A 72089-nucleotide genomic window follows, 5' to 3' on the forward strand; every position below is an offset into this window, starting at 1 on the left:
AGGAAGCGCCCACAGTTCAGGAGTCTCCTGACTCAGGAGGCATACGACCATCAGGGGAAGAGGAAAAGGTCGGTACCAGCAATCAGACAGCGGTGGAAGAGGCTGCTCTTGACCTCAGAGCAACAGGGCATATAATATCATTCTAATGAACCAACGCAAGTCTATCAGGCAAAGGGTGAGCTGAAGAGCAAGGACACGCGGTAAGTCTGAATCATCTGCCCACTGTCCTCACTATTCAGATTCGCTAAACACATGTCAAGGCTTCAATTCCTCTTATATAATGAAAGCTTAGCCAAGAGTGCAATATTGGTTAATGGAAAGAAGAGGAAAGTAATGTTTATTGAGCACCTACTATGTGTCTTTAATGTGCATTATCTCAACTTTGTGAAATAGGCTGAATTAGCCCCCTTTGACTAGTTGAGAAAACAGAGGCTTCAGAGAGGTTAAATAACCTGACCACGATCACAGAGAAGTAAGTGATGAAGCCCGTCCCTGAACAAGGTCTGTACTCCCAAGTCTTGTGCTCTCTTCCTGCTCTGCCTCAGACACATCAGCCCCAGATGCCCATTCTACCACACCATGAGCTTCCTGTAAGCAGGAGCTGTGTCCTTTGCACCAGTATATCAGAATATATATATACATATATATGTATATATATATTAAATATAATATTAGATATAAATATATATATTTATTAGTAGAGCCCTTAATAAACTTTTATTGAAAAAATGAAATTGGACATCTGGCAAAATCATAATAAATAAACTGGGTTCTTGAAGGCAATCAGCCAGAATAAGGGCTCTAGGGTCCTCTTCTATCAACTTGGGAAGCTGCCGCAAATAACGACTCAACTCTGCAATGCCTCTTGGCCACCAGGAGCAGCTGGGGCAGGCTGGTTAGGAGAGGGGACAGTTATACTGGAGGTCCCAGGAATATGCAAGGGAAGGATGGCCCATTTAAAATCCTATTATACATCATGCATTATCTTAGATTTGACCCTGATGTTAGTGGATAACTCTTGCTATGAAGCCCGGAGTGAAGTCTGATCAGGCCTACGTCAGTCAGCTGAGCTCATGGATTCCAACATCCGGAAATGTCCAGGTTTCTCCCTGCAGGGCTTTCAGCAGGTTAGGCTGATCCCTGGCTGACCGGGGCTTGGGGTTTTCCTGAGAGGCCGGCTGGGGTAGGTTCACATTGAAAATGGTCTGAAATGAGGAGACAAATAGACTGAGGGGATGAGGGCAGACTGAAGTGAGGAACAGAGAAATCGTTTGCCATGATCCAAGGGCAGATGATGAACAAAAGCTGAGAGTCAGGAGCCAGATCACACCCAGAGCCATAGGAAGCTAGAAGGGACCAGTGAAGAGGGCTTGAGTCTATTGCTGTGAACAAGAGCGCCTGGGTCGATGGCCGTGAACTGGCAGCTCACATCCATGGGCTAGGCAGTCAGGTTAGCCTGGCGGCAAAAGGTACAGCAAATGTGGACCACTCTTGCCCCCATCCTAACATAGCCAACCCCCTTGAGAACCTGGAAAGGATTCAAATGTCCTGGCCTTTGCAGGTCCCACCCCCCAGCATGGCAGTGAATTCTATCTGAGATGGCTCTGAAAAGCTTTCTCTTGCTGGGCAATGGGAAGGATGAAGATGAGGATTGTGAGTGTGCTGACCTCCCCCGATCCATCAGGGACTGTGACATCAAGGGCTGTACACCACGACTCTTCCCTTACATCTGGAATCTGTTGGGATTGACCCAGGGAAGAATGGGCCGAGTGTCTGACCCGGGGCCTTGCACTCAATTCAGTCCACAATCAGAACTGCACGTGCTGGAGTCATCACCATCCGTGGAGAGAATCCCTTGCAGGAATAGCTTTGTTGACAGAATTTATGAATCCATCAATAGCTCTTCAGAAACAATGAGCCTATTTCTTGCCAGCACTCGGGCTTGAATGTATGTGCTGTGCGTGCTGACAAACATCTTTTACCGTTTATAAATACCAGAGCACGTGCTCCCTACTCCAACGGGAATAGATCCGGTTCGCCTGCTGCAGACAAGGCGCAATTTCATCAGATAATTGCTACTGGAAAACGAGCTCGTCGTGTGTTTCATACATCTGGCCTTGCAGCACCATGGTACTTCTCAGTAGAATGTATACTCATGTTGGTAGCCGGCAGGATTCATTTGGAAAGAAAGCCTCGTTCCAGCTGCACAGAGCTTCAGGAACCATGTTCATTGATTTTTTTTTTTAGTGATGCAGTGAGGTCCATCACTGATACCCATGTAGTTGCTTCTCTATATTTCTTATAAAAGGGCCTCATGATAGCTTCTTACTGTGCAGTGTTTGTAGAACAGGCATGAAGCATTTTTACATCCTCACAACCATGATCTTGTTGTTCCCTTTTCATACGTTAAGACACTGAGGCTTAGAGAGGTGAAGCGGCTTCTCCAAGCCCATTCAGAAAGAAATAGGCAGATCTGGAGGCAAACAAAAGGTATTCCGGCTCCAGGTCCGATGCCGTCTTCCATCTTCAAAGCCGTTGCATCTCGGTGACATTTTCTGTTTTCCAAAACCCTTACGATCCGCTTAAAAGTTGACCCAACATTAAATGTGATTCTTCTATCTTAGATTTATATTTCTTAATTTTAAATTAGCTTTGGTGTCTTTTCACACCATAATACTTTTTAATTTTTCTACTGACACCTGTGAATGTCTTACAGTCAAATTGTGTTTGATTTCATTAATGTACTGCAATCAGACAGAAAATACCAGGTCCTGCCTGGGTACCACCTGAGATAAATCAAAAGAAGTCTTGCACTAAAATAACATGGAAGACCATTTACGGAGTGCATATTATATGCCAGGCACTGTACCAGATCGTTTATATTGACTAGCCAGTTTAATCCTTACACTATCTCTATGAGAAGGTTGGTGTCAACCCCATGCACAGATGAGAAGACCAAGACTCAGAGAGGTTGAAGAGCTTGTCTATGATTACAGACCAAGCTAGGATTAGAACTCAAGTTTGTCTGGCACCAAAACCCATGTTCTTATCCAACGTTCCTTTCTCCCAACTAATAAGATGCATTATATTCACATACCATTAAAATTAAGGTTTCTTAGTAACAGTGTAACTTTGGTGTAGTTGGCTGAATATTGGCCCCCAAAGATATCCAGGATATCCAGCTTCTCATTCCTGGAACCTGGAACTGTTACCTTACAGGGCAAGGGTACTTCACAGCTGTGATTAAATTGAAGATCTTGACATGGGGAGATTACCCTGAGTTATCTGAGTGCATCCTAAATGGAATCACAAGTGTCCTTATAAGAGGGAGGCAGGGAGAAATGCGACACAGAAAAGAAGGCGATGTGACCGCATTGGCAGAGACTGGAGTGATGCATCCACAAGCTAAGGCAGGCAGGCAGCCATCAGAAGCTGGGAGATGCACAGAACGGAACCATGCCGGGAACCTCCAGAAGGAACCAGCCCTGCCAACAGTTTTAGCCCCTCAGACCCAGTTCAGACTTGTGGCCTCCAGAACTGGGAGAATGAACTTCCGTTATTTTAAGCCACCAAGTTTGTGGCAAGTTATCACAACGGCCACAGGAAGCTGTTACTCTTGGGAAAGTTGTTTAAGCGCTACTAAAATATCTACGTTTATTTGGATGTTGGTTAAATTGAGTAACACCTAATAAATATTTTATCTTCTTCTCTTATCTTCCTGGAAAAAAAAACTGAGTAAAGTTTTCAAAACGGGGATTCTTTATAACAGGAGAAGAGAGCTCAGAACAGAGACTGAACAGCTCGAAGGACACAAACGTTCCTTATTCAAGGACAGTCGTGGTTGGGTCCACCCTCAGGGAGTGTGAAACAAGGACAAATGAATTTTAAACTGCTGTTGACAACATTTAGGTTAAATGTCAGCTGTAAGGTGTGTTCTCTGAGCCTCTAGAGATTTTTAAATCTGGAGCAAACAGTTATGTGTCTCAGGTAATTTGAAGGTCTAAGCAGAAATCATTTCAATTACTTCTTGAGGTTCCCTGCTTTCCTGCGACTCTTTAGCTCATGATTTGTAGAAATTCTTACCTGAACCAGGTGTATAGAGATGCCAGGTAACTGGAAAGTCATGGCTCTGCCATACCTTCTAAGACTGGATCGTTGATAGAATTGAGAAATTACTGTTAACTTTTAGTTTTACTAATGGCTTTGCAATTGTGTTTAGAAAAAGTTTATTCTTTTAAAGATACTGAAATACTTATGGATTCAATGATATGACTGACAGTTGCTTCCAAATAACGTGGGGAGGAGAGGAAGTGAGTCGAGGAAGAGATAAAGTAAGTTTCTTATGAAATGATAACTGTGGACCCTGAAGAGTAGGCACACGTAGGTCACAGAGTAGGAACAAGGAGTTTGAAAGAATTAAAAGACAAAACTCTGCGAAGTGGCCTGTTCCCACTGGAACGAATGCACCCCGGCGCCTGGGACTGATCAACTCACGTAGAGGCAGTGCCCAGTAGGTCAGGTTGCCTGGCTTCCTCTGCCCTCTGCGCCCACTCCACTGCCAGCATCCCTGTGCAGCAGGTGTTCAGCCACTGACTCAGCGCCCCTCACAAGAAGGACCCCGCCATCTCACCACGTGGGAATGACCAAGAGGTGACCTGCGTGCAGCGCGGGAAAGCTGAGAGGCATAGACACAGAAGGCACTGCAGCTCTATTGCTACAGAGGCCTAATGGTGTGGCATGAGTTTTGACTGAAGAGCATGACAGGGACTGAGGTGAGGCCCTGGGGGAAGGAGTTCCAGCTGGCCAAGCCCAGAGGGGAGCCACCAGCTCCACTCACTCTGCAGGCGCTCAGGCGGTCTGGCGAGCTACCTCCACGAATTAACACGCAGTACCGGTGGAAACACAAGTCCCGTACAGCTGCGACCTTGCAAGAGCTCAGAGTATACAAGCATCCAGGTTTGGAAGCTCTTCTTAAGGACCCACAAGCTGAGAGACATTCCTGGATTCTTGTAGAACCACAGGTTTCCCGCTGCTTCTACCACTCGGGGGCAGGGAAGGGCCCTCAGAGCCTGTTCCAGCTCTAGAAAACTCTGCCCTGTCAACAAATGTGTCTGCTTTGTGAGTCAGGAGAGGGACGGTACATAAGTCAGCATTTCCCCTTTCCACTCATTTCCTGGAAAAATCAACGTCGGACGGAGTTTATTGCTTTTTCTCTCTTCAGATGAACGTGGCCCTGACGCATCCTTAAATCCACTCCTGAACCCAGGAGAGCAGGAGGCAGTGCCGTGTTCAAGGCAAAGGCTCTAGAGTCCGGCTCCTGGGGCTCTAAGCCCAACTCTTACTCCCTGTGTGAACTTAAGCCATTTTCCTGTGACCTTGTGTCCTCATTTTTTTCTTTTAATTTATTTATTTATTTATTTTTGGCTGCGTTGGGTCTTCGTTGCTGCGCGCGGGCTTTCTCTAGTTGCAGCGAGCAGGGGCTACTCTTCGTTGCGGTGCACAGGCTTCTCATTGCGGTGGCCTCTCTCGTTGCGGAGCACAGGCTCTAGGCGCGCGGGCTTCAGTAGTTATGGCATGTGGGCTCAGTAGTTGTGGCTCACGGGCTCTAGAGCGCAGGCTCAGTAGTTGTGGCGCACACGGCAGGCTTAGTTGCTCCACGGCATGTGGGATCTTCCCGGACCAGGGCTCGAACCCGTGTCCCCTGCATTGGCAGGCAGATTCTTAACCACTGCACTACCAGGGAAGTCCTGTGTCCTCATTTTTAAATGGAGACAGTAATAAAGCCTTGCGGCTAGGGATGTTGTAAGGAATAAATGAGATTATATAGGTAAAGCCCTTACATAGTAGCTTATTATTATTATTGCTGTTGCTGTTATTACCACTACTATTGTTATTACTATTGCTATTACTATTACTATATAAGCAGTCTTCAATTACTTTATGACTATTTGGGAAATCTTAAATAAAACTGGGTTCCAAGTTCTACTGCCATGCTTCAAAACTGTATTTATGCCAACATCAAAGGCACTTGGGGAAAAAGAAACATTTTTTTCAATGGGCAGGGGATGATACACATGCACGTAATAAACCTCCAGATTGAAAAATAACTATAAACCCTGTTCAGTGGTATCCAACTCAGAAGTCAAGAAAACATTAGAAGGAGTGATGAGTCAAAAGGTTACCTTCATCAGATAACCTACAGAGAATGTCCTTCTTTCAACAAAACCCATCTGCAAACATAAAAAGTTGGATCGTAAATCCACGTGGCTCTTCCATTCAGAAGATCTCATGGAAAGAACCCAGTCTGACAGCATGAGTTAGAGTCGCCATACAACTCCAAAATTAAGATTTTAGCTAAATTCTCTCCACCTGGGATAGAATTGCTGTCACTGCTCTGGATATGAGTACGTGTGTCTTTCGTTATGAGGGGTAGAAACGTAAGAGGCGGACATGACTGCCTCTCAGGCTATTTTTAAATGTTGGCTCATTTCACAGCTGCTGGCATAGCTTCGTTCAGTGATTTAAGTCTCGCTCCTCTGGCCATAGTGAATCACATCTGTGTTTGTACAGCATTTCTCCTTTCTTCCATTCACTGAATGTATCTCTGCCTGTGAGCGTGTAAGTTTACTCTGCTCTGCGTAATTTTCAGGTGATGAGGTTTGACCTGAGCAGTAGAAATTAGAAAATATATACTGGAAACATATCTGTAAGGGCACATGTTTCATGCACCTATGCCAATTTGAGTATGTCCTAAACATGTACACGCATAATCGGGTTACACTGGACAGTGTGGTTTAATCATGAACGTGATCCTCCCATTCGCCAACCACTACCAAGTCTACTGAACAAAAGAACTAGCCCACCGTTGATGTATATCCAAAATTCAGAAACACACAGAAAGGGCTCTTAATGTGTGCCAAAAAGAGCTTTTCCCTCCCAAGCCAATTGTGAATATACTGAAATAGACTGACTTGACATAAAAACATACGACCAAGACATTCTCCATACTGAAGTAGGCAGTTTATTAGGCTCCTAATGTCCATGTTTAGAACGTGAACATGGATGGACATGCATTGTCTCATTTTGCGGATCTTACATGCTTGTAATCTTCAGTCAGCTGGGCCTTTGATTCTACTTGTCAGTAATTGACAGTTAGCTCAATGTGAGTAAATGATAAACACAGAACGATACGTAAGCCGTAGCAAGAGATCCCACCCAATACCATCTACCTTTTGTTTTTCAAAAACCATATCACAACTCTCTCTTATAAAGAATAAATTTCAGAGCAAGGCATTTAATCCGCCTCTCTGAAAAAAATAAAGACGTTTCTATCATTTCAGAGCAGTGAAATGTCCAACTATGGCTGAAAAGTACACCCTGAGAATTAAATGATTTTAACAAACCCACTGAGGTTTATAAAGCTGTGCTAACCTAACGTCGGTAAAAGGGACACGAGGCACAGGCACGAACGCCCCTGCTCATTTCGCCGTGCAATTCTCCAAGGAGGCCGTGTTATAAACATCCTCGTTCTCGTCAATGCTCGAGGCGTCTGTGGCTTCGGGGTCACTCACCACGATGCCCACAGAAGAGAGACTGGTGAGGAAGGCATGCATCCGCTGCGCATAAATGTCCCTAATGTTAAAGTAAGGGAGCTCGTGACACTTCTCTGGTGGGTCCTCACTACACTGGTCCACTTCAATGTCCTTTTGCTTCTGGTAGTACTTGGAAAACTTGTTGAAGATAATGGTGATGGGAAGGGCCACCACCAAGATGCCACAGATGATGCACGTGCTGGCGATAAGCTTCCCAGCCAAGGTGACTGGGTGGGTGTCTCCGTAGCCCACGGTCGTCATGCTGATGGTGGCCCACCACCAGCAGACAGGGATGCTGGTGAGGCTGGACGTGTGGTCATCTTTCTCCACAGAGTAGATAAGCACAGAAAAGATGGAAATGCCCACCGATAGGAAGAGAAGTAGCAGCCCAACTTCGTGGTAGCTATGCCTCAGTGTGGCACCGAGAGACCGGAGTCCTACCGAGTGCCGGGCCAGCTTGAGGATGCGGAAAATCCTCATGAGCCTGAGGATCTGGACCACCTTGCCCATGTTTTCAATGTCCTCACTCTCTTCCTTCTTGGTGTCTACAGCCAACGTGGCATAAAAGGGAATAATGGAGATGAAGTCGATTATGTTCAGGGGGTTTTTCCAGAATTTCTTTTGACAGGGAGCAGCAACCAGCCGGACGGCCAGCTCGACGGTGAACCACGCGATGCACGCGATCTCGACGCCTTCCAGCACGGGGTCGTCCACCTCCCCGTCCTCGTTCTGGAACTCCGACATGCTGTGGACGCACATGGCCACGATGGAGGCCAGCACCACGCTCAGGGAGGAGATGGCGATGAGCTTGGCCGACAAGCAGTAGGCTGGGTTTTCCGTGCGAATCCAGATCTTCTTCCGGAGCTGACCGAATCGCAGCTTGTCAAACTTCTCCAGCTCCTTCTCGAACAGAGACGACTCTTCGAACGAGGAGTCAGTACTCACATCGTTGCTTTTCTGGTCCCAGTCCTTCTCGTGGTTTTCCTCCTTGAGCTCGTGGTAGCGATTACTGCAGCAGGAATCGAGGAAGAGCTCGTTGATGCCCCAGTACTCGATCTCCTGGCAGAACGAGAACACGCACAGCTCCTCCATGACGTGCAGCTTCCCCGTGTAATAAAAGTTCAAAACGTATCTGAACAGGGAGGGGTTCCGATCAAAATAGTACTCTTTATCGGCCACGCTGTAGTCATCACACAGTTCCAGGATGGCCTCTTCCGAGTGGCAGCTGAGCAGCTTCCCGAGTCTGGTGTGAGGAAAGCGCAGGAGGGTGCTCTGGTCGATGGACTGTTTAAAGCCCCCCACGTTCAAGTTGACAAGTTCCTTGTCTTGTCCAGGGCGATGGAAAATCTCACCAAACACCATGGTGGATACAGGCGGCGGAGAGCTGGCTGGGAAGGGAGATGGAGTTCACGCTGGACCTGGAAGGAACATAAGACGGCATTTAGCCCTGTCCCATGCAGCCAGCCGTGCCAAGCTTATTTTTAAACTGCCCTTTCCAGGATGATGGGCTACATTAAAAGCAAAACAGGAAACAGGAAAAAAAAAAAAGAATACGCTATCCCCTTTTTGATTAGAAGAGAATCGACACAAAACAGGTTTTTGGTTTTCGTTTTTTAAAAAAATGGGTTTATATATCCATTTTTGGAAAAAGACTGCCATATAAATTTTATGAACCCCAATTCCTATTTCTCTACTTTTTAGTCATCCAACATTACCTCCCAATGCCCGAAAAGCAATGCATTTGGGATCACTTACACAATACAGCATCTCCAGTCTCAACCACGAGGCTTCCTCATTTGGAAATGCTCAATTCAGACGTGACAGGCTACTTGCTGCCCGGCTTGTAGCTCATCTCTCCTGGCCCCTAGGGCTTGGTCGTGCACCCTCGGGAACAGCTCTGTCCTCTGCTCTGCACCTCGTCCACAACCCACACATCCCTGGGGGCTCAGCTCAGCTCTTACAAAAGATGTAGGTTTCCTCTTACACTCCAGGGTTTCACTCTGTTTAGAAAAAGCCCTATTCCCCACGTTTCGATGTGGACAATCAAAAGGATATAATTATCTCCCTGTCCCTAAGTGTCTTAAAAGATATAGTTACACTTCATGGGATGGGATTTCAGGTACATCCACAAGGGAAGAAACTGACTTAGGGAACCTTTTCAAGTTAACTGCACTATCAGTTTCCTGACACGAACAGGCTCCTCTGCCACCTCCTCCCTCCCTTCACAGTTTCCCACACGCTCCCAATCTATGACACCCAAGTCTATACCGGCCCAGCACGCACAGGCTATTTTATTCTTGACGCTAACCAAGATGTACCAGAACCATTTCTCAGAGAGAAAAATAATAGATTTTGACCATCATCCAATAGAATGACGCTTCCTCAGAGCCAATGATGCAAATAAAAGAAAGGTAGGAAACTGTCATATACTAAGTTCCAACAGAGTACTAGTAGATGTTTTGTTTTTATTACGTCTTTTAATCCTTCCAGTACTATAAGGTAGGTGTATAGGAAAACAGATACTCAGAGAAGTTGAGTAGAGCCATGATTTAAACCCAAGTTGGATTAACCCCCAAGCCCATGCTATTTCCACTACACACATCCCCCCCATCCCTTCCTATTTTTTTCCTTATTATAATCTAATAACCCAATGTGGGAAGTGTTATAACAGAAATGAGTCAAGCATCTTTGGCTTTATTGAGAGAAGAACAATGACCTCTGTCTGGAGAAGCTTCATGGCAGAGGTTCTATTCAGGTCAAATGTTAAAGGTTTAAGCAGAGCTGAGCAAAGAGGGAAAAGGACATTCCCAACCGAGGGTATCAAAAGGTGGGCACAAGCCAGACTGTAAAAAGACTTGTGTATCAACCTAAAGAGTCTGGAGTTGATCCTGTAGGTAAGACCACTAAATCATCTTAATCAATAAGTGGGCGTGGCTATATTTGTGGCTGTAACTTGGAAAGACCCCACTGACAGCAGGAGGGAAGACTGCTGGTGGGAATGGCTGGAGTCAAGAGGTAGGGCTTCAATAGAATAGGTGAGAGGACCCAAACTCATACAGCAGTGGTGTATATAAAGTGACAAATTCAAAAGTTTATGAAGTGGAATTGACAGGACTTGGTGGTTGACTGGAAGGAAAAGATAAGGAAGTGGAAAGTCAAAAGGAGGATGTGTTTTCTACTCTGCATTAGTGGGTGACATCATTAGAGGAAACACAAAGGTCAAGTAGGAATTTCTTGCCCTTATGTTTATGGAAAGCCCAATCTGTCGGCGAGACGAGAGATTCCTCCTCTGAAAAGGACACCCCAGAGGACACAGCCTGAAAACACAGCCCTCTGCCATCCACCCTAGGAGGAAGCCTAGTGTCATAAGGAATACATGGCCGTTTGCTCTGGACTCACCAGCACTGAATGTGTTCCCATGAACCCAGAGACCTCAGCCTGGCACGGCAAGAAGCTTCATAGATTCGCTGACCTCTTTAAAAGACTTGATTTTTTTCTGCCTCTGCTTTCTATTTTTAGTTAGAGATCTTCTCTGAAGGGCTTAAATCAGAGCTTATGGCTTGGTCCAAATATTTATGGAACCTCTGAAAGCAGGCTTATGCTCGTGGCAAGTAGGGTAGTAAAATGTTCCAAGGAACTAGTTTTAGCTAAGCTAGTGTTAAGGCTTGAATGGACATTATCTCCTGGTGGATTATTTTTTATCTCCTTGGCTCTCCTGAAAACCCACCACGGTAGAAAGCCACTGTCTGCCTTCATGATACTACCTGCTCAAGTCAGTCTCAATCAGAGACTGTGCCGTCCACTTCCTAACCGTTTCACAGTCACTTCTCCAAAGAACAATGTTATCAACCATAATATCCGTCTTCTTGCTCTGTCCTCCTTGCTTTGTATTGACTCCATGCCAGTAAAAGAGAGCCCGTTCTGAGGTCCACTCATTCCTCAAAGTCTACTCACAGAAGCAACACACATCATAAAACCAGGGATCTCTTGTTGTGGGTCTTTCAGAAGAAAGAAAAAGGAAAGCATCTCTGGATCAGATCAAATGCTTCAGCTCAGAGGGCAAGATGAGATTCTCTGCGTCACGGCGGCCAGAGTACAGTGTTGATTTCTTTGGCTGTGTCTGGCCCATAGCAGCCTATGGAGGGCAGGCAAAAAGAAGACGCCCACCTTTACAGACTGTAGCAAGGTTCCCTTACATACAGCTAGTCCCTGGCCAATTACAAACAATCCTTATATCCTTTGCTCCTCACTATTACTTTGGGATTTTGCAGATGAGGAAGCAGGATCAGAAGAGATGAATGGGCATCATGCAGCTATTAAGGGTTAGAGCAAAACCCAAGCCAGGGCTCCTTAGGCCAACCCCTCTGCTCTACAGCGTGCTGGCTCACACATCCAAAGTGGCATAAGAAAAGCAGATACTGAACATCACTATTTACAAGATTCCTATATTCAGGCCAGCATTTATTTAACAGCCATCATTTACTCCCATTCAGAAAATAGTTGCTGCATCAAAGGTATATCTATATATATTCAATATATATTTATATATAGTACATATTTTATATATGAAGTTATATGTAAATGTACATATAAAGGGATGTATATTATATACACATACACCCACACTTAGTGTGAACCATATATATATATATATATATTTATATTTAACTGTGCACACACTAAATAAAAACATGGGTCAATTCCTCTATAAGTGAGACAAATGTCTCTAATTGTGACTAAAAATATAGAAAAAAATAACCAAAAAATTTTTGATTACATAAAAGTAAAATTTTTGGTATGGAAAAACATGCCATAAGTAATGTTAAAAAAGAGAATACGGAAAAAAAAAAAAGAGAATACGGGAAAAAATATTTGCCACTTACATCACAGACAAGTGGTTAATATACCTAGCATGTAAAAAGCTGTAGACAGAGAAGAAAAAAGAGAACAACAATATAGAAAAACGGACCAGGTATGAACAGACAGTTCACAGAAAAAAATGCAATTGGGTCTTAAAACAGGAAAAAAAAAATGTTCTACCTTGCTCATAGTAAGATAAATGCACATTAAACTTATGGTGCAGTATCATATCCAATACCAAAATGGAAAAAAAAAATCCAAAAATTGGACTACATACTCTATTATCAAGTATATGGGGAAGCAAACACTTTCACAGACTGGGAATACAAATGAAAGGGAATCTTATGAAGGGGAATTTGGACATATCTGGCAAAACTGCCCACAAAATAGGAGAAAATATTTGCAAATCATATATCTGATAGGGGTCTAGTATCCAGAATAGGATTTTAAAAAAAAACCTCTTACAACTCAACAGTAAAAAGACAAATGGGCAAAGGATTTTCTAGACATTTCTCCAAAGATATATAAATGACCAAAAAGTACATGAAAAGATGGGCTTCCCTGGTGGCGCAGTGGTTGAGAGTCCGCCTGCCGATGCAAGGGACACGGGTTCGTGCCCTGGTCGGGGAAGATCCCACATGCCGCGGAGCGGCTGGGCCCGTGGGCCGTGGCTGCTGGGTCTGCGCGTCCAGAGCCTGTGCTCCGCAGCGGGTGAGGCCGCAACAGTGAGAGGCCCACGTACCGCAAAAAAAAAAAATGTACATGAAAAGTTGCTCAATATCATTAGTCATTAGGAAAATACAAATCAAAATCACAATGAAATACCACTTCACACTACTAGGATGGTTATAATCAAAAAGTAGTAATAATACAATATTGTATTGTGTTATAATACAATAACTGTTCGTGAGGATGTGGAGAAATTGGAACCCTCAAGCATTCTGGGTAGCCGTTTTGGAAAACAGTGAAAGAATGATAGAATTAAAATCTCACCATTTTGCAACTCATAATGAAATAACAGATCTGGGCAATGATCATAAATGGCTGCTAAAACCCAGATAAAAAGCTGATGGGGAGCTTCATAGCTGGTAGATCAGAGGACCAATACCTGAACCCGTTGATCAAGGCCTGGTGTAACAATAAGAGACAACAAGATAGGATGTGCCTCCTGATGGAAATATATGCACAATTCTGAACTATACCAGCCCCCAAAACGTCAGACCTGAATTTGATCTAACCTCTAGATCTAACAGTTGAAGTAAAATAGAGACTTCAGAGCAACATGTTCAAAGACACTATAGGGATGCAATCAGCAAAAACCAGACTGTGGGAAATTATACAGTACAAATGACATGGATCAAACACATGACATATCAAATAATCCAGCATGTGGCTCTGTATGGATACTGACTTGAGCTAGCCAAATGCTTTTAAAAATACATATGAAGGGCTTCCCTGGTGGCGCAGTGGTTGGGAGTCCGCCTGCCGATGCAGGGGACACGGGTTCGTGCCCCGGTCCGGGAAGATCCCACGTGCCGCGGAGCGGCTGGGCCCGTGAGCCATGGCCGCGGAGCCTGCGCGTCTGGAGCCTGTGCTCCGCAACGGGAAAGGCCGCGGCAGTAAGGGGCCCGCGTACCGGAAAAAAAAAAAAAATACATATGAAAATCAGGGACATTTGAATGCTAAACTAGACACTTGGTGACATAAAATAATAACTGTCAGTTTTTCAATGTGCTAATTGTATTGTAATTATGCTCTCAAAAAGAATCTTTATCTTTTGGAAATATACACTAAGATCTATGGATAAAATTATACTACATTTAGGATTCATTTCAAAATAATCCATTGATGTGGGGTTGCGGGGGACAGGGTGGAGGCACTGTCATACAAGATGGCCGTGAATTAATAATTACGACAATCGTTGCAGCTGAGTGATGGGTACAGAGGAGGTTAATGCATTATTCTATTTTTGTACATATTAAAATTCACCATCAACAATGTTTTAAGAAAAATTTACTAAGCACCTTTTTGAGCCATGCGCTGTGGTAAATGCTTTCATATACACTATTGTGCACCTTTTAACTACCAGAATCTCAAGCAGTACCTCAGTGTAAGTATCCCTGAATGACTGAATCATTTCATTTAATTCTCCCACAGTCCTAAGGGGTAGATCCTATAACCCATGTTGCAAACAGGGAAATCTGAGGCTCATAGTTTAGCCAACATTATACAGCTTTTACAGGGCAAACTCTTTCCAGTATGCCTCAAATATGAGTATTTAATTTTTTTTAAGTGGGAGGAAGGAGGGACTGGTTGATCTTCAATTTTACATATTTTATCAGTCATCCTCATTAATGAATGCTAGATTCTTTGGTAGGAGATTTGGTACTAGCATGCCAAGTACACATGTGGTCTCAAATGAGGCACATCTGTGGGTCCCAAAGGCATCTGGCCACAAGGTAGAAAAATCAAATGCTATTTTCATTCTCTTCCCCAAGAAGAGCTTCGGTTCATTGTATCAATCCTCCTGCCTACTATCAACCCAAATCACTCATGGTGAGAACACCATATACGGTATGTGGCCACCTTGTTCCTCTTGGTATTTGTAAGACTGAAAAGAAAGAACAGATGTCAAAAATCCAAGATATTCTCTGGCAGCTTAAAAGAAAACCCACATTGATCCACTTCTCTCCAAGTGGCACCCATAAAGCCTTTCCAAAGCCATTAACCTCTTACCGCTCTCTTTGCCTCATGCTTTCAAAATCACTTTAAAAATACTCTCAAAACTGTGTCTTTTCAAGGGTGAGACATATACATGCACACATGTGTGTGAGTGGCTTTGATAATGCACTTGATTTGCTCAGAAAAGTAACAAAAGCAAAACAAATACAAGCCACTTGTACTTGCTTTATTGGGCAGAATCACTTTTTAAAATCAATTCCATAAAAGTAAACAGAAAACCTCGATTCTTTTTCCCTTCCCACTTGTCCAAAATCTACATTAGTCCTATCATGAAATCCAAAAAAAAGGGCGGGGGCATTCTTCTGCATTAAGGCTGCCATCTTTTTGGAACATTCTTCTGAAAGAGCTGTATTTCATTCTATTAAATTTAAAAGAAAAATAATTTATGTTTTTAAAAAGGGTAGGTCATACTAAATTGTATTTCTGGCCATGCCATATGAGAATATTCCAAGTAAAACTAAACAAATGTAAACAGACTTGAAAATCTAAATTCAATCCACACCCAAGTATTGAGCATCCTCTCACCAGGAACCTTCCCTGGTGATGATTTTCTCCTACAGCAAGCTCCCCGTGCACTGGGGTGGGTAACGTGTAGGGAAAAGAAAATCAGAAGTCAATGTGGGGCCACAGAGGAGCAGAGAGTATAATGAAATGTCAGTGGCATTGCACGGTCCACCCTGACTGTGAATTTGGAAATGGAAATGCTAGTGGTCCTTGATTCAGGCCTTTGTGAATCAGAGCGTTTTTACAGCAGCTAAAATAGCACAATCCTGAGAAAGAAACAGCTGTTTATGAGACATTTAGGAGGACATGTCCAGAGCCAGAGTACAGGACACACAAAACTTCAAAGAGCTTGCTGGATTTAAGTCTTTGTTTCCAGGGATCAGCATTTCCTGGGCCTCCTGAGCCTTCTACATGGAGCCAATCCCCCCAGTAGCCTTCCAAACGGTTCTTCCCAGCCCAGTGAGGAAGCCTGGATATAAAGTGTGATTCCCACTGGCCAAATAAACGGCAAGGAAACGCCCTCCTGGTCTATTCCACATCTGACATGTTCCAACAGCATTAAGTGCAGCTGACAACACACCAGTGGCATAGGTCCCAGGTCGCCCTAATTCAGAACATTCATCACCTAAACCCAACTTTTAAATGTTGAATTGAAAGAAATGAACCCACCAGGTCCCCTTATCTGTGCTGAACTATAGAAGCAACGAAAGAATAGAGAAAAACGTCAAGACTCTGAAAACTTGTGCTTGAACTGCCACTCCCCAGCTACATGACCTTGGGTGGGAGATTCCTGATCGACAAAAGATGATGTACACACCTTGATGATACAATAACAAATGCAAACGTCTTTTGAAAACACAAAGCGTAAGATACATGTAAAACCTTATTCCAAAAATAAGACATTAAGGTAACAGTATCCCTACCTCCCCTTTCCTGCCCCTACTTACTCCCTTCCCTCTCTTGCCCCCTCCACCTGGACCAGTCATATTAGAGTGGTACTTATTCCCTCTGGACTCTATTTAGTGTGGCCAATCCCCTCTGGAAAATCCAGGGAGCCCTGTAATCCACGCAGCCCATCTCCAAGCAGGAAGGCTGCTCGGAGGGCTGATTCAGTGAGACAAAAAGCCAGAAATCTCTCCTATCTGTAAAAAGCAAAGAACCCCAGGTGAAAGATTTTCAACCAGAAACAGGAAAAATGTGGACTTTGCCCCAAGAGGGGAGCCTTAACTCTGCAGTAGCTCCATCTGAGTCACAGCTCCACCTGAGTCATGTGACATGGAGGGACGCACATACAAACGGCTGTCAGAGTGACATTCTGGTGTCCAGAAGAGGGAGTACTGGAGCATTTGAACGCACCTACGCCAAATTAATAGTTCACCCCTGCCCCTGCTTGCCGGCTCTGCTCACCTTTTCCCACAGCCCTGCAGGTGCATTTTTATTTGAGCCCCTACCACAAGGAATTATAGTGTTTTTACAGTTCTCTATCCTCCACAAGTCTGACCACGGCTGTCACTAGACTCCAAGCTCTTCTGCAGAGGGGACCAGGTCTCGTCATCTCCACAGCCCCTTATGCTAATTGCTGTCCACCGTCTAGCGAAAGACACTTTTATCTGGAAGAATTAGCAAAAACTATCACTGTTTTTGTGAAAGAGCCAGCAGAAGGGTCTAGATCAGGCATGGCGAAATGAAATGCTTCCAGTGGCCAAACAAGTTACACAAGTGAAGTGGTCAGGCTGGGGACTGTGGTGAACCACCCATGCTTGTCTAAGTGGCAAAGGCTACTCAGCACCAGAGTCCCTTGTGGGAACAGAGGGCCAGTCTAGGTGTATCTTACAGTGTTCCCGGAAAACCCAGAAACCCTGCTTTTTACGTGGTATATCTCAACTGTAATTAGAATTGATCCAAAAAGTTTTTAACATTATGTGGCTCAAACAAAAATGTACCCCCGGGCCAGGCACTGCCAATAAGCCCTCAATCTGTGACCTGAGTGAGATTCTTACCAACCCCAGGTCTACGCACCGATTTCAAGCCAGACTGACTCAAATGGACACAAATAGAACCTTGTCACAATAACAGTAGTGTCATTCCCTCAAGTCTGAACTACAAACAACAAAAGGGGGTGAGCCACAAAGACGACAGAATCTTCCATAGTTGACCTGCCATGTCCCCCAGGACAACTGCAGCCCCATCCTTCCAGGCTGGCACTCTCCCTTCCTCCCTCAGTCATCTGCCCCAACTGCCCAGTGGATTTTACAGTCGGAAGAGTCTCCCTGATGTCTGACTTTCATTTCTGTCACTGCACTGTAAGGTTTGTTCTCCCCTTCCTCTGATAAGTAATGGTGTCAGAGAAAACGTCAGAGAGGCAGCGCTTACCCTTGTGGTGTTGATGTCACACACTCTGCCCTCATCCTGCCCGGTGGAATGTCCATCGTCATCCAAGAAGCTCCGCCCTTCTTCCTTCACTGGAAAGTGTGGTGCACAGAGGCATTTAGTGGCCAAAAAGAAGAGAAGAATCCTGTTCTCTGGTTCTACTGGCCAAGGCAGTCGCTGGGAAATCACTCTCACCTGCAGAAGAAAGCATGCATCAAGTTGTAACTCCAAGGGGAAAACACATACAAGAAGTTTTATCTCAGACTCATTGTTCTGGGTGTTTTACTGATTAGACCCATATCTTAGAGCCCCATCTAACTCTCAGGGACCCGTCACTCCCACTGGACACGTGGCTACAGAGACATCAGGAAAGGATTCACAACCACTTTCAGGCCCCAGGACTCTCAGATCTTGACTGGAGTGGACACGTGGGACATCTCCACTGACCCCAAGGCCGAGAAAATATCCAAGGATAAAACGAGGCACTAGAATTAGGACTGCAGTCACCTCCCACGCAGCTTCTTCTAGGAGCATTATTTTAGCTAATTCATAATATTAGCTAATTCATCAAGGATATACTTATAAACCTCTAAATGAGTACCTTTAATCCACATTAGAGACCAAGTTCTGAGTGTAACTGTGCTGACAGAATGAATACTGCCGCTCTAATTTGAAATCAATAGGTTTCGAAGGCTGGCCAAATTCCATTTTGCTTCATTTGGCCATTGTCATATTTCACAGACCAGAAATGACTACAGGTGTTAGATCAAAGTTCTCTAGTTGTGTGTGTGTGTGTGTGTGTGTGTGTGTGTGTGTGTGTGTGTGTGTGTGTGTGATGTATGGGGGAGAATTAAGTTTGTATCAAAACAAATATAAGGACAAATTTCAATTTTTCGCTCTGAAAAAAGTTAAAGAAAGTAAAAAAAAAACCTTCAATTCCCAACGAGGTAAGCCTTGCCTCATGGTGGCGCATTCCCATAGATTTATACTAGTATCCAAGCATCTATCCATTGATTTTCACGTTTTCCAATCAATGCTAGGTTCAAAGGGGAGGAGGAGAAGATAAAGAAGAAAAGATTGATTCTGAGCTGCAGAAAGAACTGAAGGCAGTGCCTCCAGCTATGTCAGTTATTACAAACTTTCATTATACTTGAAGCTCTGCCCAGTCTTATCCAGGGCACTGGGATCACAAGACGCAGTGCCTGCCCTCAACCCTACCCCGGGAGCCCACAGACCCCAAACCAAACAACAAACAAGTGGAGGTGGCCTACCGACACCCAGGGGGCCTTGAGAGGGAGCAAAGCAGGAACGGTTTCCAAGCCGGTCCCAACAGTGGCCAGAGCAACCCTTCAGTGAATTTCCAGCTCTAATAGAGATGATAATGAGGAAGGATCCGGAGAAAACTGCAGCATTACCCAAACTGAACTTCTGAGATGGGACACGTGGGAAAAGAGGGAGAGAAATCTCAACAGGGATAAATAAGATCAATTCAGGAGCTAACACCCTCCTCCCCCTTCCTCTTCTTTCTCCTCCACAGACTCCCAGCAGCACCTCAAAGGGTTAGCCCCAGACGTTTGTGTTTCACTTGAAATGCAGAAATGTTGTGCCTTTTTTAAAGGATACAGCACATATATATAGGCTTCCTTTCCCTAGCAGACGCCTTTCCAAATGTAGCACATTTTAAAGAAAGGTAAGATTAATCTGGCTAGGAGATAATTAATTAACTGCAAGCAGCTTTGATATGACTATATTAATTACTGAAGACAAAAATTAACAAAGTCCTTAGGCTATTCAGCACTTCTAAGAAACCCCAGCACTGCTGGGCACTGGCTCATTACCCAGAAGGACGGGGCTGGCCCAGGGACAGACTGTGAGGTTAGCCAAATATATCTTTTTTAAAAAAACTGATGCCCAGTGGGCATGAATGTCTGATGCACGAATAACATCCCAGGCTGTCTTTTTCTCTCTCCTTCCCCCAAAACTCAGACTTCTTGTGCCTTCCCTCATTTCCCGTCACCATGATTTCTGTCCAAAAAACTGGATTTTTGGAAAACATGTAAAATTAGTCAGTACCTCTCTACGTGAATTTATGTCAGTTTACTCCCTGCTTAGGGCATTCACATACTAGGTGTGACCTCGCCACGTAAAATGGTAACTAGCATTTTCCGAGTCCCTACAACACACCAGGAACCTTCCCGAGTGTTTCACACACATCACCTCCCTCCTCAACCACCGTAAGGGGTAACTGCTGACATTCCCATTTTATAGATGGGACATTGAGGCTCAGAGAAGCTGTCTGCCCAAAGTTCCACACCTCATGAGTGCCAGAGACAGGAGTCAAGTTCAGGTAGGTCTGCCTGATTTCAATTACTGTAGAAAATCAAGGTCCTCTTTTAGTTGTTGGGGAAAGTTAAGAAAGGATTGGTAGAGGTGGCAGAACGTGGCCCAAACCAGCAGGTCTGGGGGGAAGAAAAATGTGTACATCCAACACGTTCTCTCCTTCCTGCTTAACAATCCCACCAAATGGTTCTGTTTCTCTGTGCTCCTATCGTCCGTATCAGTGTGCAACTGTCTGTGATTTAGCACTTAAGCAGGTTTCTGACTGTGCTCAATGATTCAGCAGGATCCTGGCCAAACACATCATGCTCACTCGAGTACTGCTAGCCTCTGCATAATTCCTCCCGTCATAGGACAAAGGGAGACCCTCTGCGGCATCCTTGGACTCCCCTCTAGCCTGGCTGTATTTCTTGGTGGGTTGACTACAGCCTTCAAAAATGAACAAGATGACTGCCTCCAATACTGAGAGGGGAAAGGTGAAGATTAAGTGGCATATCGGACCCTTTCATCATCCTGAGGCCTGACATCCAATCTTGGAACAGAACGAGGAAAAGCAAACCAACAAGCAGACAGTACACAGGAGTGATAATAATGTCCTCAGTCCCTCTCCCAGAGCTCACAATCACAGGGATAAGGTCGCTCTCCCAAAATTAAACTCTAAAATCAGTGCCGGAGAGCTCAAAGCAGACACTCCAAGGGACACTGCAGCCTAGGTCTGTGTCCTCTGTACTTGCAGAGAATCCTGAGAGCACCTGTCATGGCCCTGCTCACATTCTTCTGAAATGTCGTCACCCCAGTGCCACCCAGTAGACTGAGAAGCCTCCATTTAGGGACAGAGTCCTAATATCAATCTTCAAATGATGTTACCCAATGATGCTTGACACGTTTTTATTGAACCAATTCCTCTCCCCCAAGCCAACAAGACTAAAAAGTAAATTAATTAAAAGAATCAATATGGATAATGAAAGGCAGTGGGTCAGCAATGGAAACAGAGGAGGAAAAGTGTCAAAGATCAAGATGGGTTGCCAAGACCCATTCCAGCACTTCCTAAAGGAGAAGAGTCTTATCCTGAAGACTCAGCATCTCCAACACTGATGTGATACATTTTGAGTGGAGGTTTAAGACCTCAGAGTTTCAGGTATCACTAGATACCCCCAAATCTCCCCTTGTTCTGATTCCAGGCTCCCTGAGGCACCTGCTAGCAATTTCCTTTCCCAGGCTCCTTGCCAACGGACAGCATATAAGCTATGCAGCCAACACAAGCGTCCACTCTGTCCACCAGTTCTATTTATTAGTGGAATTTAATAAGGCAAAAAGAAGGTTATTTACTCACCTTCCTGGGGGTTTCTATTCAAGTCAGCCTCCTAGAGTTTAATCAGCTCTGGGACATCTGAAAGTGAGTTTCTGAAGTTGCAAGTCTGAGAGAGAGCTGACCCCAATCCGTGATAAGGTTACCAGGTAAATGACACCATGACGCACCCTCCTGGCAACCAGCTGGCTCCTCTGGAGACATCCTGACCTTGCAAACTTCTACAGCAGGGATCCCCGGCCTCAGCGCTATAGACATTTTGAGGCCAGATAATTATTTTTCCTGGGGGCCGTCCTATGCACTGTTGAGCAGCATCTCTGGCCTCTACTCTACCCACTAGATGACAGCAGTACACCTCCTCCCACCTCCCCATGGTGTGACAACCAAAATGTCTCTAGATATTGCCAAATGTCCCCCCGAGAACAAAATCATCCCCAGTGGTGAACCACTGCTAGGTTCACCGGCGGTTCACCACCACTGCTAGAACCACTGCTAGGTTCTCACTCAACAGGCAGAGTGAAAAAACCTCAGACACCTATCTGGGATCTGGAAGTTCAGAAAGGTCAGAATGACAGATAGTACTAATACTTCAGCGGCTGCGAAGGGCTGGGGAAATTTCTCCCAAACACTTATTCTTTTAGAATTCAGTCCTGGCATGTCTGGTGTCAGACAAGCAAAACTTTGCAAATGAGGAAAGATAAAAGCAAGGTTAACCTTTTGTTGAAACTCAAAGCATGCTTCACACAACGTGAGTCGGGAGTAAAGGTTAGTGATTTTCTCTGAGAGCCTGTCTCATGTTTGCTAATGTTTTTGGTACCAGAAAAACACACAGGGCCCGTGCACTAATATAGTTTCAAAGATGTGTGGGGCACATGTACAGAGATGTGTAGGGCACATGCTCTACTTCCTGTGGGGCATGGTGCTCCGGCTGGCCACACCCACTCCTAACCAAATCTGTCAATCTTGCGGAAACTCATTGACATTCCAGGAAAAGATACAAATATCTATCAGTTTTGTAGCCTCGCCCCTATTCATCATCCACAGACCAATTTTCAACACAATCAAAGAGTAATGAGATAATACAAATAATAAGAAAAGGTGAAATTTGACCTCACCTCTACCTTGCTGCACTAGTGAGAAGTGTGGTCCAGGGTTTTGCTTAAATAAAATTAAAATATTGCCATCGGGCCACCATAATGGAATTTAATGTGCCAGTAAATTATGTATATATTTAAATCCTATAATCCAAAGCAATCAGAATAACACAACACTGTCTAGTTGATTCAGAAAGTAGATTACTAAGAATATCTCCAAACGACTTAGTTTTTCCAAACTATCAAATTTCAAGAAGTCCCTTAAGTTAATATGAAAAATCCTTGAATTAACAAAGATGTTTTTTCCCTTTATTTTGCTCTGTCCCAAGAAGAAAATGATAACTTCCCAGGGTCTAACATATTCAGGAATTAAAAATAAATTGATAGGGGTTCTGGTCTTCGGAGAGAAAACCAGTAAGTGCTTTCTAAAGCAAGGCCTCTAAATGACATTTGAAAGGTTAATCTAAATTCTATTTCTCTTGGCCATCCAGAATGAGTGAATGCAACACGATCCCCAGAAATCCCAAGGGCTGGAAGCACAGGTAACTAAACACCACTGGCCTCTTCTCGGGTTCTATTCCTAGACAACCTCCCCTGGGGAACAGAGGCAGGGAGCAGCTGCTGCTGAGTCACCTCCAAAGACAATGCACAGAAAGAAAGCCCCGTGGAAGGGTGAGCACCTCAGAAGAAAAAGCAGAACCACACAGCCACCGACGTTTGCGTGGTCCTCCGGGACTGCCGCCATTCCACTGGTCCCGGGAAGGAATACCCTGGTTCCCTCCACCTTGCAGGAGTCCCCCTGCTTTGTGGCTGACCAAAAACAGAGGCTCAGCCTGCAGCCAGGAAGCAGGCAAATCAGCTCCCCCGGGGGCTTTAGACTCTGTGCTTGAGCTTGTCTGTCCCCCACGTTTTCAATGGCTGATGCATCAGACATCTCCACTAACACAGTGATAAAATAAGCAACTGAAAGCAAACAGTTCTGGGAGGTGCAGGGAAAGAAAACCTATCATGCAATGACAGTAGCAGTAGCAGTCGGTTAAAGGAAACCTTCTGGAGGACACTAGTAATGTGTGTCACAAAATCCCACAGTTTCACATTTTGGAATGTATCCTGAGGAAAGAAATCAGACATGTGTCCAAAGATGTAGATATAAGGATGTTCACTGCATCATTAATTATTCATAAGAGTAAAAAGTCAAAGGCAACCTAAAAGTCCATCAGTAAGGGAATGGTTAAATAGATTAGGAGGTATCCATGCAATGGAATACTCTGTGGCCATTAAAAACACTCACATGATAATAACAGCTCCGCATACCAAGTCAGGCCCCGCTCTAAGTGTTTGCATGCCTGAACCCACTTAATCTCACAACACTGGTACAAGTAATATTTTTATTGGATTCATTTTACAGACAGAGAAACTGGTAAATAGAGAAGTTAACTAACTCTCCAGGGTCAACAGCTCTTCAGTGATAGTTTCATGGTTTGAACTCAAACAATAATTCTCTAAAGCTCTTCCCTTATCCACTGTGCTCCACTGCCCATAGATTCATGAATAGATAGTCACAATATGCTAAGGAAAAGAAGAAAATAATTATAATACAATAGTGTCATGATTCTGATCTTTATAAACTATGTCTGACTTTATAAAATGAAAAAAAAAGGGGCTTCCCTGGTGGCGCAGTGGTTGAGAGTCCGCCTGCCAATGCAGGGGACACGGGTTCAAGCCCTGGTCTGAGAGGATCCCACATGCCGTGGAGCGACTAGGCCCGTGAGCCACAACTACTGAGCCTGCGCGTCTGGAGGCTGTGCTCCGCAACAAGAGAGGCCGCGACAGTGAGAGGCCCGCGCACCGCGATGAAGAGTAGCCCCCGCTTGCCGCAACTAGAGAAAGCCCTTGCACAGAAACAAAGACCCAACACAGCCATAAATACATAAATAAATAAATTTAAAATGAAAAAAGAAAATCTATAAGAATATACACCAAAATGTGAAATGTATTCTCTCTGGATGACGGAATTTGGGTGATTTTTTTCCTTCTACTCTATACCTCCAACATTGTGCAAATTTCTTTACAAGTATTACAAAACACTTAGGAAAAGAGTTGTTTCTACTTGAGAACATAAAAGGTCATAAGCAGCCTTGGTCAGTATTTGGGAAGGGAGGAGAGGGAGTGGGGTAGACGTTGAGTGAACTTCCAGATCTGAGTGAAAGAGAACCCTCTGCTGACGTGCTGTGGAGTCATTTGTAGGAATCATAAGCTTCTGCTGTTCATTCCCGTCTGCTTTAAGGCAGGCCCTGTCCTGGGAACTATGGAGAACAAAACAGAACATGGCTCTTGCCCTCAGAGCTTACAGCAGCTTAGAAGAGCTTGGAGGACGGTAAACAGGTAGATCAACAACTGCAACCCAAGGCAGAATATGAACACTAGGGGAGGTACCAAAAAGGTGCTGCAGTTCAGAGGAAGTAAAGGGTCCTCCTCAGATAGGGAAGGAAGGACAACTACATAACCAGGTGTATCAGAGCTGAGCCTCGAGAGTCAGGTCAGATGTGAACAGGTAAAGGAGACAGGTAAGCGTAAGGCTGTTCTCCAAGCAGAGGAAAGAACACGTGCAAAGACATGGAGGCTAAAAAGCTTGTGGTAGGTACGGAGAGCGGAAAATGGGTGCGTTTGGCCAAGATACAGCCCTATGACATGGGCTATTTATTTATTTATTTATTTAACTTTTTTTTTCTTGGCCATGCCATGTGGCTTGTGGGATCTTAGTTCTCCAACCAGGGATCAAACCCAGGCCCCCTGCAGTGGAAGCTCAGAGTCCTAACCACTGGGCTGCCAGGGAATTCCCTGGGCATATTTAAATAGATTCTTTCTTCTTACAATACGAAGAATTCTGCCTGTACCGTCCACACCTTTGTGAGCCAGGAGTTACCCAAGTGAGAGATGTCTCTGTGGAAGGGAAATGGATTGCATGTGGCCATACAGAGAATCTGCTGAAACTGAGGGACCACACCCCAGGTCTCCTGAACTATTCAGCCACAAGGAACCAGTCAGAAAAATTAAAAAAAAAAAAAAAAAAAAAAACCCTCTTGGAGTTATCACTGTTCTAGAACATCTGAAAAATTAGAGGCTGCCACCAGGTAGAGCAGTGCACCAGGAACTGCAGTGATCTGAAATGGCTAGATCATCTTTAATGAGTCAATAAAGAAGAACATATATCTGTATTGCTAAGTCATAAACTGGTTTTAGTATTTTGATAACTGTATTTGCATACAATTGGATTCTTTTTTATCTTGTGACTTTTTTTTTTTGCATTTAAAAATGCTATTCTGAAAAGTGGTCCATAGGCTTCCCAGACTACCAAAGGGGTCTGTGGCACAAAAAGAGTTGACAATGCCTTAGCTGGAGATCCTGTCAAAATGTAAGTCACTTCACTTTGCTCCTGTGTTCAAGCCAGCAGTGGCTTCCATGTTACTCAGAGTAAAATCTCCCCTCCCCCGCCTGACATCTGATTTCATCTTCTACTCCTCTCACTCTCTTTCATTCCCATACTGGTCCCTGTAACAGTCCTTAATCATGCCAAGTGAGGCACATTCCTGCCTCAGGGCCTTTGCACTGGCTGATCTCTGTGCCTAGAACGCTCTGTCTCCAGGTGATTGCATGGCTCCTTCCTCACTTCTCTCAGGTCTTTAGTCAAATGATAGCTTCTCAGTGATGCCTTCCTTGGTTACCCTATCTAAAATATCCCTCGATGAAACTCCAAGCCCCCTTCCTTACTTTATTTTTTCCCCTTAGCATTTGTTAATCCCTAAAATACACGTAGAGACATATGCTTTGTTTCTTTATTTTATTTATAGTTTGTTTCCCCACTTGGATATGAGCTCCATGAAAGCAGAAACTTTTGCCTTATGCGTCACTGTATCCCCCAGTGCCTTGAACTTTACATGACACATATGAGAGTCTTAAAAATTACATGTTGAGTTGACTGATAATCAATTAGTTGGTTTACATTTATCACATAGCTTGGCTACTGGCTGCTTCCATCCCATGTCGAATTTTAAAGTCTTTCTTGCCCACTGCACTACTGGGAGAAAAGAAAAATCATAGCAGATGTGAGTTTGAAATTGTGGCCACCACAGAGGAAAAGTAGCTTATTTATCAGCCACTGCAGAAGGGAGATACATTTTTTTCCTTAATAAAAAGAGTTTTACATCAAAGACAAGATAGTTCCAACACACACACTCACACACACACACACACACACACACAATAAGTTAGATCAAGCTATAGCATAACAAATACAAAAAAAGTAAATGGAAAAATTGGCATATGGCATAAAACCAATAAAAGCACACAAACCCAGACTGAAATAGAAGGGATGCTGGTTGATACGATCATCACACAGATTCCACCTGGCAAATGATAAAAAAGGAAATGGACAGCTTACAAAGGCATAAGTAAATGCAGGTTATAAATCACCACATGGCCACGGCTTGACTTAACTTGCTGTTGCTAAAATGTAGAATTACCCCTCTAAAGGCACTGCTGCTTACATATCAGAATAGCAAAACTGCATTGAATGCTGGTAAAATCAGAAGTTCACAGGGCCGTCTTCATAGGCATATAAAGCACCTCACGCCATCCTATACCCTGGGAGCAGGTAGTTTTAATGAGAACAACTTTTTCTTGTAGGATAATCTGCTAAACAACCAAAGCCAAGACTGGATTCCTTGTAGTTATAAAATGTAAGTCAAGGGTAAATGAAGAAAGTACTATTTTATATCACATACGTCCTTATATAGGTGTGCTGAAGGCATTCACATATCAAAAAATAACACAAAATAAAACCTCCCAACCCCAAATTCCTCTTGGCAACACAGCTGCTTGAAAACATTTTTTACACTCATCCTTCCTTCTTCTGCTACAATACCTACCCTAACGCCGCACTAAGTGTTTTCGCTAAAGGCATCTTCTGGTGACCAAACCCGGCTGTGCGTGACTCACTTGCCCGAGGCATCTGTCACTGCTGACCTCGCCACCCCTGCCGTTCACGGACGTCGCTTGTCTGGCCACTTATTCTTGGTTTCCTATGAAACTCTGCTTCCTCTTCCCAAATCTTAAATCTGAGGTCACAAAATAAAATACCTGCAGGGGCTCAGCAGGTGCCCAAAATGAGAAAGGAGGTCACCTGGCCATCGTGACAAGCTGGAGAGCACCAGCCCTGCCAAAAAAGGACCGCTATCCCTTAGCTGTGAGCATCAGGTGGCCAGACTGCCCCACACTGTCAAGAATGCCCACAAATCTTATTTTTATGGGAACTTTCCCAACTTTTTCACTGTTATCAACTTTGTTGTTAATGTTTTAATACTGTAAAGCCAAATCAAACAGATCTGTAGCCTGGATACAATCTGCAGGTCTCAAGTCTGTGTCACCTCCCCACCCCGTGGGTACTTCCTCATCCCGCAGTTCTTCTCCCTGAAAATTTCACCCAACTCCAGAGGTCAGGTGTGGAGCTCCAGCCCTAAGCTTCCTCCTACATTGTGGACTCATGGAACTGCCTACTGGATGTATCCATTCAACTGTCCTAATGGGACCTTGAAATAAACACGTCCACACTTTCCTTTCATCCTCTGCTCCCAAATATCTCTCAAGTCCCTTTCCTTCCCCTCTCTCTCTCCTGCCTCTGCTTTCATTCAGACGCTTGGTATTTTTCCATGGTTTATTCCACAGACTTCTGACCGTCCTCCCTGCCTTAGGCCTGTCCCCATTCCCTACTCTCAAATTCATTCTTCAATCCAAGCTAAAGTTACCTTCTAAAATGCACAACCTTAATGTGCTTGATGGCTCCCTTGGCCTTCAGGATAAACTCTGGATCCAGACGGCTTGAGTCTCAATCCCAGCTCCGCCACTCACTAACCATGTGACTTGGGCAAGTCATTTAAGTTCTCTGAGCCTCAACTTCCTCATTTGTGAAACATGGCTACAAAATAGCACATAGCACATCGGGCAGTGACAAGGCCTAAAAATGAGATAATACAAATAAAGCTCTCTGTGCTTGGTACATAGTTAATGCTCAATTAAATGTTAGCTGTCAGTATTATTATCATTCCTCATCTATTATCCTCACCTGTCACAACCCAACTCAAACTCTAGAACTGTAAAGAATTACTTGAAATTCTCCACAAGTGCCCCTAACTTCTCACTTGTTTGCTCAGAATGCCCTTCAAGACTCATATTCTCTGTCATATTCTTCAAAACCAAGCCCTGACCCCTGACCTCTCCCTACCCCAGAACCAGGTCCCCCCATCCCCCATCCGCCAGTATCTGTCTCCATCTGAGTATATAACTTGCTGAGCTGCAGTAGAACAATTCCTCGAAGCCTCCACCATGACCCTGTGAGCTCTTCAAAGGCAGGGCCTATTTTTTCTTAATTTTTGCATCGTTGATGCCCAGCAAGAAACAATGGATGAATGAATGATCTTCTTTCATCCCCAGATCCACCCAGAGAGGCAGGCATTATTATAATCCATCATTTACAGATGAGGAAAGTGAGGTTCAGAATGGCTAAGTCCACATGGGAGATGGCAAGCCCTGGGCCCAAGCCCGGCTCCCCGAGCGAGGCCCGTGTGGGTGAGCTGGTCATACTCTGCTCCTGTTGGCTGTCTGTCCTCACACACCAGGCTCATGTACTTACAGCAAACTTCACTTTTATCCTATATCCCTAGATAAGTGTGGGAAGAACACACGTAACCTTTATCATCTCATGTTCTTTCTATGAAAAGCTACAAAACATCTTCAAAGGTCATTGTATAGAGCACAGGTGTTCAATACAAGGGTCACAATTTTTTTGTGCACTTTTCTCAACAAAGTATGTACAGTCAGTCTTCCTGACTGTAGATAGTATCTAAGCTAAGGTTCACATTCATAGGCAAGAGCACAGACTCTGTACTTAGCCTGACCTGATTTGAATTCCAATTCTGCCACTTTCTAGTTCTATGACTTAGGTAAATTATTAAAATCTCTCGTTGATGTTTCTTCATCTGTTGATAGATACATAGATTAGATAGATAGATAGATAAATAGATAGATAGATGAACAAGTAATATAAGATAAAATGATAATACCTACCTCGAGGTATTATGATAAGAAACAAATGAGTTATTATGTATATCACATTTCGAGCAGTACCCAATACTTTATTTATATAAGTACTACATAAATATTGCCAGAGCCCTGAGTGTCGTCTGAGTAAGAACTGAAATTCTAAATACACAGCGATTGCCCCATCTCTTTGATGCTATTTTCACACACACACGCACACACACACACCCAGGTAGACACACCTGCACTCAGGATCACCTGCGGCAACAGTCGGAGGCCCGCAACGTTCACTGGCAGGGCCTTCGTCTCCTATGTCCCTTTCACTACTTCCCTCCTTCCCTTTCAGCAAACACTATCCTGTGTTTGCCCTGTTCCCCTTTCAAAACCAGTAGAAAAGGCCATGAGATTAGTCTTCATGCTCTGGTGTGAAGTAAGGCCTTCGGACACTTCCCACGTCACCGGAGGCCCTTTGGTTACAAACAAGAACCAGGGGGCTCACTAGCAAATCCAGTGTGCGTCAGTCAGAGGCTATCTGAAGCTCTCAGGACCAAAGAGAAGTCTGAAAACCCACACCTGGCAACAGACGGGAGCCAGGGCACTTCTGAAGGACATGGAAACAGAAATAACTAACTGATAGAAGAAGATGTCTGGTTAGGCAGAACAAGGAACACGCCAGTGGACTCTTCCATCCTCCAGTCCCTCCACTGACAGAGCGCCTGATAGGCTGGGCAACGTCACCTGCCCACCCAATGGCTGGACTGGGGCAGAAGGAACCTCGGGGAAATCCTTAACACTTACCATCCCACCAAGACAACGTTCAAACGGGAAGGAATAATTACCCAAAGGAAATTATGGGGCTGCAGGAAGTGGAAGCAGATGTGTGGCCCAAAATTCCATTCAACCTTCCCAGAGAAGTCTCTATTCTTGACCTTAAAATATAAAGATAAAGAATGTAGAAGTCTAAGGAACAGGTCAAACTAACTACCTGGGTGATAGAGGCCCCGCTCTAATGCAGCCAAATCCCACTAGCAGACGAGTCAGTGACAGCATCTTGCCCCCCCTTCTCACTGACACCCCTTCCGCCTCCGCAGGCAGCCAGAGAGACTTTTCTAAACTACAAGTCAGAACGTGTCGTTTAGGTAAAGCTTCAGTGGCTCCCCAGTGTGTTTGGGATAGAGTTCAAACTCCTCCACTGATGTCAAAGCAAGAACATCCCTGCCTGCCTCTCTGACGGCTGCGTCCCCCAATCTACTTCCAACCCCTCTGCCTCAGCCCCATCAGATTCTTTCCCATCCCCAACCTTACGGCTCACTCTCCTTCTCATTGAAGCTGTTCCCTGTTCCCTTCTTTTCCAGTTAGTTCCAGTTCTGTCATCAAGAAATCAGCTCCAATGTCACCTCTTCCAGGACACTCCCCTTTGACGTACTACACGTGTGCACACGTGCACACGCTCCCACGTACACATCTCACGCTACATAGGCACCACCCTCCATGCTTGCAGAACCGAACCATATTTGTAAGCAATATCACCAATACACAGTGGTATCAGCATCTGATATACAGCAGAGAAGTGGGAGAGATGTTTGGTGGAAGCATAACTAAATTAATGCTCTGCATGAGAGTAAAGACAAGGATTTTCCTGCTCAAAAGAGTGGAGAAGGCTGTTTGGAAGGGGTCTTCACATCATACAGTCTTTCCTGGACACTCCAGGACAACAGGATGAGAACGCCTGACCGAGCTATTGTTTCTGCCTAGTCCGCACACCTGAAACATTATGGTCTTTCCAAAGGATTGTAGAAAAGTATTTATTGCTGCTAGGAGTCACAGATTTTGCCAAATCATAAATCCTCAGCACACTTACAACAAAACTCTGAAGCAGCCAAATGTCTATTGCTGTAGTAAGTTGCCACAGTGACGACTTATTTCATGGGGCGCAAAAAGAAGTTTCCCTTAACATTCTAAATACGGTGGCTCATACAGCACCTAATAAATATGATGGTTTATAGAACACCTAATCCATTATTTGGAAGGGAGGAAAAATGTTTGTATGCTTCACCAACATCCAGCTCCTGAAAACCATCCTGAGAGGATTTTTTTAATGCTTTGCCCAGAACTATCCGCTATGACTAATTCCATACTTTATCAATATGAAAAACTTATAAAATAATGAGATCCCCAGTGATGCAAGTCAGAAAGTTTTCAATTTGACGTGTTAAAATAAATTTTCACACCTCTCCTTTCTCCAATCTATGTCCTATGTGTGCTCACCTCTCTCTGAGTTTCCAAGTTCTCCACACAATGAAGAATGAGGTGGGAAAGAACAGGAAGGAAGAAAAGGAGAGCCCCCAAGCCCTCCAGTGAGCGCAGCAGTAACATGTGACAGTAGGACAGAGCCCCAGGGACAGCTTTCAGTACAGCCTCTGGAGGGGTGCAGACTTTCCTTCTGAGATGTTGAAAGGAAGTCCTCATTCCATAGTAAATAAAAATGCGTGCTTGAGAAAAACAAGTGATACGATAGTTCTTTTTTTTAATGAGCCACCTAGTTCTTTCATTTGAAATCATAGATAAGCAATATATGGAATTGCTGAAGTTCAAATTCAGATAATATTAGAGTAAAAGAGACTAAAACATATAACACAACCAAAAATTAACTTGGCTGGAGATTTATTCTATAGCAGTAGTTCTCAAAGTGTGGTCAGGAAACTCTGAGGTTCCTAAGATCCTTTAAAGTATTCATGAGGTCAAAACTATTTTCATAATAAACTAAGATGTTATCTTCCCGTTTCCCTCTCATTCTCTCACAAGTGTCCTATGGAGTTTTCCAGAGGATGTATGATGTTTGAAAACATAACAGACTTAATAGAGAAGAAACTCTAAGAATTCCATTGTGTTCTATTAAACCGGACAGTAAATAAATTTGTAAAAGTGTAAAACAATGTCACTCATAATTTTGTTGTTTAAAAAAGCTAGTTACTGGGCTTCCCTGTCGGCGCAGTGGTTGAGAGTCCGCCTGCCGATGCAGGGGACGTGGGTTCGTGCCCCGGTCCGGGAAGATCCCACATGCCGCAAAGCGGCTGCGCCCGTGAGCCATGGCCGTGAGCCTGTGCATCTGGAGCCTGTGCTCCGCAACGGGAGAGGCCACAACAGTGAGAGGCCCGCGTACCGCAAAAAAAAAAAAAAAAAGCTAGTTACTTTTCATTAAAATATGCCATTTATGTTAACATGTTATGAGATGATTACTGTTATTTTTAATGAATTAATAATTAAATACTTTGAAATGCATCTATTTTCATTTCTAATATAAATATTGACAGATATAACCCACATTAACAAAAGCTCTTGGGGGGTTCTCGATAATTTTTAAGCATGTAAAGTCCTGAGAGAAAAACACTTGAAAACGTTATTTCATAGCACTGGAATCTCAATTTCTCCTTCTTCCAAATTTTTTATTGTGGTAAAATACCTAAAATTTACCATCTCAACCATTTTGAAGTGTACAGTTCAATGGTATTAAATGCATTCACGATGTTGTGCAACCATTCACCTTGCAAAACTGAAACTCTCTACCCGATACGGTACTTTTTTGTGGATTTGTCTATTCTGCCCAATCAGCTAAGCAGCCCACACCAACGGGCGCCCTTCCTCCTCGAGGCTTGCGTCTGAGAAGATGGGTGTGTGCGGCAGGACCCTGTCCCCAGGAGAGAGAGCTCCATCCCCTCCCGTCTACACCACACAGTCTTGCACGTCCACTACTCAAAGCCATCTACCGCCCCACTCCTTAGGACTTAATTCTGCATTCGTGGGGCACCCTGAAACCTAACCCTGATGCCTAATAACGCTTAAGTGGGAATTATTTCCGAAGTGCTGACACTAACTTACAAATGAAGGACTGTAAAACAGGGCTTGCTGGCGTGCAACTGTTGATATGGGTGATAGGAGCAATTGGTAAAAAAGCAAAGCCAGGGGAGTTTAGGGCCACATTATATAACTGTACATCCTACTGGGTACTCTCTGCTTCAAAGTGCTATACAGAAGACACAAGATGAGAAGGCAAAGCGTGCTGCACCTTCCACATTTTAAGTCTGGAGGAGCTGGGAAAAGAGAACTCAGTGCTCATCACCAAAAAGAGGCACCATTCTGACATTTGATTTCTATTTAGATCCAGAAGCCTCTGGAAACTGCTTAAAGGTGAAGCTCTCAGGCCCCATATGAACTTTCATAAGATTCCTATTTTTACCTATTTGGAGAGCCTACACTGTAGGATTTGTGATTTAAGGAGATGATAATGTATGGGGATATTGATATCGTTTTGCACCTCAGCATAGATGCTAGATAGATAGATAGATAAACATTGTCACATAATGACACTTTTTATTTATACATTTAGCACAGAGGAGACAAGCTTCACCAAGAAGGCTCAACCTTGAAAAAGCCTAGGGGCTAAATCTTGGCCAGGCAACAGCTCATGACCAAGAGGTGGAGGCCGGGCAGAGGTCTTATGTCAGTGGCCTCAGGACGGTACCACGCTTAGAAAACTGGGATCTTAAAAACCTACAAGAAAACACTACCCAGAAGGTATGAGTTACTGACCTCAATGACAAAAGTGCTGAAATACTTTTGCCAGGCGCATCCAAATCTGCAAACCACGATCTTTAACCACGGAGATCGCCCATCCCTTTAACCAAATAAACTCTTTACCTTAAGTAAATCACAGGAGATGATTTTAGGTTCACTTTGGCAGGCCACTCAGGGCTCAGGAAAAGCCAAACCACTTCATAGAAGAATGTAAGTAAAAAAATGTAAACATGTTCAAGCCCAAAATGCTAGTCTGCTGATATCCTTTTATCTCAACACACTAATTATTTGTCAGGATATAAGTCACCATTACTGAAAGAAGTCTTCAAAAGGCCTCTGAACCAATGTTTGGAGTAGTTTTCAATTATATGGTCCTTTTTATGCTCTCCTTACAACTATAAATTGGTCACTGGGAACTCACCCACCGCCTCTTCAAGACTCCATCAGGCTATCTGTGATGTTCCTTATTGATCTTTAGGCCAACATATTCCACTAAACATGGGTTCCCAGATGACGGACAATATGTTGCTCTCTTGAATCTTTTTACAAGATACCAGTGAGTAAAGAGGAAGAGTCTCATGTGACGAGGAAGACCTGGTAAAGGAGGATTCCACTGAAACACAGAAAATTGGCCTCTAGCCACGCCTCAGGCTCCCCATTGGGCCTCGCCCCCATACATCTTGGAGAGGCTTGGCATCTCCTCACCACCAAGCTGATCACTGATTTCTCTCCATTTAAGCCAATTCGAAAGCAGCTTACCGGTGATCATCAAGGACCAAGTGCTTAGAATCTCGCCACAAATGTTCCCACATACCCACTCCTAGTTCTCCTAATTCAATTTATATAAACAATCCAAATTAACACATATAAATGACATTATGGAAGAAGAATACTCATAGAAAGATTATCTAGTTTTTTAATCATAACATTTCCAGGCTGTGGGAAAAAAAACAGGGAAGGACAAGTGATACGCTTAAACTTACCCAGCGATTGGAGACAGAGTCAGACAAATGTCTAACATTCTAGAAGTGCTAGTATGTACCACGTAACCCCACACACAGAGATGGGTATGTGTTGGTTTATTGAGGAGCTGGACTCAGCTCCCTAACATCAGCCGCGGTCACCTTCCACATAGACGGACATAAATGCAAACCCTGCCCTGCACTCACCCTGTCTCTGTTTTGTTTCATAATCAACCTGTACCTGTACCACTTCCTCACCGCCCATTCGTTCTCACTCAGTCCAAGCTGGCTTGAGGTTCCACATCCCCAGCACGCCTCTAACTAGGCTCCCAACTGCCACGCTGGAACCTCTCTAATCTCTTCTTCTTTAATATCGTTTTCACAGCCTTCACAGGTGATCTTCGAGAAACATAAGCTGACACTCCCTTGCCACTATTCCATTATCTCTTTCTCAGAGCCCTCAGGATAAACTCTAAGATCCTGAACTTGGCTCAAAGCACACAGAGTGATCTGGCCCTTGCCCTCCTCTCCAACCTTCTCCCAGTGCCCTGGCCAGTTCTCCTGGAGCTCCTCCAACCATCAATGCTCATTCCTGCCTTAGAATCCTCACACCGGGCAGCCCAGAAATCTTTTTCTCTGCCTTTTCACATGATAAACTCTTCTCCATCCCTCAGAAGGAGAAGTCTCTTCCTCAGAAAGGTCTTCCCAGCTCCCCCATCTAAACTAGCACCCTCCCACCCTTGCTACTCTCCCGGATGAAGTTCTTTAGAACATTTGCCTCTGCTCAAATGTTTGCATTTATTTGTTTAACGTCTGTCTCCTACCCAGCCCCAGCCTTGTACATAATATGGGGTAAGTACTCAAATACTTGTTGAATAAATGCTTGTGCATAATTGTATATGTAAAGAGAATATATACAAGACCACAGAAGTTAATCATTAAGTCAACATTGGTGAGCATCTGCTGGGCGCTCAGTTGAGCTCAGCTGATCTGCTCAGGACCCCAGCAGGATGCTTCATTCGTTGGGAACTTCGGCAAGCACACTGTAGCCAGCTGCTGTCAACATTAACATCTGTAACGTTACCGCCTAAAAGGGGGTCTTGGGCCTTTATCATCCAACGCTTGTGCAGTTAAAGACAATTTTATAAGGTATCTACTCCAAGCAAACTATGGTGCAACAGGGAACTCTGCTCAATATTACGTAGCAACCTAAATGGGAAAAGAATTTGAAAAAGAATAGATACATGTATGTGTATAACTGAATCACTTTGCTGTACACCTGAAACCAACACAACATTGTTAATCAGCTATACTCCAGTATAAAATAAAAAGTTAAATATATATATATGTATATATATATATATTTTAAAAGCTGCTTGCTTTCTCTGCCTCTTACACAATTCTGACCAATAGAAAGTAAGCAGAAATATGCTGGAAAAGCTTCTGAAAAAAAAAAAAAAAACCCCACCATGATGCAAGGCTCCTCAGCATTCCAGAAACAGCAAGACCCCGTTGCCCACAAAGAAAAACACTACAACCTAATCTAGGAACTACTTATAGCTTAGCAAGAATAGTTTACTTTTATAAGGGGTAGGTGTGTGTGTTGCAAAGTTGCAAAGGGTGATCTAAAGAAATGATAAAGGAAAACAAGGATGGGAGTTCTTCTAAATCAGCTTCTACATTTGGCTGCACATTCTAAACGTCATTGATGTGCTCATCGCAATTGGGATTTCTCTCCAAGTTTCACCTACCATGTCACTGAATGCAAAATAAAATAACAACAGTAAAAAGTACTTTCTCCTCCTCCCCTGCTCCAGCTAAGCACCCTGACTAGCCAAGAGCAATAACCAAAAGCCAGCTTCAGGATGAAATTCAAACTCCACCACCTCCAAGCACCCTCCACATCCACTGCCCTCCTTTGTGAGACACAAAGATGGTGGACTTGGCCCACAGTCTTTATGATCTGTCTCCTTTCTTCCCAACTAGCTGGGCAGAATTCCATTGGAAAGAGGATAACTTTGGCAAAAGAAAAAAGAACATTTTTCTTGCATCGTTTTCAAGTTTCTTTCCAAGGGGAGACAGGGGGCCAAAAAGTCGCCTGGTAACAGCAAGCCACCTCTCCCTGTCACCATTCAACAAGCCCAGTCTGAGTCCTATTAAGTGCAGGGCACAGCATCAGGGCTATAGGGACAAACAAAAAGGACAGAATCTCACAGTGGCTCCACAGCCAGATTGCCAGGGATAGAATCCTGGCTTTACAACATCCTCATTATGTGACTTTGCACACGATACTCATTTGTCTCTTTTTTCTCATCTACAATAGGTTAATTCACGGAGGCAGAGGTCAGAGTTATGTAGCCATAAGCCAAGGAATGCCTGGAGCTACCAAAAGCTAGAATAGGCAACGAACAGATTGCCCACAGAACCTCTGGAGGGAGGGTACCCCTGTGGGTAACCTTGATTTGGGACTTCCAGCCTCCAGAACTGTGAGAGAACATTTTTCTGTTGTTTTAAGCCAATAAAATTAAATTAAAATGGGATAATAAAAAAGCCTACCTCCTAGGGTTGTCATCAGGATGAAGTGAATTAATACGTGGAGAGCTTTCAGCATAGTGCCTAGTACGGGGTAACAACAATGTCAGATGTCTACATCCTTGCAGCTAAAGAGACTGAGGCTCAGAGAAGCCAAGTGACTTATGTTGAGTCAAGGAGCCATAAGCAGGTAGAAATCAGGCTAGAGCCCAGGTCCCCAGTCCTAGTAGGTTTTTCACACAAGTGGCACCCAGGCAGATCTACCTTCCTGACACCTGATCAGCAGGGACAATAAACACGCCCACCTGCCCCTCTGCCTCACCCCATCCTGGATAGCTGTCCTCGCCTGCCAGTGAGACCTCAGGCTCAGCCCCACCCTGCGGTCTCCCATCAGTCTCCGAATGCCCTGCAGGGGCTCCATCTACTGCTGGCTCCCCCTGAAACACTGTGACCAAGAAGGGAAACCTCACTTCCCAATGGGGGTGTCCTGAGGATTAAATGAGATAATGCCTGGAAAAGTGCCAAGCAGCATAGCTGGCATATGGTATCCAGACAATAAATATCATCTATAAAAAAAGAAAAAAAAAAAAAAAAAGAAAGAAGGCTTCCCTGGCCATCCAGTGGTTAAGACTCCACGCTTCCACTGCAGGGGACCTGGGTCCAATCCCTGGTCTGGGGAACTGGGGAACTAAGATCCCTCATGCCTCTCATGGAGGGGCCAGAAAAAAAAAAAGAAGTGGAGGAAAACGCTTGTGATGCCTGCGGTCTCTCGGAGCTGACGCACATCCCAGCCCCAAATGCCAGACACAGGGCAGATGGAGGTCTCTGGTAGCACAGAGGGAGGCAGGGTCTGTGAAGGATTACAGCGAAGGGCAAAATCCACTGAAGACAGAGGAGGTGGCTGAAGTGCCCACTCTTCCCCTACTTTAAAAAAATAATAATAATAAGGAAGAAGAAAAACCTTAACTAGTGCTTTGCTGGCAAACTCAAGTGTCAGAGCATTGGCTTTTTAATATTTTAATATTTCTGAACAGAACAAAGCTTGCTTCCAACCTCCCAATTTGCTCTCGCACACTTTAACCAGCAAAACCTTAGCTTTGCTGTACTCATTAATGGCTTTTTGGTTCAGGCTGATTTCCCAGGTAATGATGGCTCAGACACAAGCCTGAGTCCACACAGGTCCTGCAAGTCTCCTTAAAATATTCACAACATGCTCTGGCTTCAGGATTCTTGAGTACTTCAGTATCATCTCCTCCCTACCCTAATATTGACAATTCCTAGTTCTGAAATGGCTAATTTAAGATTAGAACAGGAGAAGGAACGAATCTGGTGAGGAAAAACGGAATAGACTGGGAGGCAGAAACTTCACCATGCTCTGGGTATGACCAAGGACTGGCCCAGCCACTGTGGGCTGGCTGTAGATACACTCTGAGTGAATCAGTGCCTTCAAGCAGTTTACAACAGAGGTAGAATGAGGCCTGCCCAGTACCCCAAGTTCAACCACAGAATCAATGCCACCCTCTCTCAGCCTGAGACATGTGGGGAGGGAGGCACCAGGGCATCTGACTTTAGCAAGCGGGCAGGTGCTCAGGAAAATGCTTGCTGCCTGTTTACCTGGGCAGGTATTTGCAAGTAGTCTAGGAAGGGGAGCAACTAGGGGTAACTTACACAGTTCTAAGCCAGCGCTTATGCAAATCACTTAAGCAAATACATGAAAAGGGAGGGGAAGGTTTCCCATCCGGTTTTTCTCACCTGCTCCTCTCTCGGAGGGTGACATGAAAGACAAAAATCAAGAGGCTACTCTCCAGGAGGGCGAGGAGAAACACCCCACCACCGCGCCCCAGCATCAGACTAGGGCCCCAGGGCCATTTCCGCGGGTGGAGGTAGGTCTTGGCTGCCGTCCACCCCAGTCGTGGGCTGCCTCAGTTAGACTACCGGCTCAGTGTCCCCCGCCGAGACGCTGGAGACACCAAGGGCACAAACGACAAGAGGCAGAGCCGGGGAAGCGGCGCGGGTGGCGGTTCGGAGTGATCCCTGCAATGCGAAAGGCGCCCAGCCCGCCTCGCCGCGGCCCCTGCCGGCAGGTCTGCTTCGCTCGCCAGCCCATCCACCTGCAGAAGTCGGGCAGCCACCCAGAGAGGCGCGGGAAAGGAAAGTTCCCGACCCCGAGGCTCCCACTCCCATCGCTACCACTGATCCGAACGCAGTCTGCGGGAGACTCAACACGGGCCCTGCAAGCCACAAGCCGCTCGCACCCGGAGCGCGCCGGCAGCCCCTGGGCGCAGCGCGGCACCAGAGCAAGGGCCCTGGCTGCGCTCTTCCCAGCAACTGTCGCGGGGCGCCTCGCACCGCTGCAGGGCAAAGGGGAGGGGAGAATGACAGGGAAGAAGGCGGAGCAGGCGGCCTGGGAAGCACTTACGTTCGTCAGGAAAGCGCCTCCTCTCGAGGAAGAGAAGGAACGGCTTCCCGGCTAAGGAAACGCCCCAGGGATGCCCCTCCGCGAAGTGCCGCCTTTCCCCGGCTCCTCGATTCTCCCGCCTCCATCCGTCCTCCACCCCGCGCTCAAGAGCGGATTCTAGACACCCTCCCTGCGGCTTTCCGAGGCACCCAGACACTGCCTCGGCTGCCGACAGCCCGCGCAACAGGCGGATCCTTAGGACTCCAGCAACGACGGGTCTGGGGACTGGAGGATGGACAGCGCCGGAGACAGGCGCCCAGCAGGATGCGAAGTCCCCCTGCGGGTGTAGATCTGCGGGGTCGTGCACCCGTGACCTAGGCCACGGCGGGGCTGGGCAAAAAAAGGCGGGGAAAGTTGCGGGGTCGCACGGAGAAGTCTCCCGAGCGCAGGGAGAGGAGGGGACACAAGCAGGTACCTGCAGGAGTCCCGGCGTCTCTGGCTGGCTCCGCTCTGCGACGCCGCCCGCCGGCGCTGCAGGGATCAGGCGTCTCCGCGCGGCCCTGCGCCCGCCGCGGCTGCGGCGAGGAGAGCCGCGCGGCCCGCGTCGGTCAGTCTGTCTGTCCCGCCCGGCAGGCGCGCGGCGCCCGGGAGCCGCCGGAGGGGCGGGGCGGGGCCGGCCGCTGGGCCGCCGCCCCATTGGTCCCAGCTCCGCACGCCGCCTCGCCTCGGGCTCCCAGTCGGCGCTCCCCCGGCCGAGGGCGCGGCGCTGTGCCGCGGGCGGTTGCTGGCTGCCGGGATCGGGCCGCGCGACAGGCGAACTGTTGGATGGACTGAGAGGCGGCCCCGCGGGGCGCGCGCCCCCGCCCAGACCCAAGTGCAGAGTCACCCGTGGAGCTGCGCGCCCAGGCCGGGGGGATGCCGGAGCGCGCCCCGCGCCTCCCACCTGCGAGCCCTCCGCGGCTGGGAGTACCTTGAACCTGTGGGAGACAGATGACCTCCTCTGCGGCCCCGGCGGCTCCGGCAACCGCCTCTCCTCCCAAGCAAAGCCCTGCGAATTTGCCGGGATTTTCTTAGTAAGTATCGCGGCCCCCAACTTGTTTTAAAACAAAGTGCGAAGGAGGAAACAGACTCAGGTCCTGCCTGTTTACCACCAGCTCGGCTGCCTGAAGACTCAAGCACAGTGCAGAACAAGATTGTTTCACACGCTCCATTCCTCGACTTACCAGATCAGAAGAGGTGGCGGACGTATGCACTGAGCAAGGAGGACGAGTCCGGTCCCCTTCCCGAAGGTCAGAGGAAGATGCCTTCTGCCGAGGTTGAGGAACGAACCAGGACTTCAGCAAGGCCGGCGTGTGGTCCAAAGGCATCGCCCGCCCCTCTGCAGTGAGCGAGAAGGCTCAGTGAACCGCCCGGAGGAGAAATGGGACGCTCGCTCGGGGACCCACCCCCGCGCTCCCCCGCCCGCCCCCAAACTGCAGATTTTTAAGTTGTGCAGACTTGCAATAATTCCTCAGAGCCAGCTGCGCCAAGCTGTAGGTGCCCACTGTTCCTTGGGTTCCCGCCCCACATCAGGCAGTCTGCCAGCTGCCCCCAACCCAGCACCCTCTGATCACTGGCCTCAGACCAGCACCTAGCAAGACCACACATAGTTAGGTTCCAGAGCCTGAGTCAGGCCCACGGGGGGAGGGGATGGGGGCCAAGAGATGCATGGAAAAGGTAAAAGACACTTTCTCTGACCTCATCGAAGTACCCGATGGTGTCTTTGGGTTTTTCTCATCATTTTTGTTCGATCAAAGCCCACAGTGGGAGTCAGAGATAAGGGAGCAATATCTGGTAGGCTTCTAGAAGGTCAAACCTGCACCGTACAGGGAGGTTTGGCTAGAGGAGAGGGTAGCAGCAGGCAGGAATGGCAGAGGAGGAGAGAAAACCTGCCTTCCCTCAGCCTCCAACATTTTCATTTGGCTCATGGAGGGTGAGGTGGGGGGCTCAGGTGAATGGAGAACAGGTGTTTGGGGGCCCTCTGACCCTGATCCCATGGTTCTTTAGCTCCCCCAAGCCTGCGCGCTCTTCTGTGGAAGAGGGGCCAAAGCGTTTGTCTACACTGCTGTAAGCAAGCAGCTGGAAAGGTAAATTTTCATGTACCATTTCATCACCTTTAGCATCAAATCTAAGATTATTCTAAAAATATGTTTACATTGTGTCAGCACCTGAGAAGAATGCGTCCAGGTCTCTTCCAGCAGTTAGCTGTTAAATCATTTTTAAGTCGCCAAGCTTATCCCAAAAGTCCGGCGTTGTTTACTTGAGAATGAACTATGTTCCGAATCTCTAAGCACTGCAGAAGGCATCTGCAGTGCAGAAGAGTCTGGAGTGAGGTCCTTCTCACAGGGTCTGGATGGCACATGTGAACTGGAGGAAAGGCGTACAAGGGGGCTCGGAAAGGGCCCCCACTTGGCATCTGTGAAAGCTGAGCACAGAAAGGTCAGGCCTCCACTCTGGGCATATTTGGGGGATGGGGTAGAAGGGGCACAGATTTGAGAGTCAGACAAACTGGGTTCTCATCCTGCTGTACCCTGTGGGGAGCCCTGCAAGCAAGTCACTTAGCTTTTCAGCCCTGGTTTCTTCATCTACAAGAAAAGTTTCTCCCTCAAAGGGTGATCATGTGAAGCCAATGAAATAAGAAACAGAAAAGCATTGCGTGGACCATAAAAAGCGTGTCTGTTCCCTGAAAGTTTACTAAGGTTGAGCCAGGCCAAGTGGTGAATGCACTCCTATACACACACACACACAGCCACACTCTCACCGCCTGTGTCTAGAGCCCCTTCCTCTGGCCTCAGTCTCCATCACCACGGTGCATGCACGGATCTGTCTGACTGACATGCTCTGATCTCCCTCCTTCCACACATCCACCTCCCACCCCATCAAAATGTCTTTTTGCCGCATGATACAACACCCCGTCTTCTTTTCACTAACCCTGCCCACAGGGAAGCGTCTGGGCAAGCCATGCACTGGGCTGTAAGGGGTTAATCACCAGCTGAGGGCAGTGCTCACCCCCACGGTTTCAGAGAAGATTCCCAGAGTCAGTGGAGGCGTCTCAAGCAGATGTGGGCTTTGTGCAGCCTGTCTTCCAGGGCTCCATATTCTCCTTGCTCTGGACACATCTCATTTTCAGGGTCTCCCTCTCTCACCCACTTACCCACAGGTCCCTGTACTCCCTTCCCTCTCCCCACCCAAAGCAGTCCTTGACCTCTCATTCTCACTCAAGTCCAAATGACAGAAAAGAGCTGGGCGTCACCCCTGGAGGCAAGGGAAGTACTAATTTTCTTTTGAAATGGGGGACAGGTCTCCACGTGGATATGAAGAGGCTCTCATCTCTGGTGGGAAGTTGGAGAGTGAAGGGGTGTCAGTAATGATGGTCAACATTTATTCAGTTGCTGCCTTTTATTCGCTAGTCTTTACCCAGCCAATATGAGTACATTAAACACTTGCAATTCCCCCAGCCCGCCAGGCTTTTCCATGTTTCCCCGCCTTCTGCTTAGAACACCCTCCGCCAAACCCTTCTTTATTCAACAGACTCCCTTTGTATTGGGATGCCATTCAACCGATAATTACTACCCTCTGGAAATACCTCCTTCCTGTCCTGAGTTCCGTGTCTCCTCTCCCTTTGCAACTGCCATAGCAACTGCCATATTGAATTGAATTGTTTATGTGCGACCAGGCAATGAGCGCTCTGAAGTCGGAACTTCCGGGCCCTTCTGCAGGGTCTGCACGTTTATGCAGTGAATGGCTGAAGGCTCGGTTACCGGGCCGCTCAGCCCCTGCTCCTGTGGGGACCGTCCTCCTTTACTTCCCTGTTACCGTCTATCAGGTAAAGAGAAACATATAAACTATCACATTGATCTCTTTGCTTGGATACCAGGCAGCTCAAGACCAAATCTAGAATTCTTTCCTTCCAGATTATGGCTACAATGATCACTCTTCATTCACAAAATCATTTGTATGCTTACTTTAAATGCCCTGTTATATTATTTTTATTTTGAAAGTGCCTTAAATATTTATCATCTTCAAGTTCAAAGACTTGAATTCTAATCCACCTCTGCCTCTGAACATCTCAGTGATATCTCCTCTCCAGTTCTGTTTGGGTTTGGACTAGATGATCTCCAAAGTCCTTGCCACTTCTAAAATTTTTACAATTCTACAGATAAAAGGACACCGTTTACACATTATTAAAGAAAAAAAACAAAAACAAAAAACCCTGTGACAGAATATGGCTTAAGTCTCCAGGCACAAAGGAACACTCTCCTAGGTACTTGGAGGTATCCTCTGAGGACTCCCAAGGTGAGTTCCATGGAACACCTGTGCCATGGTCAAGGGCTCTGGGCACACACATACTGCATTCCACTTGTCAATACATTTTTGCACAGTAAAGGCTCTGTCTGAGAAGTCAGGTCATAAAAATACTCCAAGGGATGGACTTCCAAATCGCTCATAATCTGGCCCAAACTTATCATTTTAGCCAGTGTCAAGCTCTTCACAATTTTCTTTCCGTCTTACGCATTCCTACACTTCCGCCACCCCAACACACACACTCTCCGCTCACATTCCAACCTGACACATTAGCTCCTTCTCTCCCCTGTGCTCACTGTGTGCTCTCTGAGCCTTGGCCCTACCTACACTCTATTGCTACAATGCCCCCTTCTCTCCCTGGCAAATGCCAACTCAACCTCCAATATCATTATCACCCATTCTGTGACACTTTCCCTTAACCCACAAATCATGTTTAGTTGCTCCTTCCACTGGGTTCATTATACTTTGTACAGTTATACTCCTGTAGTAGTGTTTCCTGCGTGGAATGAGTCTCTTCTATTAAACTGTGAGCTCCTTGAAGGCTGATATTATGTGGTATTATTCAGCTCAGTACCTTCAAAGCCTGGCCCATTACAGATGTTCTGTGACTGCTTTAAGAATAAAAAGGTGGGGCTTCTCTGGTGGCGCAGTGGTTGAGAGTCCGCCTGCCGATCCAGAGGACGCGGGTTCGTGCCCTGGTCTGGGAAGATCCCACATGCCGCAGAGTGGCTGGGCCCGTGAGCCGTGGCCGCTGATCCTGCGTGTCAGGAGCCTGTGCTCTGCAACGGGAGAGGCCCGCGTACCGCAAAAAAAAAAAAAGAATAAAAAGGTGGGTAATTGGATGGATGGATGGATGGATGGATGACAGGGCTTCACACTTCAGAGAAGGGGCAGGAAAGCAAATTCAGAGGCACCAAAGGTCGGATATGTCAACCTGGTGGGTTTTCCTCTGGGGGAATTCTGCACCTGTTTGAATAATCCTTCATTTGTATGATGGAACTTAGGGTCTAGTCTTTATTTACAGCTAGAAGAGTAGAGAGTTTCTCCATGACAGAGATTGCTAGGAACGACCCCATGATCTTTTCTCTTCTACTTCCTCAGTAATAGTACCTCCAATGGTTACCTAGGTAGTAGGGTGAACTACTCTTCCTGGTTTTCCTGGGATTGTCTCAGTTTTAAAACTGAAAGTCCAGTGTCCTAAGAACCTCCTCTGTCCAGGTGAACCAGGACAGTTGGTCATCCTACAAGATACATTGCTGCCCAGGATAAAGTCTACATGTCCAAGCTTCCCATGTCACTAGGGGAGAGCATACGACTGAGGTCTTTCCAATGGGATGTCAGTGGAAGTGACCCGTTCAGTTGCTGGAACAGGAGAACTTTTCTATTAAAATTTCTTTTGAAAAAAAAATCATAGCTTCTTATCACAATAATTTGGAGGCAGTTCTACCCTATCAAGATATGGTGGAGAGAAGGAACCAAAAGATCTTTCTGGAGGAGCGAGATGGGAAGTAAGTGCCCTGCTCTGCTGGCAGTAAGTAGCAGGTCACTCTTGCATGCATCCACTCTTCCTCTTTAAATGCAGTTTCAGTGACCTATGCGTGTGGGTCAGCTGGACTGACTGAGTCATCTTTCTTTCCTTTATCTTTCCTTCCCTTGGCTGCAGAAGGCTACTTATACTCTTCAGTAATAGCATATTATCATCATTAGCACACACTGAATGTTTCTTTTGCCTTTATTCCCCATTCCACATTGCATTGTCACCCCGCTCTCCATAGGCTGCCGTTCTAATGAGCTTGTTGATCGTCTTCATTTCCATGTGCCCTTGCAAAATGTGTATGGTTGCTTTGAACGCATACATGTTAAATTCATGCAAATAGTCATTTGTCCTTTATCTCAATCTTCTCATGTGTTTCATTCCACACGGCGGGATGGTTTTTACCTCCATCCCTGTTGGTCTGTGTGCATCTCTACTTTATTACTGTGTATGTCATCCACTCTCCAATGACGGGTACCCAGAATAGCCCAAATTCCCCACCACCATAAAAAACACTGGGATGAAGAGCCTCACACGTATCACCTTATGGACCTGGAAAGAATTGAGGGTGGTACTAGATTACCAGGATTGCTGGTCGTAGAGTTCAGAGGGGGCTGATACAGAAATACTGAAATATTTCTATACTTGTTGGTAAGGAGCCCTGCCCCAAGCTTCCTGAGTATCCTTCCCATTGCCCCAGCCCCTTCTCCAGGAGCCCCCAGAAATGTCCACCGTCCACCAACTAAGGGTTGACGCCTGACCCAGTGAGAACTGACAGTCTTTCTAGCAGTTGATGAGTATTTTGAATATCACCCCTGGATATGCATATGCTGAATTTGATGGTCTTAGTCATTATTTCTCCACAGAGCAACCAAAACAAACAGACAAAAACACCCTAACCTGAAGAGTTCAGTCCAGTCTCTCGTCCCGTCCTTAAGGAATTCTCAGAGCTATAGAAACACTGCTGATGTTCCCATCTGCAGCCCCAAGGTCATGTCCTACGCTATGCTATGCAGAGATATGGGAGCCAGCAGGTTGTGACCACCCTCCCGATTCAGGGCCAACACCACAGGCAGCTGTGCCAGCAGGTGAAGCGCCCTGGACTCAGCACCCTGAGTTTTAACTCTAACTGGGTGACTTGGAGCATTTCACCTCTCTCTCTGACCCTCAGTCTCGTCCTTGGAAAGATGCTCCCCCAGAGGGTGGGAGTCGGGTTCAAATAAGATAATGATGTGATACACAGCAATATCAAGGAGGGAAAAAGCCTTTTGGTATTAAACTCAGCATTCTACTGGCTGTCTCACCTTGATCCTCCCCAGGTCTCAGTTCCTCCCATGTAGAATGGGGATAATTACACTGTACTGTACCTCCCAATTATGAGATTCCATGTGCTGCCTTAACATTGGTGAACTTCACAGGTCCGCAGAAGCTTAGCCATGAGTTCCCCTGCTCCGGTCAGATGTGCCCCCACCCAATGGGGAAGGCTCCCCTCCTGGCTAGTTCTCCTATATCAGCTGGACCACCTTTACTCCACTGGGTCCTCAGCCTAATGGGTTTCACCTCCCTGCCAGTTCACAAAGCTACTCAAACTAGCCAATAACATCCTCCTGTGGAAAGCAAGAGTCACTTTATCTTCTTGTCACCTCAAAGTCCGCTGGTTTACACCGCTCCTGAATGCAGCCCTGTGTCACCCTGCTTGGCATGTGGCGTCTTCCTCCCCAGGGCTGTGAGTATATGTGAGCAATGACCTGCAGTCAGTGTCACCAGTCCAGTGTCAGGGGTTACGTGTTCAGCCATCTCATATTTAGTGGGGGAGGGGGAATCCCTCCTTCACCCATATGGTGAATAGGAGGTGATCAGAACAGACACCTATCTCAAAGAGTTAAAAAATTAAAGTGAATCATAGATGTAAAGCACGTATCATCATGCCTGCTCCGGTAGAAGTTCACGCCAACAGAGAAGAAAACAAAGGGGAATGTAGCCACGGGCGGGAGGTATTCTCACCAGAGGCTGGGACACTGCTAGAAGTCATGTGAGAATGAACCCTATTGCAAGGACCTACCTCATGCTGACTGGTTTCATGTTTTCCTTGCCGAAGGGAAAAATCACATAGAAAAATGATCTCTCTTCTTCTTAGTATAACAAGAAATGTTGTCACTCATAATTGAAATGGCATTGTAAGGCACCCCATCTCCCTTTGGCTCAGTTTTCTCACCTGTAAAATGGGGATTCTGAGCTGAATAATATGCCAGATACCAAGCTACAGAAGGGAGCTGAAGAGAAAGGATCAGAATGATTGATAACAGGGTCCCTCCCTGCAAGAGCTCACAATTCAGAGGGATGATACCGCCTGCCTTATGCACCAGGCAGGGAGAGAAGATAACTTAGCAGGATAATATAATTGAGAAATACGAGCGCTAGAGAATGTGATAGGGACTGCCGCTGTGTCACTCAACTTTTATTTACAGGGCAATCACATCCCTAACCAAACACGTTACATTTCCCAGCCTCTCTTGCAACTAGAGTGGCCGTACCAACTTTTAGACAGTAACATGTAAGCCCAAGTGGTCTTTGAAGATGTTTCCAGAGAGTCTCTTTTAAAAGAGTAGGTATGCCCTTTTTCCTACTTTCCTCCAACTCCTGTCTAGATTGTGGATGAGATGGCTGGAGTTCTAGCAGCCATTTTGATCCAAGAGAACAAGTTACATCCTAGGGATGGTGGAGTGTGAGCTACTGAAATATGGGGCCCTCACCAGTTCACAGAGCTGTTATATCAATGTCAAGGGCTACACTTCTTTTACCTGAGAGAAAAATAAACAATTTATTTGTAGGACTATGTGTGTATATGTGTATTAAGGCAACCAATTCTAATCTCAACTGATATAACAAATACTTAATATTAAAAAATATTATACCTAGTTACTATTTTATTTAGTTCCTAAAGATCTTATGAGATTTTTTAAAACATAAGACCCTTCAAGAATTCAAGGATTTATTTTAGCTTCTGAAATGTCAAGTTTCATGGTGGTGCAGCATTGCATCACAGGTATTTTCACAACCAGGAGACCCAAAGCAATGTTTGGGCTTAGGTCATTTTAGGACTGAAAAGTCTAGAAAATTCTACCTTCTGAACTAGTAGGTAGATTTCTAGGACTGTAAGTCTGCTGTACAGAACTTGAGTCCACATGTACCCTCATCCACATGCCTGTACAGTCACGTGCACACACCTGCATGGGGCACACACATACTCTCAGGAAGTTGCACATATGCATCACACACACTCACAGCCACACACAGGTACATTCTCGTATCCACACACGGTGAGAGCTCCAGTGGTTCCCTGAGATTGTGAAAGCCCCAGATTTCTCCTTCATCAGAGCACTAAATTATGATATGAGTTATTTTCAATAACCTTGTATCCTGAACTGGAAGTAGAATGCTGAGTCATAACAAGTAAGAGCAAGAAAGCTCGGTAAGTCAATCCTTGACCACAGAGGTGCGCTCATGGCCAAGCAGCAACAGGAGGATGCCCTTCCCTCCCCCATGCGGGTTCAGGGTCAGAAGGAAAATCCTGACGTGTGTGGCGGGGGGACAATTTGGACTTCATGAGGCCTCACCTTCATGGGGGATACTTCCGTGAGAGTGTGAGTTAAGCTCCTACCTGAGCCTCTGTCTTCTCTCCAGGCCTGTTCCCCTAAATGAGTGTATCAATTGACTCAATCCCTGCTTGTATATATATATATATATATATATTTTTTTTTTTTTTTTTTTTTTTCTTCTTTTGTGGTACGCAGGCCTCTCACTGTTGTGGCCTCTCCTGTTGCAGAGCAACAGGCTCCGGACATGCAGGCTCAGCGGCCATGGCTCACGGGCCCAGCCGCTCCGCGGCATGTGGGATCTTCCCGGACTGGGGCACGAACCCGCGTCCCCTGCATCGGCAGGCGGACTCTCAACCACTGCGCCACCAGAGAAGCCCCCTGCTTGTATATTTTGATGTCTCCTAGAACTCACCCCCTGGCTCTGAGGCCAGTCCTCTGAGAGCTTGCTCAGCACTGCATATTGTGCTAAGGACTTTGGAAAACACAAAGATGAAGGAACTTAATCCCTGCTCTCAAGAAGTGAGCATTCTATCCGAAAATCAACTGAGAAACAAATATGGAGAGCCGACTCCATAAAAATGTATGGATAATTACAGAAGTTGACATGAATCTAAAATGTCACTTGCTACCTTTAAAACCTTGAGAAATTCTAAGTTTTCTCATCCACAACTTGGGAATAATATCTGGTTCCTTCCAACATGGCTGTTAGCCATACCCCCTTCTTTGGGAGACGGGTCCCTTTGCCATTCCAGATGGCCCAGGCATTTCCCTGGAAGCGATGCCAGGGGTCTGAGGGTGGGCCTGGCAGGACAGGAGAACCTCAACGTGGAATCCTTGTCTAGCCACTCATTAGAATTCAGACTGCTTCTCACAGACCTCAGTTCATCTCTCTCCTGAGCAGGTGCAGAGGCTGACGTTCCCATCCATCCATCGCCTCCCTGCAGGCACCAGGGCAGTCTGTTTCCACGTGAGAAACCTGTAATCCTAGTTTACTCTTTTCAAATTGTCCAAACTATCCTCTGAACACCAGTCCCAGTGGATTTAGTTCTCTGTGTTGGTGATCCCAGCCCACTTGGTGTTGGAAGTAAACTTTACCAATCAGAGCTCACTCCCAACTAGAAAACTGCCTGCCACTCAGCGATCTCCAAGATGCTGGAGAATTCACACTTGTCAGAAAGTACCAACTTTGGCTCCTCAGGGCAGGCTGGCACTCAGAGAACCATTTCTAACAGCCCTCCAACTCCTTCTATATAAAATGAAATATGCAAGCATCACCAAACAGTTACCATTGCTGAGAATTCTCTCAACTAGCTGCTAGAACAGGGCTGGCGCTCTGGAGAAGACCAAAATGAAAAAATCATCATCATAATCTTCTTAAAAAAAAAAAACTAAGGATGTTCCTTTTCTTCCCCAACCATGAATTCATCTAGTGATACGTCTAAAATCTAACGCTGAAAACCACTGACCCTCTGCCAAACGGACTAGGGTAAATCCAAACTTGTGTACATTTTTAATCCATTTATATAGTGTCCAGTACTTCACACACATTTTACTTTTTCAGACTTTTTTGTGTTCAAATACGAGTAGGGATACATGCAAATTTAAGACGTGCATATGATGTCATTGATTTCTTTAATATGCTTCCTTAAATCATTCTCTGAGAATAATTCTTTTAGAAAATTCACCTAATATTGCATAGTGATATTTATACTAAAAACATGTAATTGGTATATATATATACCAATTAAATGTTTTATACATATATAGATATATATACATATATATTTGTGTATATCTATTTATATATATACACACACATATATCTTCGTCCGCATAGCTGCTATAAAATATAAATATAAAATATCATATAATATATAAATAAATAAATAAAATATCAATATAATATATAAATATAAAATATCATAGACTGGGTGGCTTAAAGAACAGGAATTTATTTCTCACAGCTCTGGAAGCTGGAAAGTTCATAATCTAGGTGTCAGCAGATTTGATTCCTAGCGAGAACTCTCTTCCTGGTCTATATACAGCCGTCTTCTTTCTCTGTGCTCACAGCCTTTCCTTGGTATGTGCTATGGTGAGAACGCTCTCTGTCTTCTTTTGAGGATACTAATCCCATCATAAGGGTTCCACTCTAATGAACTAATTCAAACCTAATTATCATCACATTGGAAGTTGGGGCCTCAACATATGAGTTTTGAGAGGACACAAACCTTCAGCCTATAACTGCTCTACACACACACACACACACACACACACACATACACACACACATATATAGTGTGTAGATACTTTGCTTCTGCTAAATCTGGTAACCTGTCTCCTACCAGTTCATCCCCTGCATGCCCCCGCCCCACCCTGACCCTCAACATATGCACACAAATCTGTACCCTTAGGAAACTGGTAGCATCCACACTGCTGCCCTGGGGCTGTCCAGGCTGGACCACAGATCCAGTGTCTGCTCATGTCCTCCTACTAACTCTGCTATGGTGTTGAAGAGCTCACCTCTCTCGTGAAGGAATCCAACTTTCTCTAAAAAAAAAAAAAAAAAAAACCCATGTTGAATGACATACAGTTATAAAATTCTCTGCATAGCTCAGAAATTTATTTCTCCCAGTTCTGGAAGCTGGAAAGTCTATGATCAAGGTGGTAGCACATTTGGTGTCTGGCGAGAGCCGGCTTCCTGGTTCATGGATGGCCATCTTCCCACTGTGTCTTCACGTGATGGAAGGAAGCCGAGTAGTTTGTGTCAGAATTGAATTGACCCAGCTGATGTCTACAGAGAACTGGAGAATTGCTTGGAGTGGAAAACCCATACATTTGGTGTCGGAACTGTTGTGACAATGAAAAACAGTTCACAGAAAAAGCGGGGGTGGGGACAATACAAGGGACCAAACTCCCCGCCTTCCTGTGGTTTGTTGTGTCAGGGATGTGCTGTTTCCCCAGAGGCTGAGGTCAGGCATCGGGCAGACACTATGGGATGCAGCTCAACCCGGGCCATCTTGCAGCTACTCCCCCCCAGGGAGGGACTCCATCAGCAAGAGGCCCTGAACTGGGCACTGGTGGCAGGAGAAAAGGAGGAGGGAAGAGTAAGGTTTCCCACGGGCAGGGACTGAGCAGTGGGGAGCCTGGGGGCCCACTAAAAACCCAGCCCCCTGAAGCTATCAGAGCCATCAGTGTCAGCCAGAGCAGCAGTGGTGGTCGGCAGGGAGAAGACTGTATCTGTGCCCACTCAGGTAGAGACCAGCCCTTTATCCTTCATCCAGGGGTGTGCTCACTCCAGCTCATATCTCTTCCCACCTCAACCTCCAGTGACTCCACGTCACTAACTTGAAATCAGCCTTGGGGGTGGGGCGGGGGGGTGGAGGGCATTTACTCCACGGAAATGTGCAAGCTTTGCAGATCAGGGAATCTTTTCCAGGGAGCTGGTTGTTAAACATTTACCAGCACACCATTGCCCACTTTCCACCTCCCTGCCCAACACTCTGCTGGATTAAAGACTAGACCAGGCAGGAGAAACAGAGGAAGAGAAAGAGGAGAGGGAGGCCATGCCCCACTCCCTACTCCATGCCCTTCGAGCATGGCAGTGACCTAAAATGGGCCGGAAGAACAACTCTGAATCACATGTGAGGTTGGCATCATGAACTGGACTGGACTAGTTTGAATCAAAGGAAATAACCAGAGACTGTGAAATCTGCCCAGGATGTGGCGAAGGGGGCTGGCCATATTCCAGTTGTGGAAAGTGATTGTAAGAAACGGCACTATTCTGTGTTCATGCCCCTGAGTAGAGGGTCCTCAGAAAACCCGTTCCATCAGTCTCCCCACTGCACTTAGTAGGACTGCTGATAATCCTGGGTTAATCGCCTCCCTCTTGCGGCTCCAGTGTTCTCCCCTGTACAGAGGTGACTGGAGGAGATGCTCTCTCCTCTCTCAAACATGTGATGCTCCTCCGTGAATTACACACACACGCAATACACATACACACACCCCATACACTGAACACACACACACACCCTGCAGGACACCAGCTTAGTCATCACTGAGGCTGGCAGTCCACCATCCTCTGGGGATTTCACAACCAAGAGAGAGGACAGGAGGCCCGAAGTGGAGGCAAGATGCCTGACGGAGGGGGCTGGCAGCCTTGTCCTTGTGCTGGGAGCCCGGAAGGTTTGGAATAAGGGTCTGTGGAGAGTTATAATGTCCTCTGCATTCTGCTCACCCACTTATGTGGTTTTTAAGAGAAACTGTCTGCAGAGAACACGCAGGGGTATATTTATTGATCAACGTAATCTGAAATGGGACGATCTAGGGCAGGAGCATCCCTAGAAGGGCAGACTGTGCCCTCTGTCACTGCAGCTTACCCCTGAGCTGCCCCCTGCCCCTCTCCTCAGTTCTGGGCAGCGGCGGAAAGAGCACTGCCCAGCAGTGGCTAAAGAAGGGAAAACTGACGCCAGGAGGCTTATTGGTCAGCCTCGACTCAAAAATAAACCTGAAGAGGATTTCTTTTCCAATCATCAGTTCAACCTCATCCTGTCAAATGGCTCTTTTTTGCCCTTAGTGACACCCGGGGAAATGCCACAACCTGTCAGGTAGTTGTGTTTGTTAAAAGTCCAGGATAGTTTGAAATAAGAGATGCAAACAGGCGATATGCACAGCTTTCACTCCCCAGGTCCCGGCTGGTCTTGAGGCTGAAGGGACCCAAGTCAGAGACACCTAGGAGTGGAAGGCGTGACTGCTCTCTCCCAACAGCCCCCTTTCTTCTCTAGGAGCAAGACCTCCCTATATTAGGGCAGGGAGGAGAGAAAGGGAAAAAAACAAGCATTTTGGGGGGGGTGCTTTATCGCCGCCTCTCCCCAGGACTCTTCTCGCTTAGGTGGCTCAGGGTGGATCTGCAGCATCTCTGTTCAGCCAGGTGCCCAATCTCACCTTCATTCAGTCTCCTCCCCGAATCTCTCACCTGCATTCAGTCTCCTCCCCGAATCTCTCACCTTCATTCAGTCTCCTCCCCGAATCTCCAGGAGCCTCCAGCTTCTGACCCGTGCTGTGGGACTTTGCCTTGCACTTCGGTTCCTAGAGATATGTAGGGGCCAGAGGAAAAGCCCTACGTATCCCAACAGAGCAGAGGGTGCCCGGTCTCCTGCCCCTGAGCTACACCCTTCAGATCTGAGAATGCCTTTCTCAGTCCCAGCCTCCTTTAGGCACTTCGCCCTCGCTAAATGGGGCCAGCGAATGTTATCAAGGAGGGCTTAGGGCAGGTGTTATTTCAGTTTGGGGCCCTTCCAGGAACTGGGACGGTCAGGTCTCACTCTGCTCTCTGCGTTCAAGTTGTTCACTAGCATCTCCGCGGCGCCTCCTAAAAGCCATCGGAGGGGCACAGGCTCCGCCCTGTGGCCGACTCCTAACATTGCACCTGCACGGGATTACAGCCTCCGAAAATTCAAATCTGTCTTAATCCTACACGTGAAAATCCTCAATTTACGATTCTGTTGTATTTACTCCTAGTAGGCTTTCCATGGGCACAGAATGTATGAAGATCTATGTCCTTCTTTTCTCACTTAACTGCCCAATTTAATTCTGCTACTCTTGGGCATTTTTTAATGTAAGAAATTCCTTGTGCAAAGTATTGAAAAACTTGCTAAAATACTGAGAAACGATCACTTGTTTTACACTGGATAGTTTTCTCTCTCTCTCTCTCTCTCTCTCTCACACACACACACACACACACACACACACACACACATTTAGGGAATCTTTATTTTTCCAAGTAGAAGTTGGAGGTGGAAGGAGAGAAGGGAGTTTCTTATAGGCTTTCTTGAGTGTGTGTCCCTAATTTGCCAGGCACTGTTTACATGAGAACATTGTGACACAATAAATCCCTATTTTACAGATTAACAAAAAAAAAAAAAACCTCAGTTCAGAAGAGTTAAGTAATCTTCCCGAGGTCACACAGCTGATGAGTGTCAAGACCAGGAATGAAGCACTTTCATTACCCCAAAGCCCTGAGATACTAGACCTGCCAAATTCAAGCTTCCTCCTGTCCCTGGAAATGGTATCATTGAAGGATATCAGTTGGGACAGTGTCCAGAGGTTTTTGGATCAATTTTACACATTCATCCAGAATGGCTCTGGCTCTGCCGCAGTTCCCCCCAATGAATGCTCACACTGCCCTCAGGGCAGAGTCTCCTCACCCCCTCCCTGTCCTTGGAAGGTACACTCTGCCCACTGTTCCCACAGTGGGAATCGTTTCCAATGACAGAGACTTGACAGAGCCCTGTGTTGTTGAGACCATCTGGACGACGTATCTGACTGAACCCTATTAAGGCCTCTATATAAACTTTTAAGATTCCTGGGGGCAGGTGTGGTGACCTACTTGTGTTGCAGCCTCCCAAGACAAGCCTGGTATGTAAGTTCCCTTGCTTATTACACCTGCTGCCTACCGGTCTGGAGTGATCTGCCCCTTCTTTGGTCTCTCCTTGACCTCCATGTGCAGGAGCCCGTTTCAGATCTCACACAGCAGCCTAGGGGCTGGGTTACCAGGGGAGATTAACTTCACCCCCATATCCCCAGTCCCTAGCACAATCCCTGGTAAATAGCAGGTCCTCATTAAAAGGGTCGTAACCCATGACAGATTCCTGCCATGGAAAGTTCTTATTCCAATAAGGAGAGAGGTGTTCTCTATGTGTACACACATAGGCAGGTTCACTCGCTCCCAGGCTGATTCCATTTAGTCTTGGCCAAATATCTCACAGGTCTTTCTCAGCTACCCATTTAATATGCACATCGAACCAAAAGCTGCAGAAAACATTTTTTTAATTTGGATAAATATATATTCTTTCTCATCCTAGTTTTCCTTTCCTGCTCAGCAAAACCAAGACCTTGCAATAGGGGTGCCAATTTAGCAAATAAACATACAGGATGTCCTGTTAAATTTGAATTTCAGATAAACATGGATACTTTTTTATCATAAGTATGTCCTAAATATTGCAACTATAATAATTGCAATATTCCCCAGATTATCTGAAATTCTAATTTAACGGGGTATCCTGTATTTTATTTGGCAGCCCTACTTGGGGGCCTCTCCTGGAGTGTTTGTGGAACATTCCAGAACATTCAGTGTTTGTGGAAAGGGAAGCCTTGGGAAGGAGTCTGCAGATGGCGGAGGCCTCCTTGCAGGGCAGCGGTTCTGGACCTGCCTTGTTTCTAGGAAGAGGAGGAAGGGCCGCTATAGTGGATTCTCCTAGTGATTGCAAGCCCCACTGAGGACAGGCCCATGCTGACAGGCCAAGCAGAAAGCAGAGCTCGTCTGCAGAGATAAAAGGCCAAAAGTCTGGGCTGGGCCTCATCTTGTACCTGGCTGCATGTCTTGCCATGAGGTGAACAACTGTACCTGGCTCTTACTGTAGGTCTGCAGCTGAGAGAGGCCACAGGACCTCAGGGCTCTCGGCTATTTGAAAATACGAGTTGGAAGATTAGTCCCTGTCCTCGAGATATGGCTCTCTCCCTCTCTCTCTCTGCATCTGTCTGTATGTGCGTGTGTGTGTGCGCGTGTGTGTGTGTCTGTGTCTGTGTCTGTCTGTCTATGCATATCTGTCTGTCTATCTCTGTCTCTCCTCACTCGCCCAGCCCTCTTACTGACACTGTTTGGTAAATTTCTCTCAATGCCTCTCAAAGCAGGATGCGGGGGAAGGCATTCAAGTGCAGACTTAGCAGTGGAGTGTGTGCTGTCTTTGATCACAGATTAATTCTTCTTGGAGCTTCCGTTTTCAGACCTGGGGCTCCTGTTACAGGTAGTTGATGAGGTTTTTCTTGTCCACCTGGGCATGGCACGGCTAAAAGTGATATTCAGAGGCTCAACGCCCCCCTTGTCTTTGCTTCACATAGCTTCCTGTCCCTGGACCGTGTGGGGAGCCTCATGTGAACAGCCGCGGGGTCTGCACGTAGCAGAGGCAGTATCTGGACTTGCATGTAGTTGGTGAGCCTCGTCATCTGGGGACAGTCTTGGCTACACTTCATTCTCATGGGGAAGGGGGAGCCGTTATCTCACTCGGTTTTAATCATGCCAAAGGATTGCCTACTTTGCAAGTAGAGCTCAGCAAGGCCTCCTGTTTCCCACAAATCCCTGGTACTTCCTGGCTTCCTCGGTGTCAACACAGCCCTGATTTGCCATCTGTAGAGTATTTCCCTAAATCCTAGCCCTCTAGCCATAGCATAATTGGCAGATTTCACATGTGGGTGGATTTATGTATATAAACAGTTGCCTATTACCAATAAGCAACAGCCCACACTTCAGAAAGGAGCTATGTGTCTTATAGAAACAACAAAATATCATGGAGAGCGCTAAAAACTGCGTTTAACTTCACCTCTGTTGTTCACTAGCTGTGTGACCTTGAAGGGTACTTAACCGTGTGATCCTCAGTTTCCCCAGAAGTTGCAGACGCATGATGTCATGTGTTTTGCAGAGGGAGATGCATGGATGAAATACTTGTCAAGGGTCCAGCAGAGCCCCTGCCACATCATAGTAACTTATTCCTTAACAGCCATAATTGGGCACCTACATTATACCAGACACTTCCTGGAGGCTGAGGGAGATGGGGTCAATGAGACTACAAAAATTTCTATTTTTATTAAAAAAAAAAGAGAGAGAGAGACTGAGAGTCCAGGCCTTGGGTCAAGTGCCTGAGTTTGAATTCTGGCTCCATCTCTCCTTAGCTGTGTAATTTAGGCAAGATTTTTCTCATCTATAAAGTGGGGGCTGGTAGACTGACACCTAAAGCTGAATAGGGAGAAGGGGGTAAGAAGGTGTCTGGGGCTCTATTCAGACCAGTTTGGCTCAGGAAGAAAAATAGATGAGGCCCTGGCTGCCCAGTGTGGCTACAGCATCCTGTAGGACCACTGGGAGAGTGTGGGCATCTCTCCTCAACCACTACACTTGTGTACAGGTGTGACCCAAGCCCTCTAAGGCACATTTAGCCTTGGAAGTGGCTATAGGCTTGGAGTTCGGGATCTTCCCCGAGTTACTAATATATTAGCAGTCTCACCCTTGGCTTCCCCAAGCCCTTTCTTGGGGAAAGGACATCAGCTGAGTCAGACACAAGCACCACTCAGGGCTGGAGTTGGACCCCTACCCAAAGAGTCCATGACCTTTGAGGTAAATGTTGAGATTTGATGGTTCCATGTTAATTTTTTTTTATCATCCTATGATGATTCAGTCATTATGGAAGCTTCTTTCTTCCCAATCAGATTTGCTACATTATCTACATTTGAAAGAATTTATGGGTAACAGTTTATCCAAAGGCTTTCATCAAACCACTAGAAAGAAAGTTACAGAGCTAAATACATAATACTGAGACATCACCTAGGCTCAGATCAGCTCTAGCACCTAAACTAAAGAGTAAATTTTCTTCATATACTCATAGAGTCAAGACTCTGAATCCTCTTGTATGAATATTTTTGTTTGGTGTCAGAACTGACTGCATAACCTACTAGCTCTCATTTGCCCACATTCCCTTGAGGCCAACTAGACAACAATCGTGAAGACTTTAGAACCTGTGTACAGGGTGGGATTGAGGACAAAATCACCACAAAATAGAAAATGATATTTTAACCCCCCTCCTTCATTACTCTGAAACCACTTTGGAAATCTCTTCCAGATATAATCTGTACTCTCCTAGGAGGTAAGTCCTTCCAGAATCGCTGCTTCACTAAAGTTACTTTTGAAAGACAGTCAAACCCTTGCTTATATGAAAGGCTTGTCTATTAGTTATCCCTTCTCTTCTGAAAAATTAATAGGTAAGATATTTTTATACTTTTATAACGTAAAGCTCCATGCTTGACACAGTAGCTATATCACTCTATGAATGAGAAAATAAAAACTCTTAAACAAGGAATTCACAACCGAAGAAATCTATGGATGAAAGCTGATTATTAGGCATACCATATTGTTCCATCTGTCTCATTTTTTGCCTAATTTCTCTCCTCACTAATTTTGCTTTGGATGGTCAGTTTGGAGCAGTAAAGAATGCTTTAGTTTCACCTGAGACTACCACAGACTCCTAAGCAGGAATAATTACTAAAATGCAAGAATGTCTTTGACTTAACATGTTATATCCAAGTAGAGTTATGTTCAGGATTAGTAATACTTTTTGAATCTGAGGATGCCTGTCTTTTATCAGTTCTAGGATACTCTCAGCCATTGTATCTTCAAATATTACTTTACCCATTCTCCTTTTTTGGAACACCTATTAGACATGTGTTAAACCTTTATTTTTCCATGTCTCATTTTGTTCACATTTTTCACCTGCATCTTTGTTACTTTTATTTTTTTTTGACTGCATCGGGTCTTTGTTGCAGCAGGATCTTCGTTGAGGAGTGTGGTATCTTTCGTTGCGGTGCTCCCCGGCTTCTCTCTAGTTGTGGTGTGCGGGTTTTCTCTCTCTAGTTGAGTCACGCAGGCTCAGTAGTTGCCCCGCAGCATGTGGGATCTTAGTTCCCTGACCAGGGATTGAACCCGCATCCCCTGCTTTGGAAGGTGGTTTCTTTACCACTGGACCACCAGAGAAATCCCCTTTGTTACATTCTGAATAAATCATTTAGATGTACATTCCACTTATCAAATTCTCTTCAGCTAGGGACTTCCCTGGTGGCACAGTGGTTAAGAATCTCTGCCAATGCAGGACACAGGTTCAGTCCCTGGTCCGGGAAGATCCCACATGCCGCAGAGCAACTAAGCCTGTGCACCACAACTACTGAGCCTGTGCTCTAGAGCCCATGCGCCACAACTACTGAGTCCTCATGCCACAACTACTGAAGCCCTATGTATCATGCAGACTCGTGGCTATATTGCTTCCATTAGGCTCCAAACACACCATTAACTTCTACTATGACTAAGAATTCACAGCATAAAATTTACTGAATAATGTTGTAAAAGCTGTTTATCAGTTTTCAGTTTTTAGATTTAACCTATGAATAAAACCCAGAACAACTCATTGTAATTAGAAAACAAGATTTATTGTTATAAATCTTGCCAATATAAAAAAAATGGAATAATTAGGAGACGCAGTATTTGAAAAAGAGTAAATGCCGATTTCTTGGTCTTTCATATATATCATTTAAAATCATAAGGCAAACTCCAGAATAAAAAAGTGTAGGGCTTCCCTGGTGGCACAGTGGTTGAGAATCTGCCTGCCAATGCAGGGGACATGGGTTTGAGCCCTGGTCTGGGAAGATCCCACATGCCGCGGAGCAACTGGGCCCGTGAGCCACAACTACTGAGCCTGCGTGTCTGGAGCCTGTGCTCCGCAACGAGAGGCCTCGATAGTGAGAGGCCCACGCACCGCAATGAAGAGTGGCCCCCGCTCGGCGCAACTAGAGAAAGCCCTCGCACAGAAACGAAGACCCAACACAGCCAATAAATAAATAATTTTTTTTTTAAGTGTAGTAGTTGTCTAGACGAGGAAAGCTAATTGTACTTTGCATTTTCAGTTCCTCCATACTGTCTGAACTTTTTATTTTTTTTATTTTGCTTTGAAACATATTTTAAGTAATACTATGATTTCAAGACTGAATTACAGGTAACAGCTTCCTTCTGTAGTTTAGTTTGGGTCTCTGCCTCCAGGCTGGATCATTGACTGCCAGCCCAGTCTCTGCCATCATGAGGCCACCTACCCCCTGCTGCCCCATTGGGGACAAGAAATTCACCTCCTGCCAACTCTCCTCTGCTGAGCTTGCTGATTTAACTTTTTGAGAAAAATGTCAGCTAATTCACCAGAGCTCCTGAACTTAAGGGGAAGGAAATTAGCATTCGCTTCATCCATCACTGTGCATGTCACTGTCCCATTTAATCTCTCGCTCCTGGCCATGAAGTAAGCTTTGTTCCCCCATTTTGCAGATAAGACAATTACCTGGAGTTTATGAACCTTGTGACTTTGGAGGCATTGCTAAGGAACTCCAAAGCAGAGCACTTTTTACTAAACCACCAGGCTTCTCCGTTTCCCGGACCACGAAACAAAGCTGTCCCTCTGCTTTGGCACCAAGTCTGTTCAGAGCCTGGCTGAGAGGAAGGGACGTGGCCTTCGTTCCCCCTCCCACCCCCAGGCTCACGCTTGAGCACCGCTGAGGGTCGCATCTGCGCTGCTTTTCCCTCTCCTCAGTCCAGGACCAGGTCTGCAGGATTGCCTACTCGCCCGGAAATAACGTTTTCTGAATGGATTCCTTGTTTTCCAGCCAAGGGGCCTCCCTGACAGCGGAACAGTCGGCCGACGCCCCTCGAAGCCGGGCGAGCGCTGAGCCGGGCTGCGGGGACAGGGCTCGCTGTCCCCTCGCCGCCCAATTCAGATACCCGAGGGCAGGTGGGTCTGGAAGCAGCGACTGGGTGCCTGGTGGGTAGGGAAACTGACCTCAGCATTTCAGGAAAAAAGCCTCCGTTCACAGGATGGACGGGGAATTCCAAAAGTGGGGGAAATAGGATCTGCCTCGGGTTCCTGCTTCCGCAAAGACGCGCTGCCCTAGGGCTACAGGTCCTCGGCGTTGTTGGACGTACTCCGGGCTCCGGAATGGAAACTGTTGCTCCTTCCTGGTATTTGAAATACACAAACACCAAACAAACAGGAAACAAGGCCATGGCGTTTCTCCAGCACCTCTTGTTCCTTTTAACTAGAGCCCTTTGTGACGGAGGCCCTGGTCCCTCCGGCCCCCCAGGGGCCCACTTCGGCGCCTCCAGCCTTGTCAACAGCGTGAAAAGCCCGCTCTGGGAGCCCCTCGGAGGCTCGCCCGCTGCGGTGATTAGGGGCGGGGGCAAGGGGACACCGGAGCAGGACGGACTGAAAGGACCTCTTTTGCAAGAACCAGAGAGCCCGAAAAGTGACTGGAGCGTTTTACTTGGATGTGCATGCTTTTTTAAACCGCTGGGTCACCCCCTAAACAAGAAAACTGAAAGATCAAAATAGGGAGGGGTTTGCATTTCCTTAACTCGCTGCAAATGGAGAAATACATCTGTCCCTCCCCCATTCCTGAAGCTTATCATTTAAGAATTAATCACAGATAGTGCTACGCTCAGAAGCCTCCTGAGTAATCATCCCTCCCGTGTGATCATCACTCTTTAGTTTCTACGTTCAGGTTCTTTATGTGAATTAGGGTAGTGCTGCTGGGGTGGTGGGGGCTTGGGGAAGCTTTGGAACCAATTAGCCCTTTACTGCAAAGACTTGCTTCTCCTCTCTGAGCCTCGTTTTCGTCTGTGAAATGGGGATGGTAGCATCGACCTCACAGACCTGCTGGGAGTGTGTTCGGATGTGGAAGCACTCGGCAGGCACTCTGTTTTGATAGTTATGCACTGAAGCGAACATTCAGGAACAACAGAACGCTCACGGGCAGATCAGAATTTGGAAATGTCTTTTGCACTGGCTTGTCCAGAGCTTTCCAAAGCAGGGCCCACCTTTCCCTTCTCGCCACTTCTCCTGGTCCCTCATTCACCCTCCTCTCCAGTTCCACTGGGATGCTCTGCCTTCTGTGTCCATCCCAGCCCTCCAGCCTCAGCTCTCTCATTCTGTAACCCCTCAACCCCTCCTTCCTGTGCTTCCAATCCCCAGAGAATGCCCCTCCAGACTCACTCTCTGAGCCACAGTCCTCTCAACCAATCATGGAATCGTATTCCTCCACCACTAGAGCATAAGCTTGCAAAGGCTTGGGGTCCTGTCTCTCTCCCAAAAACCAAACACAGGCTAAGAAACATGCCATCAGCTCATCAACTCTTGTTCGGCGAATAAATTCATCATCTTCACATAGTCTTACAGAACAAAGGTGTTTGCTGAGTCCAACCCCTTAGTTTAGCATCCGGGCCCTTTGTAACCTGTATCCAAACTCACTCTCTACTCTCTGTCTCGGCCCAGGTGCCCTCATACCGCGTCTCTCACTGATTCCTGCCTTTGGACCTTTGCTTTTGCTGTTCTTTTTCTCTCGAACTGCCCTTGTGCCCTATCAAGTTTCCACTTCTCCATCTAGGTTCAAGTTCAGTGCCAGCTAACCTACGAAGCCAGGTACCCCGTCTAACAGAACCCCTCTTTCCTTCCCTTATTCCCACTGATTTTAGGCACCCTTTAAAAATGTCTATCGCTTTATTTTTTGCCTGTATATGCTTATTCAGGTACTGGCCTGTCTCCCCCAACTCCATTTAAACTTCTTGAGAACGAAGACTACATTTTGTCCTCACAAGGTCATTATGAGGATTAAATGAGATCATGTAGGTTAAGAAAGAGCACAAGGTGACTTGTGTTCAATTTGTGTCATCTTGATCACCCTTCACCCACTTCTTGCTCCAAGGCCTAGTACTCAGCTAGCTTCACATATGCTTGATAACCCATACTGCATGAATGATTAAAAAATGAAAGGGGCCTTAAATGCAAGCAACGCTGCATGGAGGTCTATGCTCACAAGCAGCAAAGGATGAACACTGCCTGACTGGACCTAGCGATGAAAGAAGATTCTGGCTATATCTGCTTCATTTCTCCCCCTTCCCTCCCTAGGAGAGCTCTAGAGCTGGACGGGTGTGATCAGAACAGAGGGAGGGGCCGATGGTGGGGAGAGCGGGAGGGGGGAAGGACAAAAGTGGGGAGGAGATTTTTTCGAAAAAATAAAATATGAGTGAGATACAGGAAAAGCAGAAGTGGAAAGATGATTTTAAGAAATATCACTAAAGACTGGATTTCTTCGTGGATATGTAAAGAAGTACAACAGAAGAAGTAAAACAAGAAAAACTTGAGGATTTAGTAACTGAGCCAGTGGATCACATCGTCAATTGCTCATTACAAGTGCGTGATGTTCTATGCCAGGTGCATTGATCGGGACACGGTTATGTAACCACCTGAGTTAGGCTGTGGGTGAGAGAGGCTTCTCTCATGTTGAGAGTCAGTTTCCCCACAGCTGGAAGGAGGTTCAAGCCCTCAGCCTCCCGGTCCCGCTATCCTGTCCATCTCCCTTCCCTGCCCGCCAAACTCACCCTGTGAGCTTCAACCAAACCAGCCAGCTTCTGATCCCCAAACCCCAGCGCTTTCTCAGACCTCTGTGCTTTTGCGCACGCTGTTTCCTCTGTTCAGGATACCCTTGGCTCTCTAGAGGACAACTTCAAGAGCCTCCTCCTGTGTGACGCCTTCCCTGAGTCCCGCCAGGGGCATCGGGTCCTTTCATCTCTTTACTTGTCCTTCTCCCTCGCTGGGCTGCGTGCACCTCTGCTCTGCATCTGCGCCGCCGAAGGGCTGCCGCTGAAATCTGACTCCCGTCTCCTTCCCTAGCCCTCATATCTGGTCTAGCAGCTCCCACCATTATTGCATGTCTCCCCTCTGTTTCAGTGCCGGGGTATTCAGCCCACTGCCTGACTCTCAGCTGTGCCAGAATATATTAGGCTTTTGATGTGTGTTAGAATCCTGGAACTTAAATTACTTAAATGTCACCTGCTTTCTCTGCTAGGAAGTAATTAGATGTGCAGTAAAAACAGGGATGGGAATCTCTTGGGGATGCAAATTCTCGAGTTATGAAGGGGAATAAAATTCTGTTCAAGGGTTTAGGCTTTCGTCACCCTTCCTTACATGCAGATACAGATTGTTTTGTGTGCACACTGATGAGATTCAAAAATTCAGAAAAGGTTCCATGGAAAACCCACTTGAAAAAATGTTACCATAGAGCACATTTTGTTGTTCTGTTGTTATGAGGATCCCCTTAGGGGCAGGCTTTAAGGCACAACTAGATTTCCTTTGGAGACAGAAGAGTTTAGCCAGAAAGTACCAGACCAGGAGTTTAAACACTTGGATTCTGGTACCAGAGCTGCCATTTATTCCTAGTTACGATATTTTGTCATTATGAGCCTTAATAGTCTCATCTGTAAACTGGACATAACAATCCTTGTTCAACTTCATATATAATTAGGTTAAGTAGGAATTAAAGAATCAAATAGGATAATGTATGTGAAATGTTTTGTAATCACTAAACCAATATAAAGACACACCTGGTGTAATAGTAAGGGCTTGGTGTGGAACGTGCTGGGGTTTGATTCCTGGGTCTGCTGCTGATATGTTGCGTGAACTTGGATTAGTTTTCAGTTCTCTGTGCCTCAGTTTTCTCATCTATAAAATGGGGAAAACTTTAGTCCTTATTTCTTCATTCATAAGGGGTTAAAATAGTTATTTCATGCAAAGTACTTAGAACGGTGCCTTACCCAGAGTAAACACACAATAAGTATTCGTTGTTGTGCCATTATTATTAATATTATGATTGCCATTTTCCATTTTTTCATTTTGCACCCAAAAGAAACTGAAGGAAATGATGCATAAACTGTAGTCCGTGGGAACAAGTACTTCTGAAATCTGATCTGTGATCCCTTTGGAGGCATACAAAAGCCCCAAGTTTGTTACCAAACTCCCATACTTTTCTCACATTCCAGTCTATGAGAGAGAGAGAAAGAATGACCATGCTCTATATCATGTGGGAGGAGAGTAGAAAAGGTATCACAGTTTAAAATATGCCCTGATCTCTGTACATCCTATAAAGTTGCTTGAACATGCAAATGCAAACCTTCTTCAAATGAGAGCATAGACTAGTGGGAGAGGCTTGAATGCGGAGACTTTGCTGTGTCTTATTTTGTTCCCGGCTGCATTTCCGGCACCTGGAGCTTAGTCTTGTCAAAACAATGAGTCAAGCAGCCCTGGGTGGAATCCTGAGCCCTGCACCAATTATGTGACCTTGCGCAAGGTGACTTGGCTTCTCTGAGCCTGTGTCTTTATTTGCAAAATGGGCTAATATTAGTGATCTCCTATTGTTGGCTGTTAAGAGTAAAAGAGAAAAAGTATATTGAGTCTTTGCCCCTGAGACTGACACCTCAGATGATGAATCTACAACTACTGGGAAGAGTTGGGAAGAGCCTGTGCGGTGCCTCCTAAACTCTCCTCCCTCCTGCACAGCCCTGACCTCCAGCCCTGCTGGGCTCCCCACTTAACTTAATGAAGAGAAGTAGAAGTCAATAGAGTTTATATGAGAAAGAACTTAATGGGAGACTCTGCTAAGGAAAGGAGAGTCAATAGCCCCAACCCCAAGAGACAAACAAATAAGTGTGCTTTCTCCCCAGGCTTCTCAGAAGATTTTTGCTTTCTTCCTCCTCAGGGTTGGGACTTTCTGGAACCAAAATAATAAGAGCAAATCCATCCAGCGCTGCTCTAAGAGGCACTGCTTAGTCTTCAGTATTTCATTGCAAGGTAGAGGTTATCTTGGCTTCCCAGCAGGAGGACAAGAGGTGTTTGCCAAGCTCTTGCTGCCTTCAAGCCAGCTTGGACTGCGCCCACAGGGGTCAAGGCCCAGGTCCAGTCTCCTTGCTGCAGCCTGGAGCCTGTATGGGAATCAAACAACGCCTCAGGGGAGTCACATAACATACTAAGCTACTGTAATGAGAGCTCAGAGCGGCAGCTCCAAAACTCACTTGCATATGCATCTTCTTTTGCTGTTGTTTTTTTTTAAGATGTCCTAAAGTAAGGGTAATTCTGTCGACTTGTCAGTTTGCTGAGGCTCTCTCCCACCCCAGCTCTGACCTCTCTCCCAATTAGCTGATGCGGCCTAAACCACAAGAAGAACAAAGAAACCTCAGCCTGGTGTGAATTGTGGAACATTTTATTGAACACAAATGAACAGCAGAAGTCAGGTTTCTCTGTGGATTAAGAAGGACTCTAGGCGCCAGCAAGGAGGTGAAAGGAATTTTGGAGGAAATGTTTGGGGCAGAGGCAGAAGTTCAAAGGGAAATAGTTTAGAGGACAAGATGAAGAGCCCTTTCAGAAATGCTTCAGACAGTAAAAGAAATGAGGGCCCCAGAGATGGCGAGGCAGAGACAAAGCTGAGAAGTCTGGGCGTGAGCATTTGCCGAGAAACTCTCTGTCTGCTCAGCCCAGGGCACACAGAGTCGCCTGGAGGAAACGGCAGTGCGATTCTGCAGGAGGGGCCCGAGCTTTGGAGTTAGAGCTGAACTCACCCGCTGCCAACTAGCCAACCACGTGCCCGCAGCTAATCGCGTGGCTTTACACCATTTAGCTGTCCTAAACCTTCGTTTCCTCATCCTCAAAACGGGACTGATAACGTCCACCCCCAGGGGCGGTTAGGAGGATTACATGAAATTATGAGTGTGAAAACTCTGACCACAACACGGTGGATGCCCACAAACTGTGGTTCCCTAGCCAAGCACCAGAAATAACTTAATCTTGAGCTAGGCTTGAGCCAACTGCTTTTAACTGCTTTCTAGAGGAATCAGGGACCCGGTCCAGCTAGCTATCCTCCCCACTCCGGAGATGACTTCACTGCGGATTACTGCGGAGTTGAATGCTGACGTGCAGCTGCCTCTCCTGGTGACGGCCTGCCAGGGCTGCAGGTGGTGACAGTAAGACCAGGGAACTGTCACCTACTCCAGGCTTTCCACATGCCTCCCCTATGAGGAGGACCTTCGGAGTCCTGAGGGCAAGCCCACCTAGTAGTTGAGTTGGTGGCTTTCCAGAATTTTTTGAAACTAAAGATAGGACCTCCTAACCCATCCACAGTATTTTGTCCCCAGGGCAACCAAAATTATTCAAGCGATGTATAAACCATGCTTAAAGCTTGAGCTTGAAAAAATCAAAAGCTGGGCTTCCCTGGTGGCGCAGTGGTTGAGAGTCCACCTGCCAATGCAGGGGACACGGGTTCGTGCCCCGGTCCGGGAGGATCCCACGTGCCGTGGAGCGGCTGGGCCCGTGAGCCATGGCCGCTGGGCCTGCGTGTCCGGAGCCTGTGCTCCACAACGGGGGAGGCCACAACAGTGAGAGGCCCGCGTACCGCAAAAAAAAAAAAAAGAAAAAATCAAAAGCCAAGCACATTTGGGTTCCACTCTCTTTAAAATGGCAAGGAAAATACCAGCTGGTCTAGACGCTGATGAAAGGCTGAACACTCCCTTTCCCATATTATTATCCTCTCTAATTCTCTTCCCCCGACACATGAAACATCACACACACACACACACACACACACACAAAGGAACAAATACACACACATCTGCACACACACACATGCTCACGTGAACACCTGTACATGCACAGGGTGGAATCCCTTGAAGAAAATCTTGATATTATTCAACATTTTCTAGTTTCTCCTCTAAGGCATCAACAAGAAATACATCAGAAGTAGACAAAGATCTGTATACATAGGATGACATTTTAGCAGCTCTTCCCCACTGTCACCCACCACCCCTCATGACAAGTTATACTTATTTTGCAGTTATAAGAAGATTAATCAGAAATAAAGTTAGATTCCTTCTTTGCACTATGGACAAAAATAAATTGCAGGTATATTAAAGATCCATTTATAAATATTAAAATATTTGAAAAATCAAAATATTTGGATAGCCTTGGAACTGGGAGAAGTTAAGCAAAGGGAAGAAACACAGAAGCCATTAAAAAAAAGAGGAGAGATTTGATCATATACAAATGAAAAGCTTCAAAGAACAAAAGATATCAGAATCAAAATCATAAATATAAGATACCATACACAAAGATGATAACAAAATGAGAAACTGTAAGGAAAATTTTCAATACGTACAGTGTGCAAAGAAATCTCCCAAATTCTTAACAAGATAAATAACCCAATAGAAAACTGGCAAAGGACATACACTGGCGAGTTATAGAAGAACCAAAATGAACAGCAGTCACAAAAAGATTTTAAAAGGTGAGCCATCTCAGATTGTACACAGGGAAATTAAAATTAACACAAGAACAGCAGAACCCTTTTTTAATCCATTGAAAATTTCAGAAGATTGATAATATCCAGGGACAACGTGGACCAGCTGCTTCTATCCCATAATGTTGGGCAAGTGTAAATAACTACGAACTTTTCTACACGTAACTGTATCTATTTAAATTTAAAGTGTGCGAGCACACAAGTCTGATCCAGGAATCCCATTTCTGGGAAATTTTCAAGCTAATGATAGTATCAGTGGATAAAGCTAGTTGTCCGTGATGTTTGTTAACAGCAGTTTTTGGTAATAAAAAACTGAAAAACCCTAAATTTCATTCAAAAGGTGATTAATTAAACAAATTGTGTTTAGCATAGCATACCTGTGCTATGGAACATTGTTTGAACCTCTACTTTCCCCTATATTTTTCACGTGTGACTTAGGGCAAGTCTGTGCTTCAATTTCCTCATCTATAAAATCAAAGAAATAATGGTACTTACAATACGGATTTATTTGTGTTAAACTGGAAGGACTTTTACTATATATTGCTAAGTAAAAAAAAAGCAATTTTCAGAATTCAAGGTATTCTTAAAAAATGTATATACACCTATATTTATTTGTATACGTTTGTATCAGCAAAGAAAGTGGAGAAGTTATATATTAAATTGTGAACACACCTACTGCCTTTGTAATTTGTTATTAAAAACAAGAAAAAAAAACAGTAGAAAAAATGACAGGAGACAATTCACAAAAAAAAAAAAAAAAAAAAGCAGCTGGTTAATAACAATTGGGAGAAAAATTCACCCCTAAAAAAGCCTACTAGGGCTTCCCTGGTGGCGCAGTGGTTGAGAGTCCGCCTGCCGATGCAGGTGCATGCCGGGAAGATCCCACATGCCGTGGAGCTGCTGGACCCGTGAGCCATGGCCGCTGAGCCTGCGCGTCCGGAGCCTGTGCTCCGCAACGGGAGAGGCCACAACAGTGCGAGGCCCGCGTACCACACACACAAAAAAAAGCCTACTAGTTTCTGAGGAACTCCTTAATTCCAAGCCTCCTTTTCAATGACGTGTGCCATCAGATCAGCCAAGCTGAGGGCGCTACAGTCACCACCCTAAGATGAGGTACTGGGAAGAGGGGGTGTGTTTGTGCGGGCGTGCATGTGAGGTGATTTGGGGAGTGTAGGAGAAGGAGCTATGGCTAAAGAAATAAATCCCTTTGGAGGGTTAGACAGAGACTTGAGTTCTAATCCTGACCCTTTCACTTATCTCTAGACTCAAACTAGAGTTTTGGGCCAATCTCTTCATTTGAGAAATGAGTAAGTGAAGGGATTCAGTGAGGTCATATTCACACCCGGCCTGGCTCAGGGAGAGCCCACCCTCCCAGCTCTATTCAAGCCCCGGCTGTGAGGCTGAGTCTTCCCCCTTTTCCTCCTCTGGCTCCAAAAGCCCTGTAAAGCCTCCTTTTCTTTCCCTTAAGAGAGAAGGGGCTGGTCTTTAAACTCTCCAGTCTGTCTTAATGTAGTCTGTCTGCCTGTGAGTTTCTATTTACCATGTCACTAATTTCTTCTGCATTTAAGTGATTTTGTTCCCTGCAAAAGCAAAGGCCTGATTTTAGTCACACACACACACACACACACGCACACGAACAAAATAAAACAGGAGCGCTGTAGCCCTTTACTTGACACTAATCTTTCTAAGTAAGAATCCAGGTGTCACCCTGGATCCCGTACAAAATACAGGTTTAGTTAGCAACAGAAAGAAAGCTACCCCCCCCAAAATGGCAGGAGAAGATTAATTGTAACAATTTTACACGATTGAAAAAATACATTTGAAATCACTGACCCTTTAAAATACCTCGAACAGACAGAAAAGGGTAAAGCCAACTGTCTCTTTGCAAAGGGCAAGTCTCTTGAGAAATGGTGGGAAAACTGGAAGCAAAAGTACCTGCTGACTGTCAGTTAAGTGTTCTGGTGGTCCTGACTAGTCCAGTGGGAATTCCCTTAGAACTTTTCAGACAACAAGGTCACCACGCTCACTGTATAACGATAACCAGGTGCTGTTGTGCCGTGAGGTGGTCCAGGTCTTTAAAGGTCCTCTGCCCCCACCCAGGGGGCTGGGTGGTAAGTCCCTGAGTCCCTGGGCCGAGCTCAGGTGCTCTGGGCCCCGCTGTTGAGAAGGTCTGTGAGTTCTCCGATGTACTTGATGGTGTACTTCAGCGTCTGGATCTTGGTGAGCGGCTGGCTCCTTTGGCTGTAGACAGGTGGCAGGTAATTCCGGAGGGTGTGCAGGGCATCGGCCAAGGTCCTCATCCGGAGCTTCTCCCTCTCGCTGGCCTTCCGTCTCCGCTGAACAGACATCCTGACTTTGGTGCCCTTCGGGGTTTTGGGGCCACCAGCACCCTGCAGATAGGCAGGCTGGAAAGCTAACATATCATAGCCCACCTCCACCAGGCCGCCAGTCCCAAGGCCGCCGCAGTCATCGCCGCCCCCATTGTTGGCACCTCCACGCCCA

At 45.9% G+C, this 72089-nt stretch overlaps 2 protein-coding genes across 6 annotated transcripts in view; both read right to left on the reverse strand.

The window, feature by feature from the left end:
* Positions 1 to 6998: 6998 nt before the first annotated feature.
* KCNS3 (potassium voltage-gated channel modifier subfamily S member 3) lies at positions 6999 to 41808 on the reverse strand. 5 transcript variants are annotated; one of them, XM_067703648.1, is made up of 3 exons: positions 41594 to 41808; positions 18072 to 18263; positions 6999 to 9010 (listed from the first exon to the last, which is right to left on the reverse strand). In XM_067703648.1, the coding sequence occupies exon 3, from the start codon at positions 8952 to 8954 to the stop codon at positions 7479 to 7481; it is 1476 nt and encodes a 491-aa protein (XP_067559749.1). In that variant the 5' UTR covers positions 8955 to 9010; positions 18072 to 18263; positions 41594 to 41808; the 3' UTR covers positions 6999 to 7478. The 5 variants fall into 5 exon arrangements, with proteins under 5 accessions (XP_067559749.1, XP_067559747.1, XP_067559750.1 ...); XM_067703646.1 differs by lacking the exon at positions 41594 to 41808 and adding an exon at positions 40846 to 40988; XM_067703649.1 differs by lacking the exon at positions 41594 to 41808 and adding an exon at positions 39725 to 40734.
* A 29917-nt stretch (positions 41809 to 71725) lies between these two features.
* The window catches only part of MSGN1 (mesogenin 1), a 567-nt gene continuing 203 nt past the window's right edge, over positions 71726 to 72089 (reverse strand). The window contains exon 1 of the mRNA XM_067703930.1: positions 71726 to 72089. This exon is cut by the window's right edge and continues 203 nt beyond it. Coding sequence (XP_067560031.1) covers positions 71726 to 72089 — 364 coding nt within the window.

This window comes from Pseudorca crassidens, chromosome 14, assembly GCF_039906515.1.
Source record: "Pseudorca crassidens isolate mPseCra1 chromosome 14, mPseCra1.hap1, whole genome shotgun sequence".
NCBI lineage: Eukaryota > Metazoa > Chordata > Mammalia > Artiodactyla > Delphinidae > Pseudorca > Pseudorca crassidens.

Excerpts from the sequence above, each read along its gene's own strand:
- KCNS3 (XM_067703648.1), bottom strand. The coding sequence starts at position 8,954 with ATGGTGTTTGGTGAGATTTTCCATCGCCCTGGACAAGACAAGGAACTT.